Raw genomic sequence first — 72,089 nt, 5'->3', positions numbered from 1 at the left:
CTCTAATAAATGGGTTCAGTCATCATGTGCCACGTGTACATCATCACAAAAGTGGAGCCAGGGACTAAAACCAAAATGAGACATATTTGCAGGGACCAAAAACAACAATTTTTTTTTTACAGGGACTAAAACCAAAACGAAGGATATTTGCAGGGACCAAAATCATATTTTAACCTAATTTTAATGTGGATCCAACAATGGATTGATGTCAACTTCCATCAAGTCCTTTTATTATGAGATTCATAGGTAGATTAGAGTTTTAACTACGTGGGAGAGTTTGAAATTTGCAAAAGATATATCTTTCATGGATCTTATGACCATGGTTGTTTTAAACAACTCGGAGGTCCGTTCTAATCTTAGGAATCAGACACTAATATTATAAAAAAAAAAATGAACTTTTGGTCTTCCCTATTTAAATGTTTTTGAATATTCAGTTGGTAGGGACAAATGCATTTTATATGCAGGGGTCGGGGTTCGAATCCCGGACACTCCACTTCTCCGCATTTAAAATGTGTGAGTTCCAACCACTAGGCTACCTGACCAAAAAAAAAGTCATCAATTTTTTTTTGTCCTCCACCAATTTTAATGACATGGCACACTCATTCAAGATGTGGCACTTACGTAGCATTGAATTTTTTTTTTCTCCGTATCAATATTATTGTAATTAATATTATTAATTATTTTAATTATAAATTAAAATATTAAAAATCAATTATTAATAATTGAAAAAACAATAATCCACATTCATCCTCACTACACCAGCGTTACAACTATTTGAACAAAAAAAAACACCATATTTCATTGGTTTCTCTTCACCATAAGTTATAAATAAAATCAGATTGAAAACAAGAAAAAAATAAATCCACAACTTGTTAAAGTAAATCCATTCATAAATCTAATGCAAATCTTCAAAACCCATTTTCGACAAAACAAGAACCCACATTAAAAAAACTTGTCTGTGTACAATGGTGGAGCTAGAAAAAAGAATTGGATGACGTGCGGAAGTGAATATAAAAAATTATTTTATAAAAAAAATAATATAAGACATTCATTAATATATAAAAAAAAAAAAATTAACATGACTACATGTACAACCAGTCAAAATAAAGATTAACATCACTACGTAACATACAAATAAATATAAGAAAAATTACAATAAACAACGTTAAATAATATATCAACTATTTTTGTCAAAACTGATCAATATAAAGGACTAAAACAAAAATTGTTGATAATGAACGGCCTGATAATTGCACAACTTTAATCCTTATAAGAAAACAATCATTACATCATTTAATGTTTGTTTGGTTTGGCGATTATGTCATCCAAACGCCAATCTAGTTTGCAAAACGTGAGTTTAACCTTTTCAACGATGTTTGGACAAAACAAAAAGTAATTCTAGTATTGTACATTTCTGAGCTAAACGTGAGTTTCACAGAAGCAGCAATTTCAAGCTTCTGCGTCTCCTATAATCAATTTTGCAACAAACAAACTTGATTTACTAGTTTTGCCCCTTTCATGGCCATTTGTAGCTATGTACTTTTGATTTGATTGCCCCCTGTTTCATGTTTCAAGATACAATCGTATTTCCTTCTTTAGGTTAGAGATGAAGCTTTATTTTTTTTTTGGCCATTTGTAGCTATGTACTTTTGATTTGTTTGCCCCCTGTTTCATGTTTCAAGCTACAATCGTATTTCCTTTTTTAGGTTAAAGATGAAGCATTTTTTTTTTTGGTAGATAGACGAAATGACAAAACCATTATAAACTCACACACACAAGTGGAGGGACCAGGGTTCGAATCCAGGTTATGACATTCGGCCTAACAATTTCGATATTTGCTAGTTGAGCCAGAACTTCTGGATAGATGAAGCATTACTTGAGATTATTATATTTTGTTACACAAACCGGCCCATTAGCTTAAGTGACCAACTAAATAGTCTTTTTTTTATTAAAAGAATAACATTTTTCTTTTAAAAATAAGTCAAATGATTTTTTTTTATTTAAAAACTTTATAAATTTTCTTGAAAAAAAGATTCTCATAAACTCATATTATTTTAAAATAAATTTGTGAACCAATAAAAATTCATTTATGATTTTAGATAAATTCAAATGATTATCTAATTAAGAATAAGATATTTAGTTTTAAATACAATTAAAAGGATAATTTGGTCATTACACACTCGAAATCTATTTTACTCAAACTATCCAAACAACATCAACTCATAAGAATCACTTTTAAGTAAGTGTATTCAAACATAAATCAATCCACATCCAACTAACTTACAAGACATCGTTTGACCTGACTTTTATACGGTCTAAAATCTATTTTAAAACAAATTTAAAATTAAGGGCTTTAAGAAAAAAGTTAAAGTTGTTTGGTTACTTTAATTTTTTTTAAATTTTTAAGTTAAAAGTTGTTTGACAAAATATTGTACAAAAATTTAAATTTGTTATGAATTAACATAATAAATAAAAAAGCGTTTAAAATATTTTGTTTCTTATTCAATAAGTACTTAATTGATATTGTGTTTGACATACCTTCTCCTTAAAATTGTAGATAAGTGGGAAAAAAGCGATGTAAAATGGTGCCTTAATCAAAATCTAACTCTCTCAAACTCAATTGTCGCTGCCGCCAAACCAAACACACACTTAATATTGTTGTGTAATTTTTTAATTAATGTTGTGAGTTGGTACACAACTTGTTTGAATAACTTTTTAAACAGAATCATTTTAGAAACCTGCCAAAATTTATTGAATGCGCATGCTTTGTTAATTAAATAAAAAAAATAAAATTATTATAAAATTAACTTTAAATTTTAAAATAAATTGAATATTAGATAAATCACACACAATTGATCTATTCTTATGCTCATGAACTAAACATGACTTTGAAGCAATGTATTTTAATCACTAAGTGCATGAACCACCAATATATTTTATAAAAATACATATTTGTCACATTCTTCATGTATTAAATATGGCTTATGGGGTCATGTATTTCAATTACAAACAACAACACCGATACATCCATGAACAACGAATATATTCATGTATTAAATAAGATGCTTTGAGTCATGCATTTCGTGTGAGAATAAACATTATATACGTTAGAAATACAAGATATTTTCAATTTTAACTCTTTATTACATTTATATGTATTATGTTTCTATTTTTTGTCCAATAGCTGAAGTAACATTTTTTTTTTATCTATACTATATATAAAAAAAAAATCTCTTTCAACTCTTTTGGATTGACTTTTTCTCTTTTTAAAAATGTCATCAATTTTCAATATAAATAACATATGTAACAAATAGATAAGAATAAATTTAAATATTAAAATAAATGTAACAAATACGATATGAATATGTGTGTGTGTATGTTCTCTTTTTCCTTTATCATTTAAAAAGTGTAACAATTTTCATTATCTCAATTATACCCTTAAACAACTTACTTTTTCAATAATACTCAGGTGTCATTAAAAAAAGAATTTAGATTTTTTTTGTTATATTGTTGGGGTCGTTGAAATAGATAATCAATGGTTAGTTTGGTTTGTTATAACTTGAAAGCAACAAACATTTACATTTTTAGTTTTAATCAAAATCAAAATCTTATAAAAAAATCACCTTTCATAATTTTCAAACGTCAGCGCAGTAAAAAGAGCGGAAAGACAGTATAGGCAAAAATACCATCTTTTAGCTAGTATATATAAAGAAAACACCATCTTTAAGCTCTTTTGGGCTGGATTTTTCATTTCAAAAATGCCCTCAATTTTGAATACAAATAACACATGTAACAAATAGATAAGTATAAATTTAAATAAGTATTATTAAGGTGCAAGTTAGCAACATTCACTAATACACCAACTTTCATCATTCCAAATAATGTTTCCTTAAAAATTTGTCTTTATTACATGTATTGTACCTTAAGCATGTCATTGTCTTTTTTGCTTCTTTTTTTAAGGATCTTTTTTAAGCTGGTTACGAAATTGCCCTTCTATTTAAAATTAATTAGAATATAAACAAAAATGTGTTTTAGTAAATTATAAGTGAGTGCATCTTGCTAACTTGCACCTTAGTGTTTTTTTTAAAGACACCACACAAAGTTTTTTAATGACACGCATATTTATAGTTTGTTACCTTAGTTTTTCATTATCTCAATTATACCCTTAAACAACTTTTTCTATAATAAAGATCGTTGCTGGTGTCATTAAAAAAATTAGATTATATTTTTTTGTTTTACTGTTAGTGTTATTGAAAGAAATAATCATGATTAATTTGGTTTGTTATAACTTGAAAGCAAAAAAACATTTATATTTTTAGTTTTAATCCAAATCAAATTTTTTTTTAAAAAAACACGCTTAATAATTTTCAAAGGTTAGCGCAATAAAAAGAGCGGAAAGACGGGCACCACATGTCTGTCTATTCGGTAGCATATATAAATGGGATCTGTCATCGGTTGGGGGAAGCAAATGATAACTATGATATAGTTGTTGTGTCATTTCACTTTGGCAATGAGGTGTGCTTTGTTACACCTTTACCCTTTTTTAGATGACATGGATTATGATTTTGACAATGTAAACCTGCGAGTGTGTCAGTTGCTGTCATAGTAAATCATATAGAGACAAAGTCTTTTTACATATCAATCTTGGGTGAAATTGGTGTTGAGGAATCATGGGTTAGACTCTTCAATATTGGACGCTTGTTTTGCATTATGTGTCCTATCATAGTATGGAACAAGGGCAATATAATTGTTGGAAAAATGATCGACCTAGTTTGTTTTGAAGCAGAACAATTTTGCCATATTTTCATTTATAAGAAAAACCTTCTTCCATTTCGAGTTATAGACAATTAATTGTATTTGTAGCCTTTGTGTGGAGTTTTTACCCTCAAGGTTAGGAGTCTAGTTCTTAGGATTTGATATTTCATTGCCTAAGTTTAACTTTAAACTTGATGTTAGTTGCTCATATAAATATTATATGTATTATCATGAGGTAGAAGCATTTAGCATTTAGCATCGAGAAGGTTTAAATAGTATAATGTGTAATAGCATGTTGTTATCTTTAAGGTTGTCTTTCTTGTAACATTAATCGCAAAGATTATGTATTGTGATTGGATTTTTATGCAATGTTTGTATTATTGACCAATGATATTTTAACATTTGTTAACATTACAACTCTTATGTTCTCACTAAAAAAACTCTTATATTCTCACTCAACACTTTCCTCGCTTTAGAGTAGTCAAATTCTTACTTACAACATCCGCATTCAAATATTATGCATGACAGTTAGCCAGTGGCGGATCTTCTAAGGGGCAGGCAGGTGCCATGGCATCCCCCAGATTTCCCTTATATATTAGGTGTACAATTTCAATAACAATTTAGTTGTTGCAGTGGTAAGGGGTGCCATGAACAGGGAAAGGTTGTGGGTTCAACACTGCCTAATCTTCTTTTTACATGTTTTATCTTTTACTTTTAAAAATTGTATTAAAAAAAACAGTTTTGATGGAATTCGGACCCACAATCTCTTGATGCTTTCAAAGTATATATGCCACTAGATTTGTTATCATTTATTGATAGTTTTTAAAACTGTTTAATATATATTCCATAGAAGTTTGGCACCCCAAAAAATTTACTCAAGATCCGCCACTGCAGTTAGCACTCAGAAAATTGATTACCTTTTCACGTATCTCCCACCATTTCACTATCATTGATATACAAATTAGAGCTATACTATTTCTTTCTTTCATTATTCTTTATTATGGAGATTGGACTATTTTGTTATCTCATTTGAAATGAAGCGAAGACATAGACAAAACAATTAAGTCTCGGTCTAAATATAATACAGTACACTGCTTACAAACCCTCGACTTTTGGGCAGGGAGGGGGGAAGGAAAGGGTGCCAACAAGAGTCTTAATTGTCAAGTTAAGTTACCATACCAAGGTGTGTGAAGGGCCAAAACATTAATATCTGCTCCAAGATGCACCTTATCACCATTTTAATAATTTTAGGGGGTAATGGACGAAATTTACAATTTCAAAGAGGTAATTGAAACACTTTGATAGTGAGACTGAGCGAATTAGAAGCTTCTAGAACCTTCTCGGGTTCAACGGTCCACCGCCGCAGCTTCTTTAGTACTCTCATCAACAATCCTGCAAAAATGAATAATGACGAATTCATTCATAGATTGACCCAGAAAATGAAAAATTGAACCAAAGAGCAGAATCGAAATAAAAAAAGTTGCAATTTACAAATATGAATAATTGTCTTCCAAGCAAGGAACGTGATAGATTTTCATTTTCTCTTTGTTTTTCTTCTCGATTCAACACAGCACAACAATCTCTTCGGTTGTAAGTACACTTTGGAAACATCGATAAATAACTATATTCTATAGTGCGAGAACATTTTACTAATATTTTTAAAGTGAATGGTCATTTTGATCCCTACTCTACACCTCGCTGTCATAAAGATCCTGACTCAGTATTAAATACAAAGTAGTCTATGTGAATTTCCGTTAAATCATTTCGTTAACCGATGGCGTGACAAAAGTTTTATGCTGAAAAAGGGGTATGAGGTGTCACATGGCAAATTGAAAGTTGAAAATTGTCACTTTCCCTTAACCGAAAATCAATATCCCCGAAAATTAATATTTTGATCCGAAAATTAATATCCTCAAACTCGTCTCAACGAAGTGTTGCTCTTTTTAAAGAACTGACTCATCTTCCTCGATGAAGTTGTTTTGTGGTTGCGGGAGACTTGCTGTTAGGTCTCTGTCTATGCATACTTACCATCAGTTACGTCCCTGACAGTAAACACTTATTGTCACTAAGGTCCCTGACAATAAACAGTTACAAGCACAAAGTAGACCTACTATGATCCTTTTTTATATCAATTTATCAATTCTAGCAATATATGAAGAATTGTTTTAGGCTTTCAGGTCTGATTATGAATCGCATTTTCCCAAATTATGTATTTGTATATCTTGAATTCGTTCTTGGTTTCTTCTTTTTAATTTCAATGTTAACTTCAAATCATACTATTTCATTTTTTAAAAGAGATTATTAGCTTCAAGAATACTTCCTCCGTTTTAAAATATAAGCAAAACGGAGGGAGTACATATTCAACTGAACTTCAATTGATTATTTACAAATATTGTCCTATTATATTTATATGAGCATGTTCATTTGTATATGATTGTTGAATATAAACTTAAGCCACTTGATTCAGTATTTGTTTTTATGTTAGCTATTATAATAATAACTGGTATAACGCCAAACCTATTATGTGAATTGTTAGCTAATATTTATAATTTGTTGTCACATTTTTAGGCATGTTGTGCGTTCAGGGAATAGCAGCCATTGCATGAAAGCATGATATATACGTTTGCTGAGTCACCATCAATGTATTTATCAGGATCAGTTTGCTTCTGAAGCTTATTGGACATATCATGCTGAGTAATGCGAGAGGCCTCAACAAATGCCATATTTTCATTTCCATCAAGTGAGAGAAGTTAACAAATATATTAATGGCTTAAATGCAATTTTATCCCTCCTATTTTAATTGAATCTGAATTTTACCCTTCCATTTTAGAACTCGGAATTTTACCCCCTCTATTTTGATTGAATCGGGATTTTGCCCCCCTTATTTTAAAACTCGGAATTTTACCCCCTCTATTTTACGTTTTTCAGAATTTTACCCCCTATTTTAAAATAATGAACCAAAAAATAAGAAAAATAAAGAAACGATTAGAAAATATTAATTTGGTAAAAAAATATAAGGAAAACAAGAAAACACAAAAAAAAAAAAAAACTAAAAATAGAAAAACAATGAAATTACAAGAAAAAGTTCAATTAAGAAGAATACATGAAAAAACTAGTTTGCACCTCTAAATATTTGCTATTTTCATACTAGTTTTTTATTTTATTTTTAGAGATCATACTAGTTTTATGCATTTTTTCTAGTATTTTTTATTCATTTTTGGCTAAAATATGGTTTTAGTCCCTGCAAATATGCCTCGTTTTGGTTTTAGTCCCTGTAAAAAAAAATATATATTGTTTTTGGTCCCTGCAAAATTTTTTGTTTTTTAAAATAGTCCCTGACCCCATTTTTGTGATGATTTGCATACGTGTCACATGATGACTGAACCGATTTTGTAGTTTTTGATCCTTTCAAAATATTTTGTTTTTTAAAAAGGTCAGGGACTATTTTCAAAAACAACAAATTTTGCAGGGAGCAAAAACAACTTTTTTTTACAGGGACTAAAACCAAAACGAGGCATATTTGCAGGGACTAAAACCATATTTTAGCCTTTTAGTATTTTTTTGATTTTATTTTTATTTTTTCATTAAAAGTATTTAATAAAAATAATTAATTATGTGGATAAAATAGGGGGAGGGGGCAAAATCCTGAAAACATAAAATAGGGGGGGGGGGTAAAATTCCGAGTTTTAAAATAGAGGGGGTAAAATTCCGAATTTTAAAATAGGGGGGAAAAATTCAAATTCAATCAAAATAGGGGGGTAAAATTGCATTTAAGTCTACATTAATTAATCGGTATACAAATTGGTATGGAAAATAACCTACATCTAAGTGTGGAAAATGAATATATTTTGGCCATATACATTGATGAAAGAGTTAAGTAATGGATGACTATGGGACACATAGCAATTTGTTAGTCACGTGACCAACTAAGAATTGCTCCACATCATTGTTCATAATTCCATGAGAAATATCCCAACTTTTTTGTTTCGATACTCTTGTCTCAATAAACTCTCTCACCGTAATAACCAATAAGAAGGTGCCATTGGTTATGCCGTTTAAAATACACCAGACTTACCTCCAATTTCTTGACTTTGCATGCAACTTGTCTTATGTCATTTTTTTTGGTTCGCACCGGTTTCCGACCTACTAATGGTGAGCAACTAATTCAGGTCGTGCGTAGAGGCATGTGCATTGGCCAAGCGTTGTTCCGCCTGAGAATCGAACCTGATATTCCCCGAATACGTCTTTGGAAGGAGCTCCTTGCCACTGGAGCTCAATGTCATTTTATGCATTGACGCAATGACTTTCATTTATCATCTCAATTATTTTTATTTATTTTCTTTAAATGATTGTGAACATTTATTAAAATCGTGCTTATTAATGCTGAATCAAGGGACCATAAATGAGACAACTATTTTAGACCTCAAATAATTTTAAGCTTTAGATTTAGTATATTTTTAATTTCATTAATATACTCTTAATTTTGTTAACCTTCTTTGTATAACTTTCATTTTGATCAGATATTTAGTTTGATGAAGAATTTTTAAAGTTAAATGATATTTTGATCATAGATATAAGATTTTAGACAAAAATGCGATGTCAATTTTTGTCTCGCTCAAATAGATGAGTTCCTGGCTTCCTATGAAGCACGGACACTTCTCGATTTAGGCGTGTCCCGATATGACATGTGTTTGACACCAACACATGTAATTATACTAAATTATATGATTTTCTTCAATTATTAATGGTATCGACGTGTCGTGTCCGATGTCCGTGTCCATATCCGTGCTTCATATCCAACTCCTCTCACGACCCAATCAAACCCATTTAAACATTGTTTCAAATAAAGTCTGTTATAAAGGTTCAACAAACATCACCCAGTTTAGTTTTCAAATTCCAAGAGCATAATATCATACATAATATGAGATTTAAAATTTGCTGTAGTTTTCTCCTTCTCATCATAACCACATTCCTATGTTATGAAACCATTGCCCAACCAGATTTTACTCCACGATGTGCTGATGATAATGGCAACTACACAAAAAACAGCACATATCAACAAAACCTCAACACACTTTTATCAACTCTAACTTCCAACACAGAAATCACCTACGGTTTCTACAACTTCTCATTCGGCGAAGACAACAACAAAGTATACGCCATAGGATTATGCAGAGGAGATGTTAATCCAAATGATTGCCGCAGTTGTCTTAACAATTCAAGAGTTCTTCTAACACAAAAATGTCCTAACCAAAAAGAAGCAATTGGTTGGATTGACAAATGCATGCTGCGTTACGCAAGTACGTCTATTTTTGGACAGATGGAAACGGAACCTGGATTATCTCTGTGGAATCCGTTTAATGCAACGGATGTGGATAATTACAACAAAGTGTTGAACAAACTGTTGAATGATTTGAAAAATCAAGCTGCAACTGGTGATTCTTTGAAAAAATATGCTACAGCAAATGTAACAGGTAATAGAAATACAAAAGTTAATTAGAAAATTTTAGTAGTAGTTTTTGTTTTTAAAAACTAACTATTACTAGCAAGTCTAGATAACTATTCTAACTAACATTTAAATTTCTATTAACAGGTCCAAATTTTCAAGATATATATAGTCTTATGCAGTGTACACCTGATGTAAGTTACTTGGATTGCAATCAATGTTTGGTTCAAGCTATAGCTAGTCTTCCATCTTGTTGTGAAAATAAGATAGGTGGGAGAGTTATTGGACCAAGTTGTATTCTTAGATATGAAAGATATCTGTTCTATGAACTTCCTGTGCACCCGCTGCCGCCACCACCTACTTCACCATCTACCAATCACAAAGGTAATTATGCATGCAATCCTTCAATTTTCATCATTATTATATAAACAAAAGCAAGTAAAGAAAAAGAAACAGTTAGAATAGCAAATTGAGTTCTAAAGTTAAAAGATATAGACACAAGAAAATATTGATTGATCATAGAGTTTTTATAAATCTTAACAAGGATTTTCTGATTCGTGTAGGAAAGAATCATACATCAAGAACTTCCATCATAATAGCAATCCCAATTGTTATTGTTGTTTTGGTTCTCTGTTTCATCTGCATCTATCTACGACTACAAGTGAAGAAACCAAGGGAAAGTATTAAAAGTAAGTCTAAGGCCTACAAACATGAATTTTTTATCACTTTGTTATGAACATGGTATCTGTTTCACCTATATATGCAACATAACTGTTTTTTCTTTTTTACAAACTATGGCTATATCTCAGTTCCTTCAGCAGATGATGAAGAAATTACAACCTTTGAGTCATTACAATTACCCTTTGACACTTTAAAAGTTGCTACAAATGACTTCTCAGATTCTAATAAACTTGGGGAAGGCGGATTTGGAGCTGTATATCAGGTAGTTGCTTTCAGATAGATATAATAACTAGCAAAAATAAATTATTATATTTTTAAAATATTGTATTACTTTGTCAAAACTTGGCTAAAATAAAATATATTTACTGTACTTACAACTAGTCGCGTCTTTTCAGGGTAGGCTCTCTAATGGACAAGCGATCGCTGTTAAAAGGTTGTCCATTAATTCTGGCCAAGGAGATAGAGAGTTTAAGAATGAAGTGCTTTTAATGGCCAAACTTCAACACCGGAATTTAGTTAGACTACTTGGTTTTACTATTGAAGGGAGAGAAAGACTACTTGTCTATGAATTTATTCCCAATAAAAGTCTTGACTACTTCATATTTGGTATAATTAGAATATCGTCATAATTTGATTGTTGCTCTATCATTCAACTTTGTTTCATGATAAAGACTAACTTTCGTGATAGCTAAAACGCGGGTGACTTTGTTATGTATGTAGATTCACTGAAGAAAGCACAATTAATTTGGGAAAAGCGCTACAAAATCATTCAAGGTATTGCTCGAGGCGTTCTTTACCTTCATGAGGATTCTCGACTGCGTATTATACACCGCGATCTCAAAGCAAGCAACATTCTCCTAGACGAAGACATGAATGCTAAGATTTCAGATTTTGGCATGGCAAGACTAATTCTATTGGATCAAACCCAAGCAAATACAAGTAGAGTTGTTGGAACCTAGTAAGTGTTAGATTATGTTTGATCTTACATATTATATTAAGAGCTTGATTTAAATCATGTAAATATTTTGTGTTTACTGTTTTCATTTACGCGCAACAATATTTGGCATGTAGCGGATATATGGCACCTGAGTATGTAATGCATGGAGAATTTTCAGTGAAATCAGATGTCTTTAGTTTTGGTGTTCTGGTTCTTGAGATTATAAGTGGCCAAAAGAATAGTTGCATTCGTCACGGGGAAAATACGGAGGATCTATTGAGCTTTGTAAGTCTTCCTTTATTCATTATTGTTTGTTAAAAGTTGTATTATTTTTGACAGATAAACTTACCATAAAGAATCGAAAAAATTGTAGATGGTTAGCAGAGTTTAAAAATATGGTTGGGAATGGCATATAGAAGTTACATCGAGTAAATATCACAATAAATTTACATTGCTAGTAAACATTGATGTAGGAGTGGAAACGGCAACTTAATAAGTTATTAGTATCTAGTTAATCATTTAAAATAGAGTAAATATATACCTGCAGGCATGGAGAAGTTGGAGGGAAGGAACAGCTGCAAATATTATTGATTCATCACTATACAACAGTTCAAGAAATGAAATCATGAGATGCATTCATATTGGTTTACTTTGCGTCCAAGACAACGTAACTAGAAGACCAACCATGGCTAACATTGTACTCATGCTAAGTAGCTATTCTCTCGCCCTCTCTATACCTTCAGAACCTGCATTTTTTATGGATAGTAGAACTAGAAGCCTTCAAGAGATGAGGCTGTGGGAAGAGAAGTCAGGGACAACAAGATCAAGTCAATCCACAAGTAAATCAGCTCCAGAATCAGTAAATGAGGCTTCATTTACTGATCCATATCCTCGTTAGATTCTGAGTTTATATTAATTAGTACCATCAATGTATTGAACAAAATACAATGTCTTCAAACTCGTAATTTTTCCTGCAAAGTCTTGCTTAAACAGACTACATATCCTGTGTGTAATATAACTAGTATGGATAACCTGTGTACTTGCAGAGATGATCGTCGAAAGAATATATCATACATATGTCAGTTACAATTATAATCTGTTATGTTCATTAATTTAGCAGCAACCGCGTTTAAGAATAAATCACAGTATCACATTACATATATCAATGCCGTGTATCAACTGTTAAGTACTTCATTTATAAATCTTAACACGTCTATAATATTTAAGAAGGCACATAGAGAGCATTAGTTATGGAACAAAATGCTCAAATTTGGAATGAGCATTAATGTGTAAGGCTTGGATTTGGCGCCTTGGCTCTTCTGCAGCCTGTGCTCTTTTTATTTTTCTAAACCTTCCGTTTCCTAGGAGAAAGGGCTGTGATAATCTGAATTTTGACTGAGAGGTAAGTAAAGTTTGATCAAGGATTGTTCCAGTCAAAGTTGAATTCAAGTACTTACGGTTGAATCAACCTTATCTGAAGTTCATTAACCATCTGATGTCTTGATTTACATTAATGTTGTTTAGTGTGTCCAAAATGTGGTTTCTTGTTGTGTCAAATCTACTTTGCATAAAATGGTTCCAATTTCTGTTTTTTTCGAGCAAAGTGACTAAGTTAGTTGTTAGGGATCAAACCATAGACCTCCTGCAAAAACTCTTTTTGAGTCCCTTAGATCACCAATCGAACTACTTATTTGGGACTGTTTCTTAGTATTTACCCTTGACTTAACCTTATCTTTTGCGTAGGTTCCTAAATTGTATGAATAGAATGATCTCATAATAAACAAGTAAAGCATAAGACTAGAAAGTAAGATATACTGTTGAAAGAAAAAAAGAAAATGTTAATGGCTGCCTTTGGTTTGATCAGCATCATGAATCCCTGAATTAGTCAAAAGTTGTGAAACATGAAAACTTGAATGCCTAAAATAACATGGAGCATCTGAAAATTTAGATTAAGTCTGATTAAACCATATTGAGGGTGTTATTTCTCGAATGATTACTTATGTTGCAGTGCGTAATCGAAAAGTTAAACTAGGTTGTTTTATCCTGTAGGCGGCGTGGTTGTTGGTCTACCTTGCACAAACTCAGGTAGTGCCGCGAAACGTCTTAAAAGAAAGCGACTTGGTCGTGACTCAACCCGGTAATATCTTCGGAGGTGATTTCTTTTTCAAAATGGTACGTTTCTAGTAAAAACTCACACATATGCGGATGAGTTGATATTCGAATCTCAATCACGATATCCGACCAATTTTTTTTTTTTTTACATTTTTATCGGTTGAGTTAAGATTTTTGACGGACTTATCACACAAATGAAGAAGCCAAGAAGGTGCTTGGTCCAATACCGTGACAAACACTATTTTGTTTCTCTATTCATTCATCCACTCAAGTCTCAATCAACTCTCAGCAACCATATGTCACAGGTCATGCCGTTTAAAATACTTTGCTATTTTCTTGACTTTTCTTTATGTGATTTTATTCTGTCAATGCATTGACGAAATGAATCTCATTTATTTTCTCAATTCATTTATTTAATTTAAATGGTTGTAAACATTTCTAAAAGAACTTGTAATGCAAAATGATGATTAGTATTAAATTATCAAAGACCTACCTGATGGGTGGTTAAAATATACAGCAACGTTGAAATTATTAGAAGGAGTTTTTCCTATGATTCTAATAATATCTAGAGATAATTATTTCTTTTAGGAAAAAAAAAAGTTAGAGATTTGTCTTTTTTTTTTTTGCTTTCGCACCGGTTTCCGACCCACCAAAGGTGAGCGACTAATCCGGCTCATGCGTAGAGGCCGGCTCATGCGTAGAGGCATGCGCACTGGCCAAGTGTTGTTCCCCCTGGGAATCGAACCCGGTATTCCCCGGGTGCGTCCTTGGAAGGAGCTCCTTGCCACTGGAGCCCAAGCAACTTGGTTTTTTTTTTTTTTTGCTTTCGCACCGGTTTCCGACCCACCAAAGGTGAGCGACTAATCCGGCTCATGCGTACCCCCTGGGAATCGAACCCGGTATTCCCCGGGTGCGTCCTTGGAAGGAGCTCCTTGCCACTGGAGCCCAAGCAACTTGGTTAGTTAGAGATTTGTCTTTACATCATACATTTATCATACCAAGAAGAGCATAATCATAATATGAGATTTATAATTTCTTGTAGTTTCCTCTTTGCCATAATAATAATATTAATCCTATGTTATGAAACCATAGCTCAGACAGATTTTACTCCATCATGTGCTGATGATAATAGCAACTACACAAAAAACAGCACATATCAACAAAACCTCAACACACTTTTATCAACTCTAACTTCCAACACAGAAATCACCTACGGTTTCTACAACTTCTCATTCGGCGAAGACAACAACAAAGTATACGCCATAGGATTATGCAGAGGAGATGTTAATCCAAATGATTGCCGCAGTTGTCTTAACAATTCAAGAGTTCTTCTAACACAAAATTGTCCAAACAAAAAAGAAGCAATTGGTAGGATTAACAAATGCATGCTGCGTTACTCAAACCGGTTGATATTTGGACTAATGGAAACATTCCCTGATTTTTCTATTCCGAATCCATTCAATGCAACAGATGTGGGTAAGTACAATCAAGTGGTAGGGAAATTGTTGTATGATTTGAAAACTGAAGCTGCAACTGGTGATTCTATGAAAAAATATGCTACAAGAAACGTAACTGGTCCAAATTTTCAAGATATATATAGTCTTATGCAGTGTACACCTGATTTAAGTTATTTGGATTGCAATCAATGTTTGGATCAAGCTATAGCTAGTCTTCCATCTTGTTGTGTAAATAAGGTGGGTGGGAGAGCTATTAGACCAAGTTGTAATCTTAGATATGAAAATTATAGGTTCTATGAACGTAATGCTCAACCTCCGCCACCTACTTCACCATCGACCAATCACACTTCCTCTCAAGGTATGTAAGTTGAAAATCCTTCCATGTTCACAGTTTTAATGGTGCTGTTTAGAACTTCTAGTCTCCTTAGAAGTCAAGAACACATTACTGTGAGCATATCATGTTCAAGTATGGTCGTAGGGTTTGGTTGTTTGGGAGAAAACGACTCTTTTATCCAATCTTTACATTGATATTTTATTAATCTTGACAAGGATTTTCAAATTTGTGTAGGAAAGGATCACACATCCAGAACTGCCATTATCATAGCAATCCCAATTGTTATTATTGTTTTGGTGGTCTGTTTCATCTGCATTTATCTACGACTACGTGTGAAGAAACCAAGGAAAACTAATCAAAGTGAGTCTAGGGTCTCCAAACATAAATTTATTATCACTTTGTTATGAACACGATAATTGTTTCACCTATATATGCAACATAACTGTTTTATTTTTTTGTTCTTTCTTATTTTGGTACAGAATATGGCAATATCTCAGTTCCTTCAGAAAATGATGAAATTAGAAACTTTGAGTCATTACAATTCAACTTTGACACTGTAAAAGTTGCTACAAATGACTTCTCTGATTCTAATAAACTTGGCGAAGGCGGATTTGGAGCTGTTTATCAGGTAGTATACATTAGCAGTCAAATTTAAAATATAAAAGATCTAAATATGATTTTAGTCCCTATAATTATAGTATTTTTAAGTTTTAATCACCGTAAATTTTTTTGTTTGGGTTCGGTCGTTGCAAATTCAAAAATTGTTGCTTTTAGTCTCTAACGTTGTCTAATTTAACTATGTGACATGATTATATTGAGGCAGGCTATAATACTAGATTACTTTGTCCAAACATGACAAAATTTGGCTATAATAAAATATTTTACTGTACTGACAATTAGTCGTGTCTTTTTAGGGTACGCTCTCTAATGGACAAGTGATTGCCGTCAAAAGGTTGTCCATGAATTCTGGCCAAGGAGATCTGGAATTTAAGAATGAATTAATCTTGATGGCTAAACTTCAACATCAAAATTTAGTTAGGTTACTTGGTTTTACTATCGAAGGGAGAGAAAGACTACTAGTCTATGAATTTGTTCCCAATAAAAGTCTTGACTACTTCATATTTGGTATACTTAAAATTTCATCGTCATTAGATTGTTGCTCTATTATTCAACTTTTTTTCATGATAAAGATTGACTTTCAAGATAGCTTAAATGTGCATGACTTGTTGTATTTGTAGATCCTACAAAGAAAGCACAATTAGATTGGGAAAAACGCTACAAAATCATTAAAGGTATTGCTCGAGGTGTTCTCTATCTTCATGAGGATTCTCGACTACGCATTATACACCGTGATCTCAAAGCAGGCAATATTCTCTTAGATGAAAACATGAATGCTAAGATATCAGATTTCGGCATGGCAAGACTAATTCTTGTGGATCAAACACAAGAAAATACAAGTAGTGTTGTTGGAACTTAGTAAGTATTATATTATGTTTGAACTTGGCGATGATTTTTTTTTTTTTTTTTTTTTTTGTCATGAAACTTACCGATGAATTTAAATCATGTAAATTTGTTTTCTTTCTGTTTTCATTTATCGGCTATAATACTTGGCATGTAGCGGGTATATGGCACCTGAGTATGTAATGCATGGAGAATTTTCAGTAAAATCAGATGTCTTCAGTTTTGGTGTACTAGTTCTTGAGATTATAAGTGGCCTAAAGAATAGTGGCACTCATCATGGGGAAATTACGGAGGATCTATTGAGCTTTGTAAGTTTCATTTGCTCGTTATTATTTCTTATTCTTATTAAAAAAGTAGAGAAGATTATACATTACTAGTAAACATTGATGCAGAAGTGGAAATGGTGACTTAATAAGTTAACAGTGTCTATTTAGTTATGTAAAATAGAGTAAATATATACTTGCAGTGTGCTCGTGATTTTCGGATATCAAACCATTAATTGATATGAATCGTTAATCTTTGAACTCTCGATTTTTATTCGTGGGAAGGGAAAAAATGAGTAAAAACCCTCATCGAGACTTTGGATTCGGGGGTTGGTTATGCAAAGGGAAGGTGCTAGCACCCTAAGCATCTACGGTATTCCGTAGGAACCTCTTACCTAATTTACCTTGTGCTAAATTGATTTGCTTACTTGAAAATTATTACCTAAAAATCTAAGTGAAAGAATGGAGGGAGAAGAAGTATGTTTTTGGTTATTTTTATTTGATTTGGAAGGATAAAAAATCCTATGCCTACATACCCTTAAAGAAAAGGGATCAAAACCAATGTAGTTCACCTCAAAAATTTCTTTGGTGGGTTAGGTTGATTTTAAGATTTTTGAAAATGGGTTTTAAGAAAAGAAAGAGGCCTCAAGGCATGAGAGAAAAAATAAGGTGAGGTTGTTCACGTTTTAATTACAAGAAAATCAAGTCTAATATGAATATTAATTCAATTAAGCATTTGATTAAGAAAATAAAAAGGAAAGACACTTGGGTTACAAACCAAGGTTTATTAAGAAAATATTTTTGGAGTTTTGCAGATTATTTGCATGTTTTTGTTGTTTTTTGGAATATTAAATGAAAATTAAACTAACGGAGCAATAAAAAATATAAGCACGTGGATTTTTGTAGTGACGTTGGATCACCACAAAATCCCTAATCTAATTTTTTGCATTTTTGGATATATCTAAGGCGGTAAAGAAATAAAAGGACACACACACCCACACACTTTTCTCATTTATATTGGACCTAAATACATTCTAATTGCTGGAAAATAAATAACAATAATTAAAATGCTAAATAAAATAAAATAAAAATGCAAAAATGCTAAAAAGAAATAAAATGCAAGAAAATAAAAGAAATGGACAACCGAAGGGACAAAAATTACCGAAGGGACAAAATTCCGAAGGGACTTATTCCGAAGGGACAGAAAAAGGAGGGAGAAGAAAAGAATAGCTCGTCAACACAAGCTAAAGAGGGAGAAGAGAGAAAAGTTCTTTGACAACTCAAGAGAACTTTTGGTGTGTGAAATTGTGTGGAATGAGGGCTCTATTTATAGGTGAGGAGGTTGATGAAAAAAGGAAAAATGGTTTAATGGAAATGATGGACAATTATGGTGAATTTTGAAAAAGGAATGTTAAAGTTGACACTTGACTTGAAAATTTTTTTAGATCTTGTACATTTTATTTTGGACCTATTGACACTTTGTTTTTTTTTTACACTAATTAATTAAAAAGAAATAAAATAAATCTAATACGAAATAAAATAAAACAAATTAAACTAAATCATGTAAAGAAAAATAAAATTAAAAGATGGAAAATAAAAAATTATTAAATATAAAAAAAAGTAACTAATCTTAAAATTAAAATTAATAAAAGAAAATAAAAAGAGAAAAGAGGGTCCGACTCGGAATAAAAAATGAGGTACTTCAAAGTAACCTCTTTGCCAAAATTTCGTCTGAAACGGCGAAAATTCTCAACTTTAAAAATACGAATAAAATGGGTAAGAATAGAGGAAAGTGGTCAAAATTTGGGGTATGACAGATGCCCCTATTTAAGTTTCTCCGTCACGGAGATTTAAAAAAATGAAAATTTTAAATCAACGGGTCGAAGAGACTTAAATACTAAGTACACCAATTTTTGACCAGTTGAAATGCTGAGAATGCAATGCTTATGAATATACTGGTATGAATGTCTGCGATGCAAGTATGAATGCAAGGACGACAAAAATACATTGACTGGGGAAAAAACTGATAGATATCACTAGGGAGGAAATATTATTTTATTACCGTTACTGCGGTAAAGACGAACATACGAAATGAAATACTGTCTATTACCTTTACTGGGGTAACGAGCAACATAGGAAAGGAAAAACCGTCAGTTACCTTTACAGGGGTAACGACCCACATACGAAACGAAATACCGTCAATTACCTTTACTGGGGTAAAAACCAACGTACGAAAGGAAATACCGTCAATTACCTTTACTGGGTAACGACCAACATACGAAAAGAAAATACTGTCAATTACCTTTACTGGGGTAAAGACCAACATACAGAAGGAAATACCGTCAATTACCTCATCACGGGTAACGACCAACATAGAAAAAGGAAATACCGTTAGTTACCTCAACACGGGTAACGACCAACATTTAAAAAGGAAATACTGTCAATTACCTTTATTGGAGTAAAGACCAACATATGGAAGGAAATACCGTCAGTTACCTCAACACGGGTAACGACCAAAATACGAAAGAGAAGATACTGTCAATTACCTCAACACGGATAACGACCAACATAAGAAAAGGAAATACCGTCAGTTACCTCAACACGGGTAACGACCAAAATACGAAAGAGAAGATACCGTCAATTACCTCAACACGGATAACGACCAACATACGAAAAGGAAATACCGTCAGTTACCTCAACACGGGTAACGACCAAAATACGAAAGAGAAGATACCGTCAATTACCTCAACACGGATAACGACCAACATACGAAAAGGAAATACTGTCAGTTACCTCAACACGGATAACGACCAACTTACGAAAAGAAAATACCGTCAGTTACCTCAACACGGGTAACGACCAACTTACGAAAAGAAAATACTGTCAGTTACCTTTACTGAGATAACGGCCAACATATGAAAAGAAAATACTGTCAATTACCTCAACACGGGTAACGACCAACAAAAAGGGAGATACGAAATACCGTCAGTTACCTCATCACGGATAACGACCAACATAGAAAAAGGAAATACCGTCAGGTACCTCAACTCGGATAACGACCAAGATACAAAAAGGAAATACGGTCAATTACCTCAACTCGGGTAACGACCAACATACAAAAAGGAAATACCGTTAGTTACCTCAACTCGGGTAACGACCAACATACAAAAAGGAATACTGTCAGTTACCTCAACTCGAATAACGACCAACATACAAAAAGGAATACTGTCAGTTACCTCAACTCGAATAACGACCAACTTACGAAAAGAAAATACTGTCAGTTACCTCAACTCGGGTAACGACCAACATAGATAAAAGGCACATGCTTTCGGTACAAGGATAGCTCACATAAGGTACCAGGGAGCCGAAATATATTGATACAAAGACTATTGGATGGGACCTGCCCCTTGAAATAAACTCAATTGGTAACATTCCTGAATCAGACACATTGGGTATGACACTTTTACGAGGTACACTGGAATAAGACACTAGGTAATAATGCAACCATGCATGAATGATATTTGTATGCATGCTATGTATGCATGAATGAATGAACATGTACGAGACACATATAACAGTACAACGGAAGACTGTTGAGACAAGATTTGGACAGGTCCTAAAAGGAAGTAGCCCGGCATCGCAGCACAAACACTTGAGAATCTTCAACGGGGATACCAATACAGGAGGTGAGTCAAACACTGACGGGGTAAATCCGTCCAAACAAAACATTAGTGGGGTAAAGCTCAAAATCAAACCCCTGATAGGAGAACAAACCAATAATCAAACTAATGATAGGGATACAACCCAATAATCAAACCAATGATAGGGATACAACCCAATAATCAAACTGCTGATGGGGATACGAACCAACAGTCACCCAACTGATGGGGTAAAATCCATATTCAAACTACTGATGGGATACGACCCATATCCAAACCAACTTACAGGGTAAAACCCCATATCCAAACCAACCGGTGGGGTAAGGCCCTAAGAAACAAACACTGGAGGGGTAACAACTCCACAATCAAAACCAACGGCAGGGTCACGCCTTATAACCATACCACTGAAGAGGTAACAAAACGTTAATCCAACCACTGACCGGGTAACTGCCCACTAATCATACCGCTAAAGGGGTATCGGCCCATCCATCATATCACCGAAGAGGTAACAAAGGTAACAAACCATTTACTCAACCACTGAAGGGGTACCTGCCCACTAATCAAAACCAACGGCGGGGTCACGCCTTAACTGAAGAGGTAACAACACGTTGATTCAACCACCGAAGGGACAACTGCCCACTAATCATACCGCTAAAGGGGTAACGACCCATCAATCATACCACTGAAGAGGTAACAAATCAGTAATTCAACCACTGAAGGGGTAACAAACCGTTAATTCAACCACTGAAGGGGTAACTGCCCATTAATCATACCGCAAAAAGGGTAAACGGCCCAATGAACACAGCACTGATGGGAGATACGACCCAATAATCAAAGCACTGATGGGGATACGACCCAATATAATGTCTCAGTTGATGGTTAAGTAATCATTCCTTGGGGATAAAGCTCACCGATTCGAAACCCGGCAGAAGTTGCCAACCCATCAATCAAAGCACAGTCAAAGGTCGCCATTTAAACAAAGCACAAGCAAAAATCGCCATTTAAACAAGGCACAAGCAAAAATCGCCATTGAAACAAACCATTGGCAGGTGTTGCCCTTGAAACAAACCATTGGCAGGTCGTCATTTCTCGGGGTGAAACTCATCAATCAATCATTATGGCAGAAGTCGCCATTTATTCAAACCACCGGTAGAAATCACCATCTATCAAAGCACAGGCAAAAGTCGCCATTTCTCGGGATGAAACCCATCAATCAATCATTATGGCAGAAGTCGCCATTTATAAATCAGTACAAAGTGATTCTTCCAGTCGACCCACTTGAGCTGTGATGCCTCTGTCTTTTTCATTCATTTTTTGTATTTTTTGTATTTTTTTATTTTATTTTTAAAATCCCTAACTTTTGCCTGGACCGCCCTTTCGGGTTTTCAATCCACCGGGAATAAATCTTTTTTTGTATGCCCCTAATTTTTGCCTGGACCGCCCTTTCGGGTTTTCAGTCCACCAGGACGCTCATTTTTGGCTTAAGCCGCCCTTTCGGGTTTTCGACTTAGCGAGCTTTTTTTTTTTTTTTTTTTTTGTATATATTTGTTTTTTGACAGAGGTCATCTCACAACTTTTGGTCATGCTTACCTTGTAGAGTTTAACTGTACTTGAGACGGATGTTGATGTATGCTTCACCTACTCATAAGTTCGAAGAAGATGTACCTGTTGTTTATGCTTTTCAGAAGACATGAAAAAAGTTTTTAAAAGTTTCTTTTTTGCTTTACGTATTAACATCAAAAATAGAAGAGAAATTTACAAAACAGAATAAATGAGAATTTCAAATAAATGGACATAGGCTCAAATTAATGTAAATGGAGTGGTGGCCTGCCAAAGGCGTGGCTCCACGGATTTTAAAAAAAGAGTTTGGAAAATGGTAATTATATGGAAAAGGTACATTGAACACAATAACTACTGTTTCCTCTACCGACTTTGAATTCCACTGTTCTGAGTCTTTGATTTGCAGACGCTTCAGATCGGAAGCCCTTTAACAGCTAAGATACCCCAGATGAATCATATATGATTTGGTGCAATTACCTTGCAATGAGCCGGAGGTCTTTTGTCAGCTGAAATGCCCCAAGTGAGTCATGTCCGACCAGATGCAATTACTTTGTCATGATCCTTAACTTTTGCATAGATTGCCCTTGCGGGTTTCAACCTATCAGGATAATCATTTTTTTATAAATGTCTCTAACTTTTGCATGGACCGCCCTTTCGGGTTTTCAGTCCATCGAGACGCTCTTTTTTGCCTAAGCCGCTTTTTCAGGTTTGCGACTTATCGAGCTTTTTCATTTTAACAAAGTATTTCTTGACTGCATCGGTATTTACAGGACATACAAGTTTACCACCATTCTTTGTAATTTGGCATCCATTTGCCCCTAGAATTGGGTAACATATTTTTAAGCACAAAGCCACTTTCTTGACATTCACGGGGACGAGCCTTCTTTGTCGAATACTTGCTTTATCCTCTTGATATGACTGTCCATGGCACCCGACAATAACACTTTTAAGTTCAATCAATCTTGGCTTTCTTTGGAACTTCCGTTGACAGGACTTTGACCTTCATGTGGCACAGTGCCTTTACATTGAATACTGAGGGATGGCGGGGGGGCTGCCCCTGTTGAAATGTGCATGAAGTACAATATCCCTGCAAGGCAGATGGTAGCATCTCGTGCCAATCTTTGTACATGAAAGTCCTCTTCTGGACATTCTTTCTTCATATTTGCAGCTACGACGGCCAAGATGCCCCAATATGCGAGAAACCTCAGTGGAAACTTCTTCATCATCCTCTTCTTTAGCCCCAGATACAAGGAACTCAAAGTCGAGAAAGAGTACAAGGTTTAAGTGTTCAACGGGTTTATTAATGCATGAGTTGATTATTGATATAAACATTATGATTATGCAGATATGTGAAAATGGTTAAAGGAAAAGATTTTTTTTGGTTTTTTGTATTACCATTTTTCCAGAAAAAGCACAAAATAAAAACGAGGTCGGGATCAAGACGACCTTTCATTAATGATGAAAATACATAAAGCAAAAAGCCCTAAACAAATTCACTCTCGCCTCGGGTGGGACGGAAGGATTTTTTTTTTTTTTTTTGAAAAACATAAAGCAACAAACAAACATACTAATTGAACAAATGAGTAGTAGAAATAAACATCAGCAAAGACCCAATTGTAGCTAAACATTCCATGTATCAACATTAGGCTTCAAGATCCGATAGCGGATTAACTTGCATGTCTGCGTTCAATCTTAGAAGCGTAAGACCTTATCTTGGATCAACTTCTGAACTTCATTCCTAAAAGCAAAACAGCGCTCAATATCATGACCAGGTGCCCCTTGATGGAAGACACAAGAGAGGTCGGGCCTATACCCAGTTGGCAATTTCTCAGGCATACGAGGAGGCGGTCTGGTCTGGACAAGCTTCCTCCTAAGCAAATCGGGAAACAACACTGCATATTTCATGGGGATCGAATCAAATTGTGGTTGTCCCGAAGCTCGTTGTCGAGGTTGTTGTTGATATTGCTGAAATTGGGATTGATAGCCCGGATCTTGAACAACATTGGTGATGGACCTAAGAGTGGCAATAGAGTGAGAAGACATATGTTGTTGTTGAAGTAGCACTTTTATATCAGGGTCATCGAAGGACCAGACATTATTTTCAATCAACTTCTGAACTTCTTCCTTCAAAGGATAGCACTGCTCAGTGTCATGACCTGGCGCCCCTTGATGGAATACACAGTTGAGGTCAGGGCGATACCAAGGTGGCAGCGGATTCGGCATCTGAGGAGGTGGCAGGGTTTGAACAAGGTTCTTCTTAAGCAAAATGGGAAGCAAATCCGCATATTTCACCGGAATTGGGTCACACTGAGATGCTTTTCGGACCTGATTTTGAGGAATAAGCGACTGAGAACCCTGTTGTCGAGGCCGTTTCATGCATGTTGGCTGACATAGTAGCTGAGGCCTTTGCTGAACAAGCGGTGGATCCTTTGTAGCCATCAATGAAGATACTAGGCTAGTTAACTTCTCTACCTCAGCCCGAAGTGTTGTTACCTCTCCACGAAGCTCGTGGACCTCTTGCTCAAGTCGATCCATTTTTCCTGTTTGCACGAGTGTCTGCATATGCGAGCCGAACTTGGATGAAGACATTGAACGACTTTACTGATGGATTGACCTTTTGCTGGTAGAAACAAAATATGAGATACAGACTAGAAATATGAATGCAAAGATGATGATTTTTTTTTTTGAAGGACTTATCAAAGTTAATTTTTAAACATGGTAGAGAAACATGGTTTCATTTGAAAATTGTGAAGATATTGCAAAAGGTCCTTTTTCAAAAGGTAAGAACGAAACCAAGGAAAAAGTACAAAAGCTAAAGCTCAGTTAAGATTTTTGAAGTTGTATCTCTTGGTGTTCACTCGTACAAGGTCCATATCCATAATGTTTGCAAAAAACTTGTCTAAGTCCTTCAATTTTTGATGGAAAAATATATTTATTAATGAATGCATGTATGCATGTTTATACTAAAGTTCATTGAATACATGAGGAGGTTAAGTTCTACAATGTTGGAGTCGAGGGTAACAACGCCACTTGGTAAGGACTATGGTTTCAAATGTACCTGTATCACGGGTTCTACCAAGTTCCCAAATTACAACTTCCCTTATGAACATATCGGTGTATAGGACCGCTCCTAGTCCAATAACAATCATAAGTAAGTCTAGTTTGAGTGTAGTATCGCGTGTCGACCAAAGTCAAGACTGCTCTTGGTTTAGCCACCGCACTACGTCCTAAAAAGAGGCCAAGATGGGTTAAGGGTGATCTAAAGGTCCTTAACGTTTAACGGACTTCAAAAATAATAACGCCAATCACGACTGCTCATGACGACATATTATTACTTTTGAAAGACCTATGTTGAGTGGAGTTACATCACGTGTACACATATCGCAGGACCGCTCCTGGTATGGCACTATGATCGTACTCCGTCCTATCTTATGTTTCACTCAAGCCCGGGTGTAGGACTTATCTCACCACTCACGTAACACGGTATGTAAGCAAATATGTACAAAGCATAAACAAATAGTACAACACAAAATAAATAAAATAAGGTGGGTTTAACCCGCGTAGAATTTAAGTCCCCAGTGAAGTCGCCATTTCTGTGCTCGTGATTTTCGGATATCAAACCATTAATTGATATGAATCGTTAATCTTTGAACTCTCGATTTTTATTCGTGGGAAGGGAAAAAATGAGTAAAAACCCTCATCGAGACTTTGGATTCGGGGGTTGGTTATGCAAAGGGAAGGTGCTAGCACCCTAAGCATCTACGGTATTCCGTAGGAACCTCTTACCTAATTTACCTTGTGCTAAATTGATTTGCTTACTTGAAAATTATTACCTAAAAATCTAAGTGAAAGAATGGAGGGAGAAGAAGTATGTTTTTGGTTATTTTTATTTGATTTGGAAGGATAAAAAATCCTATGCCTACATACCCTTAAAGAAAAGGGATCAAAACCAATGTAGTTCACCTCAAAAATTTCTTTGGTGGGTTAGGTTGATTTTAAGATTTTTGAAAATGGGTTTTAAGAAAAGAAAGAGGCCTCAAGGCATGAGAGAAAAAATAAGGTGAGGTTGTTCACGTTTTAATTACAAGAAAATCAAGTCTAATATGAATATTAATTCAATTAAGCATTTGATTAAGAAAATAAAAAGGAAAGACACTTGGGTTACAAACCAAGGTTTATTAAGAAAATATTTTTGGAGTTTTGCAGATTATTTGCATGTTTTTGTTGTTTTTTGGAATATTAAATGAAAATTAAACTAACGGAGCAATAAAAAATATAAGCACGTGGATTTTTGTAGTGACGTTGGATCACCACAAAATCCCTAATCTAATTTTTTGCATTTTTGGATATATCTAAGGCGGTAAAGAAATAAAAGGACACACACACCCACACACTTTTCTCATTTATATTGGACCTAAATACATTCTAATTGCTGGAAAATAAATAACAATAATTAAAATGCTAAATAAAATAAAATAAAAATGCAAAAATGCTAAAAAGAAATAAAATGCAAGAAAATAAAAGAAATGGACAACCGAAGGGACAAAAATTACCGAAGGGACAAAATTCCGAAGGGACTTATTCCGAAGGGACAGAAAAAGGAGGGAGAAGAAAAGAATAGCTCGTCAACACAAGCTAAAGAGGGAGAAGAGAGAAAAGTTCTTTGACAACTCAAGAGAACTTTTGGTGTGTGAAATTGTGTGGAATGAGGGCTCTATTTATAGGTGAGGAGGTTGATGAAAAAAGGAAAAATGGTTTAATGGAAATGATGGACAATTATGGTGAATTTTGAAAAAGGAATGTTAAAGTTGACACTTGACTTGAAAATTTTTTTAGATCTTGTACATTTTATTTTGGACCTATTGACACTTTGTTTTTTTTTTACACTAATTAATTAAAAAGAAATAAAATAAATCTAATACGAAATAAAATAAAACAAATTAAACTAAATCATGTAAAGAAAAATAAAATTAAAAGATGGAAAATAAAAAATTATTAAATATAAAAAAAAGTAACTAATCTTAAAATTAAAATTAATAAAAGAAAATAAAAAGAGAAAAGAGGGTCCGACTCGGAATAAAAAATGAGGTACTTCAAAGTAACCTCTTTGCCAAAATTTCGTCTGAAACGGCGAAAATTCTCAACTTTAAAAATACGAATAAAATGGGTAAGAATAGAGGAAAGTGGTCAAAATTTGGGGTATGACATGCAGGTATGGAAAAGTTGGAGGGAAGGAACAACTACAAATATTATAGATTCATCACTATTCGACGACAGTTCAAGAAATGAAATCATGAGATGCATTCATATTGGGTTACTTTGTGTGCAAGACAATGTAGCTAGAAGACGAACCATGGCTACCATTGTACTTCTGATAAGTAGCAATTCTCTCACTCTCCCTATACCTTCAGAACCTGCATTTTTTATGGACAGTAGAACGGTAAGTCTTCCAGAAATGCGGTTGTGCGAAGAGAATTCAGGGACAACGAGATCAAGTCAATCTACAACTAAATCAGCTCCAGTATCAGTAAACGAGGCTTCATTTACTGATCCATATCCTCGTTAGATTCTAGCTTAGTTTATATTAATTACACCATCAATGTTTTGAACAAAATACAATGTCATGGAACACATAATTTGTTCCTGCAAAGTCTTGCATAAACAGACTGCATATCCAATTTGTAATATAACTGGTATTGAGAACCTTTGTAGCACATGAAGAGATAATCATGGAAAGAATATATCATATATATGTCAGTTATAATTATAATCTGTTATATTCAGTAATCGGGCAGCAACCGCGTTTAGGAATAGATCACAGTATCACTTCACACATATCAATGCTGTGTATCAACTGTTAAGTACCTCTTTTATAAATCTAAACATAATATTAAAACACATCTATAATATTTGGAATGAGCATTAATGTGTAAGGCTTGGGATTGGCACCTGGCTATTCTGCAACCTTTGCTTTTTCTACATAAATGTTTGTTTTTTTTCTAAACCCTCCGTTTCCTAGGAAAAAGGGATAAGATAATTCGAATTTCGACCGAGATATGTAAAGTTTGATTAAGGATTGTTCAAGTCAGAATAAAAAAATGTGGTTTACATTAATGTTCTTTGGTGTGTCGATAATGTGGTTTCTTGTTGTATCGGATTTACTTTACATAAAATGGTTCAAGTTTCCTTTTTTTCTTTACGGGAAAATGTGACTAGGTTAGTTGTTAGGGATTGAACCCTATACCTCCTCAATAAAAGTCTTTAGATTCCCTTAGGTCACCAATCAAACTACTTATTTGTGTAGGTCCCTCAATTGTATGGATAAAATGATCTCATAATAAACAAGTATGGCATAAAAGAAGAAAGCAAGATAGACTGTTGAAAGGAAAAAGAAAATGTTAATGGCTTCCTTTGGTTTAGTCAGCATCATGATCCTTGAATCAGACAAAAATTGTGCAACATGAAAACTCGAATGCCCAACATAACATGGCGCATCTGAAACATTAGTATTCTCGCTAAGAAATATGGAATTTAAAACATTATACATAGTGATCTTGTCTCTTTCTCTCAGTTGTAGCAGGACTTGGGAATCAAAGCTTCATGTCATAGTGTTTATACATTAGATTCAGATTCAGAAGATGTACTTTTCTTCAACTCAGGGTGCCTAATTTCCGCCATGTTTCTAACAACTTCATCCATTGTTGGCCTATTATCTACCACCTTTGCCACACAAGCCAATGCAATCTGAAGCATCTGCACCATCTCCTCTTCAACATACTCTCCACCTCTAATCATCTCCTCATCGAAAACTTCAGCCGTCCATTCCTCGTGAACCACTGACCTAACCCACCTTGGAAGATCAACCATGTCATGCTCATAACCAGAATATCCTAATGGAATCTTCCCTGTAAGCATTTCAAGAAGGATTACACCAAAGCTGTAAACATCACTCTTCTGAGTGGCGATCTTCCTTGATTCGATCACTTCTGGAGCACGGTATCCATTGGATCTTGACATGGTTGATAAGGTGTTCATAAGGGGAGTAAGTCCAACATCAGCGATGCAACCATCAAGTTCTTGTGTTACGAGTACATTGGTTGACTTGACGTTGCCATGAATAAATTTTGGACCTCCCTCTTTGTGGATGGAAGCAATTCCTTTGGCAGCTCCCAGGGCAATCTTCATTCTTGAATTCCAGTTTAATGGAGTTCTTCCTTCACCCCTGTTTCCTATGTTGTTTATAAATTAAGGACATATTAGAATAATAGAACAATAAGAACTATAAGTTCTGTTATGTTTCATTTCATATTATTGACTGTGTCTAATATACACCAATGTTTTAAATTTTGATGCCACTATCCTTGATATTGTAGAAAAATCATTGTCAAATATGCTTGATACAGTTTCTCTTGCTGTCGCGATGTTTTCATGCAGACATAAAAAAGCCTTGATATCACGGCCACAATTACTGTCGCAGACTGTTTTTTACTATCATGATAGACGCTATCATATATAAGTTACTTTATGCTGATGTAAAGATCCAATGCAGTCAAAAAATGATGACAAAGAAACACATTATGGACTAATGATACAAAAAGAGAGTATGTATGAATGGAAAACATACCATGAAGTAATGAAAACAAGCTTCCACCAAGCATGTAGTCGCAAACAAGAAGTTTCTCATCTTTGGAATAGTAATAAGCTCTAAGTGGTAGGACATTAGGATGTCTTCCAATTCTTCCAACAACCTCCATCTGCTGCTCAAACTCCTTCTTTCCGACCAAAACTTCTCTTAACCTTTTAACCACAACTGTCATTCCTTCCTCCAATTTAGCCTTGTATGTTGTTCCATAGCTTCCTTTTCCAAGTACTTCAGCTGAAGCCTTCAACAAGTCTTCAAGGTCAAAACTATAAGAACAACCCTCAAAGAATAACAATTTGTTCCTTTCACCCTCCAAAACTTCACTCTCAAAACTTTTTGAAATTGAATCCTCATTCTTCGTCTTTCCTATCGGTATATCTTCACTGCTGTTACTCTTTCTCTTCAAAAAACACACAAAGATCACCAAAACTATGAGAGAAAGAAAGGCTATTCCTCCAATTGATAAAGCAAGTATAGAAGCCACTCCAAAGAATTTCTTTGAAGTTGTAGACTTTTGATTTCGAGTAGTTGACGGAGAAGGAGATGGAGAAGGAGAGATTGTAGAACAGTTTTTGAGAGGGGAACCACATAAGAGAGAGTTTCCAACAAAAGAATTTAAAGGGAAGTGATTAATGGAAAATGGAATTGAACCATTCAAATTATTAAAGCTCAAATTCAAGTATTTTAGCCTAGTAAGGTTGAATACAGGAATAGCTCCAAAGAAAGAGTTAAAGGAAAGATCCAATGCAATGAGTTTTGAGGAGATAGAAGAAGGGATTAGGCCTGTGAAGTTATTGTGTTGAAGATTAACATATTGAAGTGAAGGAATAGATAGAATGTTAGATGGAAGATTTCCACTAAGTTCATTTGAATGAAGGCTTAGGATTCTAAGGGAATCAAGTTTTCCTAGGCTGCTGTTATTCGGAATGGCACCCTTTAATCCAATTCCCGGAAGATGGATGCTTATGACATTAGTTTCATTTTGGTTGCAAGTTATGCCAATCCATGAAGTGCAAATAGGAGTAGAGTTATTCCAGTTCAATCTTAAGGCATGTGGAAGAGTAGAAGAGAATTCAAGGAGAGAATATTTATCTGAGATTAAGTCAGCTAGAGTCAAGTTAAAGAGTGATGATATGATGCTTAGAAGAAGAAATGGAACAATGAAGAATTGGAACTTCATTGATGATGCTTCTTTGGTGATAAAAGTTTTGTGTGGGTAAAGTTGTATTGTATCTCCAAATTCTGACTTCAATTGATCTTCATTTCCTGGTTTGAATTTGAAAAATCATGGCAAATTGTTAAAGCTAAAATTAGTAATGTGGCATTTGGAAAGTGCACTATAAATAAGCATGAAACAGTGGTTTTGATTGGTTTACATTCACAATGGGGAGAGCTAAAAGTGATTCCAAACACATTGTGTTAAATGAGGAAATTTGATGAAATATTGGAGCCCTTTAATCACTTTGTTAAATGAGTGATTACAAACTCATTTAACTCATTTGAAGAACCTAGTATTTTCTAGGTACTTGAATTTTAGTATGTGAATATTATTTTGTTGAAGCAGAAAACATCACTATTGTAGCTTTACATGAAAACAAGAAAGAATAAAAAAACATTCTTACACATGCTTACCATGTAGCAGGTTTTGAAGTTAGGAAATTCTTTGAGATGGACCATTGAGGCAAGCTAGTTCTTTCAATACTTGAGGTGTTAATTCAAATTCTTTTAACTAAAAGAAAAAGAAAAAGGTAAAGTATTCCATCTGATGGGAGACTAAAGTGCATTTTTTATTTTATTGAGTATAAAGAAAAGAAATTCACACATAAGATCAGTTCTCATGTGTTTCAAAAACAAGTGAGATGGGAGATTGGGAAAAGGCATGGTAATAATTGAGAATCACATATTCCAAGAAAAACAGAACTCAAAAAAGAAAAAAGCAAAAGTTTGAATGTCTTTGTACTTTATAAAAATAAATAACATTCTTTTCATAAAGTCGGCTTCATTCTCCCAATTTCTTGTCTTAATCCTCCGGTTTTTAAGGGAAAGTAACTCTGATAATCTTGATTTTGACTCAGAGGTAAGTAAAATATGACCAGATGAGTTAGGCTACGTAATCAAGTACTCCTTATCAATTCGACCTTAGTAAAAGTTCATTGATTATGAGTGTTGATTTCTGGTCATTTCCATCTTAATAGGTCAATGTATATACTCTGAAAAGGTGATATGAAATATTGAAAACTATTTGCCTTATTAACCCTATTTTGATTGTTTGGTCAAAACTCATGAATCACATTGAGACATTTAGGGAACAAAGAATAGTTAAAAAGGGATGCAGATGGGCCAAGTATTTCACTAAAATAGTCCAAAACAGCATTCCATCAATATTTTAACCAAAATAACTTCATGATTCCTCTAATAAAGTAAAGTTAACAAAACATCATTCAAGATTATAAACATTGAGTTGGTGATGCAAGTATTAAAATTTTGAAATTATAATATGAGATATTACCTTTTATATATGAAATGTGGACACCAAGAACACATCATAGAATGAAGCATCACATCAAATGAGTTAGAGAAGTATTACAAATGAAGTGATACAGAACTGAAGTTTATGTAACTTGAATTTATGGAATGGAATATATAAAGGGGTTAAAGTGTACAATTTTACCAGGGGATATTCATATTCACAAGTATATAATTTTGATGATTAAAAACACTTTCATACTGAACTAAAAATGACAGCAATAATGAGTGCTTTAACTAACGAAGGCTTTGTGTCTAACTAATGAGTACTGTACTACATTACATTAATTTCCACTGGTTGGTTGCAGTTGAAAAATTAGATCAACATTATATCGATTAAATATGTTTTTGGTCCTTATAAGTATACCAACTTTTTGTTTTAATCATTCTAAAATTTTCCTTCAACTTTTAGTCCTTAAAAAAATTTCCATCTTCACTTTTGGTCCCTCTTTTAAAGTAAACTCATATGAAGAATTTATATTTTTGAATAAAATTTTGTGGAAAAATTCATAATATTATAAGAGCCTCTCCTAAAAAATATTAGAATATTTTTTAACAAAACATCAATTTAATATGAATTTTTACATTTTTTACGATTAAAAGTTCATAATTAATTTATGTTTTGTTAAAATAATTCTAATTTTTTTTGGTAATTTTTGTTACAATATTCTACACATATCTGTGCAATTTCATTAAAAAAAAAAATACAAAAATTAACTTAAAAATAGGGACCAAAAGTAGTGATTGAAAATTTTATAGAGACTAAAAGTTGAAGGAAAATTTTAGAGAGACTAAAACGAAAAGTTGGTATATTTATAGGGACAAAAACATATTTAACCCACGTTATATTAAAGGACAAAAGCAGAGTTTGCATAAGTCTAAAGTCATTGCTAAAAAAAAAAAAAGTCTAAAGTCAAAAACGTTTGAAATTTAGAAGCGTGACATAAAGTAAATTAGGATTAGCTGGCATATACTGATGAAACAAAATTACACGTTAGAATATGTATAATGGAGACTCTCAATTTGAAGGTCTTAAGTTAGACCCTGGGTCTTAAAAGACTCCCAATCTTTTTCCCCACAATGTCAGTACCTATTAGATACTAGGTCTTAAATTGTGAAGACATTACTATTGTGGATGCTATTAAACGAGTTTGTATACAATTAATAAATTTTTATGTAGCTTTCACATGTATTTAGGGTCTCTCTCCAGTAGAGAAGCCATTTTATTCATTTGATCATGATGTGAATGTGATGTTCTGTTGAGAATGGTAAGATTGTCGGTGCTTAGTATAGCACCACTATTACACATTATGGGAAGATATTAATGAGAAGCAGTATTGAATCATAAAAATATAATAATGAGACCAAAAATTCAAAGGTAAGACTGTCAGATCGGTGCATGGGGTATATTGAAAGTTGAAACTACAAAATTGCAAATGCAACTTGTATACCTTACTAGTACTAGTATTTTAGTATTCTATACCCCATTTATAAGATTCAATGATATTTTTTACTTTAAAAAAAAGTTTGTTGTGTAATTAATGTATGAGATTAGTGTATGATTATTACTATCATTTGTGTATATAAACAGTCATTGTTGAATTTTCATATTCAAAAACAAATTTGAAGGGGAAAAACAATGAATGCCTCTAAATATTTGTAAAGGGTCTTACATTTAAAGCTTCTGATCCTTTTTATTTGTCACAGATGTGTTCATTGGGGAAAACAAATCCTAAAATTATGCGTAAGAATCATTGCGAGTAGACAATATGTTACATGATAAAGGACAATGATACAAGGTAATATCCACATCAAGTATTGGAAAGATCAGATGAATATTTTGAGACTTTGGCTTTAAAAGAAGGAGGAGTTGTTCGACTTGGAAATAACAAAGCATGCAAAGTCCAAGGCATGGGCACCGTTTGTCTAAAGATGTTTGATGGCCGTGAATTCCTTTTAAAGGATGTGAGATTTGTTCCCGAACTTAAGCGAAATTTAATTTCCCTAAGCATGTTTGATAGTCTAGGTTATTGCACTAGAATTGAGCATGAGGTTTGTAAAATTTCGCATGGTGCATTGATTACGGTTAAAGGGTCTAAAATGAATGGTTTATACATTTTAGATGGTTCCATAGTAATTGGTAATGCACCGGTAGCTAGTGTTGTACCTCATAATAATTCTGAATTGTGGCATTTGAGATTGGAGCATGTTAGTGAAAGAGGTTTAGTTGAACTAGTTAAACAAGGTTTGCTGGGAAAAGATGAATTGGACAAGATAGAATTTTGTGAGCATTGCATACTAGGAAAGCAACATAGAGTAAAGTTTGGTAGTGGTATGCATCATTCTAGTAGACGTTTTAAGTATGTACATTCGGACCTTTGGGGTTCTTCCACTCATGGAGGGGGTTCCTATTTTCTTTTCATCATTGATGATTATTCTACAAGAGTGTGGGTCTTTGTTTTGAAAAACAAAATTGACACCTTTGAGAAGTTTAAGGAATGGCACACTCTCATAGAAAATCAAATGGGATCTAAACTAAAAGGATTGAGAACTGATAATGGCCTGGAGTTTGTTTCAGAGCAATTTAATGAGTTTTGCAGGTTGAATGGATTCAAGAGGCATAGGACTGTACCGAGAACACCGCAACAAAATGGTCTTGCTGAACACATGAATATGACCCTTTTGGAGTGTGTGAGGTGTATGCTTCTAGGAGCTGGGTTACCTAAGAGTTTCTAGGGTGAAGCAGTGACAACTGTTGCTTATTTGATCAATAGATGTCCATCAACATGAATAGACTTCAAGACACCTATGGAAGTATGGAGTGGGAAACCGGTAGATTACTCATCTTTGATGGTTTTCGGAGCTTTGCATATGCGTATATCAAGCAAGACAAGCTTGAGCCTAGAGCTTTGAAATGTGTCTTCATTGGTTATCCGGAAGGTGAGAAGGGTTACAAGTTGTGGAAATTGGAATCTAGTGGAGGATCAAAAGTCTTGATTAGTAGGGATGTTACCTTTGATGAGACCCGTATGGGGATGAAGTGTAAAGACCTAGAGACTTTAGTACCGAAAACAATGGTGGAGGAAACTCAGTTTGAGGTGGAGCTTCCAAATGAAGAAAAAAATGATGTAGAAGATGAAGCTTCGACATCGGATACAAGTGAAACTCAACCGGTAGTGGATCCTGATTATCTTTTGGCTAGAGATAGAGAAAGGAGGACCATTACGGCTCCTAGTAGATATGGTTATGCGGACTTGGTGTGTTTTGCTCTAAATGCGGCTGAAGATGTGCAAGACTCGGAGCCTAGAAACTTCAAAGAGGCATTTGAGAGCAAAGAGAGCAAGTATTGTTTAAACGTGGTGAATGAAGAGATGGATTCATTGGAAAAGAACTAAACTTGGAAACTTGTGAAGCTACCTAAACACCAAAGGGTAGTTTGATGCAAGTGGATCTTCAAGAAAAAGGAAGGTATTTCGGGTGTTGAAGGTCCTAGGTACAAAGCAAGACTTGTGGCCAAGGGTTTCACTCAAGTGAAGGGAATCGACTACAATGAGATCTTCTCACTGATGAGTCATTTATTATCTATTTTAATATGTTATTTAGTTTAGTTTTATTTAGATTTAGGTTTATTTTATATTAATATTATTTCATTTCTTGAACTATTTTACTACAATTGCATATTGTTATATTTTAGGAACGAATATTTGATTGATTGAGTCTTTGAGCAAAAGAAAGGGATTTGGAGTTGATTCGGTATGAAAATACGAAGATTTGGAGACAAAATATATCTCCCCCAAAGTCAGAAGCTTGGCACGGCCCGTGCTAGGATTGGCACGGCCGTGCCACCCTCCAGAACACCTTTTGCTGCTTTTGCTTGGATTCTGAGCTATTCTATTTTGGTGCACAATCTATCGTGGAATATTCTTGGAATATACTTGCTTAGATTTTAAGTCGAATGTGTACTATAAATAGAGTAGCTAGCCATCACAAATATTCATCTTTCTTGGAATACAATATGTGACAATTGTCTTTCTAATAAAAGTTCATTTTACTTTCTTTGTTATTTACTTTTATGTTTTCTCTCTTCTTCTCCTTGTCTACAATGAACGTCAGTGAGTAGACTTCTCTTGTCTTGGGATTGTTGGATAAGTCTAATGACATAATCTTAATCAAACCAAGCTTTAAACCTTAATCTTATGTAACCCTAATTCCTTATCTAAATTCATCGCTTTAACATGGATCAACCATTATCAAACTGTAGAAACGAAAGTGGAGGGTTTGATAATTGTTTATCCATCATCTCAAATATCAATTCATAAAACGAAAGTGGAGTTTTGATATTCGAACAAGTGAATTTAGACAAGGATTGCAAAGTCAGCGAAATAGGCTTTGCAATCTTTGAGACATATAGTTTCGATCTTCAAGGGAACTAATAACAATCAAGTCAGCGAAATAGGCTTGGTTGTTAGAGGAACCAAAATCTAATAGTAATCAAGTCAGCGAAATAGGCTTGGTTGCTAGAGGAACAAAAGAGAAATTGTCTTGAGAAATTAGGTCTAACATAAAGTTATAAGTTTAATAGTTTGGTTTGAGAAGGACTTGTCGTTAGGATGAACCAATGATTCCAAGGCTTTTATCTTTTATTTTATTATTTACTTTCAATTAAAAACCCAAAACTTTCTACCTTATAAAACTTTATTCTAATCATTATCTAAAGTTAATTGAATTCATAACTCCCTGTCGGAACGATACTCTATTTTACTACTTCGGTAAGACCGTGCACTTGCGGTTTTATCTCATCACTCACCGGTGGTGAAACATTGTTCCATAAGGATACTTATGGCTATTGTGAATCAATTCAATCTTAATTTGGAACAAATAGATGTGAAGACCGCTTTCTTACATGGTGACCTTGAAGAGACAATCTACATGGAGCAACCGGAAGGTTTTGTGGATGACAAGTCTAAGGTATATCTTTTGAAGAAATCTTTGTATGGGTTGAAGCAAAGCCCTAGGCAATGATATCGTCGGTTTGATGAATTTCTTTTGAAGACCGATTTTGTGAGAAGCGGATATGATTCTTGTGTGTACATGTTGAAGAGGGGTGAGAAAGTCATTCTCTACCTTCTTCTATATGTGGATGATATCTTGATGGCAAACTCTAACAAGGATGAGATTGTGAAGCTTAAAGAAAAGTTAAATGGTGAATTTGAGATGAAAGATCTTGGTCCAGCAAAGAGAGTTCTTGGAATTGATATCTTGAGGAATCGTGACAAAGACGAACTTTTCTTATCTCAACTTAGTTATTTGAAGAAGGTCGTGGAGCGTTTTAGAATGTCAAACTTTAAAACCGTGAGCACTCCCTTGGGGCACCACACAAAGTTGTCCATAAAACAATGTCCTCGATCTGAGGATGAGAAGCAATTGATGGAAGGTACTCTCTATGCAAGTGGGGTTGGAAGCATCATGTATGGAATGGTTTGTAGTAGACCGGACTTAGCTTATGCGGTTAGCATTGTGAGTCGGTTTATGGCAAATCCGGGTATTGTGCATTGGCAAGCTTTGAAGTGGGTGTTGAGGTATTTGAATGGATCTTTGAAGGGCGGTTTGAAGTACACAAGAGCAGCTCAAGATGAAGACACTTTGGAGGGGTATGTAGATGCGGACTATGCGGGCAATGTGGACACAAGAAAATCCTTATTGAGTTTTGTGTTTACTCTTTATGGAACGGCTATTAGTTGGAAGGCAAATCAACAATCCGTGGTGACATTATCTACCACTCAAGCGGAGTACATTGCACTTGTTGAAGGAGTGAAAGAGGCCATGTGGTTGAAAGGAATGATTGGTGAGTTAGGAATTACTCAAGAATGTGTGAAGATACATTGTGATAGTCAAAGTGCCATTCACTTGGCGAATCATCAAGTGTATCATGAGAGGACAAAGCACATTGACATTCGCTTGCACTTTGTTCGAGACATGATTGAATCAAAAGAGATTGTGGTGGAAAAAGTGGCATCGGAAGAGAATCTGGCGGATGTGTTTACCAATTCATTGCCTAGATCAAGGTTCAAGCATTGCTTGGACTTGATCAAGTTTGTTGAAGAGTAATTCCCTTTTGGAGAGAGCGGCATGGTGGCTAATGGTTAAACTAACATTATCACCAATTAGAAGTCAAGGTGGAGAAATGTTGAAATTGACTTCAAATTTCTAGTATTGGTGGAATGGATGTTTTTGCTGAAGGAAAATCGCGGCGCGATTTAGTATTGGTGTGGCGCGATTTGTGGATAAGGTCGTTGTACCTTGGGTCGTACGTTTAAAATCGTGGCACGATTCTGGCAGGCGCGACGCGATTTGTCTATCACTGTGTACTATTTAAGTGTTTCTTTACAGATTTTAGAGAGAGAAACTTGGATTACAAAGGAGGTAACTTTAGAGTTGAGTGTCTTTGTAGTGAGGTTCTCTTGGGTTGGGAAACATTGTAAACACCTTGGGTAGTGAGATTTCACCATTGGAAGGATCAAAAAGCTTCCTTTTGTGTTTTCTCTTAGGATTCATTGAGAGTGTGGGTGATATGAAAAATGGGTAGAAATTAGAACTTGTTCTTTTGTACTTATAAGCTAATTTCTTGTAACTCATTGTAACACTTTCATCTTAGTGGATTGGAGGGCTGCTCTCTCCCCCAGATTAGGTCATATTGGACCGAACCGGGTCAACAATCTTGGTGTGTTTGTTTGTTTCTTTCATTGCTTATCTTTATTGATTTGATTATGCTTGTGGTGTTGCTCTACACTTAGATTAGGTCTGTTTTTGTTGTTGTTGCTTGAAGACACTTTATCCATTGATTACCACTTCCTTTGCTCCACACATCTTTGTTATTCATTGGTATGATTTTGTCCGATTTCACAACAAAAAGTTTTGACAGATTAACCAACCCCCCACATGTTGCCTATTTTAAATTCACGATAGCAAGACCCAATTCACTTCTGAGTTGAACGAGAATACAAACTATCTAAGCCTTTCCCAACTGACAGATACGTTCACATATAATTATAGAGAACTATGACCAATTCAAAAACATGTCTAACTCAGAGACATGAATGTAATGTTTTTCTGAACAAGACATGAATGTAATGTTAAATTAGGAACAGGAAAACCGGTAAGTAGCAATATGAGTTGGTCAAAAGAGAAGACTGATTAGTTTAATGTAATAATTAACTTCAAAATAAATAATAAAAGTAGAAGAAAAATATAACAATAAATTGATAACAAACACCACCAGGCCGGTTTAGTTTTCATTCCAAGAGCATAATATCATACATAATATGAGATTTAAAATTTGTTGTAGTTTTCTCCTTCTCATCATAACCACATTCCTATGTTATGAAACCATTGCCCAGCCAGAATTATATCCATCATGTTCTAATGATAACTACACAAAAAACAGCACATATCAACAAAACCTCAACACACTTTTATCAACTCTAACTTCCAACACAGAAATCACCTACGGTTTCTACAACTTCTCATACGGCAAAGGCAACAACAAAGTATACGCCATAGGATTATGTAGAGGAGATGTTAATCCAAATGATTGCCGCCGTTATCTTAACAATTCAAGAGTTCTTCTAACACAAAATTGTCCAAACCAAAAAGAAGCAATTATTTGGACTGACAATTGCATGTTGCGTTACTCCAATCGGTCCATATTTGGTTTAATGGAATCAAAACCTGAATTATTTGCATGGAATGCACTTAATGTAACAAAGGTCGGTAAATATAATAAAGTACTTTTAGGAAATTTGTTGTATGATTTGAAAACTGAAGCTGCATCTGGTGATTATATGAAAAAATATGCTGTGGGAAATGTAACAGGAAATATAACAGGTTCAAATTTTCGGGATATATATAGTCTAATGCAGTGTACACCTGATATGAGTTCTTTGGAATGTAATGAATGTTTGGAGCAGGCTATAGATAGTCTTCCATCTGAATTTGAAAGTTCGATTGGTGCTAGAGTTATGAAACCAAGTTGTAATATTAGATATGAAAGTTATCTGTTCTATGCACTTCCTGTGCACCCGCCGCCACCACACACTCCAGCATCCACCAATCACAGCTCATCTCAAGGTATTTATGTACTAACTAATTCAATTTTCATCATCATCATTATTATCTTCTCTGAAAGCACAATGATTGATCATGGAGTTCGGCTGCTTTACTTTTAGATTATGCAACAAACTTTGGTTGCAAGGTACAAATCTTCATTGAAAAATTACAGTCGAGTTTACAAGTTTACTGCTTAACAATAATACCGGGGGCTCCAGCTCCCACTTCGCTTATTATTCTTTCAGCTTCACTTGCTACGCTCAAGCAATTAGAGAATATATGACTCATATTCAACAGAGAAATTAGTTTGTAAAACTACTGTTGAGAGATAGACTTAAAATGAATCTGCGCGTCACTTCAAATATTTCAAAGTATTTTGAAGAAGATTTATTATACTTTCGATTTGCATCTAATAATCATAAATATGTGGGGTAAATCAAACTTCAAGTTTATTATATTACATATGCTTTAGAATTTATTTGTGCAACAATCATTATCTTTTTCATCTTCTTCTACTTTGTTTTCATGATGTCATCCTACAACAGAAGTTTAAACAATAAACACTTTGTGAAAATTTATTCAAAATTCTCTCTAATAAGGAAAATAGTCATATGGTATAGTCAAAACCATTTAAACTCACGTAAAAGATATAGAATTTAATTATATTAAAAATACATATTATATAATTATTTTTTCTTTCTGCTTTTCTTATCCGAATTTTCTGATTTGTGTAGAAAAGGAACACACATCAAGAACTGGCATCATCATAGCAATCCCAGTTGTTATTGTTGTTTTGGTTCTCTGTTTCATCTGCATATATTTACGACTAAGAGTGAAGAAACCAAGGGACGATACTAAAAGTAAGTTTAAGGCATCCAAACATGAGTTTATTATCACTTTGTTATGAACATGTATGTTTCACCTATATATGCAACATAACTGTTTTTTCTTTTTTACAAACTATGGCCATATCTCAGTTCCTTCAGAAGATGATGATGAAGCTACAACCTTTGAGTCATTACAATTTAACTTTGACACTATAAGAGTTGCTACAAATGATTTCTGTGATTCTAATAAACTTGGGCAAGGTGGATTTGGAGCTGTTTATCAGGTGAGATAATATATAGCTGCATTTATATATAAAAATTCAAAAAAATAAAAAATAACGATGAAATTTTAGATATGTAAAATATGAAATTTCGTCTCTAATTTTATAATTAAATTTAGTGGTGAGAGAATTGGAGACTAATTTTATTCTTCTGTTAAAAATTTGGTTTATGTTTCTATTTTTTAAAATATTCTATTACTTCATCAAAATACGACAAAAGTTGGCTAACATTCTTTTACTAACTCAATCAAATAGTGTCTTTTCAGGGTAGACTCTCTAATGGACAAGTGATTGCGGTGAAAAGGTTATCCATAAATTCTGGTCAAGGAGATCTAGAATTTAAGAACGAAGTACGTTTGGTGGCCAAACTTCAACACCGAAATTTAGTTAGACTCCTTGGTTTTACTGTTGAAGGGAGAGAAAGATTACTTGTCTATGAATTTGTTCCTAATAAAAGTCTTGACTACTTCATATTTGGTATAATAAGAATCTCATTATAATTAGATTGTTGCTCTATTACTTAAAGTATGTTTTCAAGATAGTTAAAATGCGCGCAACTTTGCTGTACATGTAGATCCAACAAAGAAAGCACAATTAGATTGGGAAAAGCGCTACAAAATCATTCAAGGTATTACTCGAGGTGTTCTTTATCTTCATGAAGATTCTCGACTACGCATTATACACCGTGATCTTAAAGCAAGCAACATTCTCTTAGATGGAGACATGAATGCTAAGATAGCAGATTTTGGCATGGCAAGACTAATTCTTGTGGATCAAACACAAGCAAATACAAGTAGAATTGTTGGAACCTAGTAAGTAATAAATTTTGTTTGACCTTAATTAATGAGTATTGTAAGAGCTTAATTTAAATTTTAAATAATGTTAACAAATTATTTTTACTGTTTTCAGTTATCCACTACCCAAGTGAAAATTGTATTACCATCAGAATACTTTTTTTTTTCTCTAACTATATTTGTTTGTATTTGGCATGTAGTGGATACATGGCACCTGAGTATGTAATGCATGGAGAATTTTCGGTGAAATCAGATGTCTTTGGTTTTGGTGTACTAGTTCTTGAGATTATAAGTGGCCAAAAGAATAGTAGCACACGTCACGGGGAAAATTCAGAGGATCTATTGAGCTTCGTACATATTTCTTTTGACATTATTGTTTCTTAGTTGTCATTAAAAGTAGAGAAAAATGCACTCACCTCCTCAGACTACCTTAATTTTTCGAGCAAATTACACTCACATCTCTTATAGTGTGTTTGGATGGGGAAATATTTTGAGGTAATGTAATGTTTTGAGGGAATTCAATTATTTTGAGGTGGATTCAAACAATAGAATTCCCTCAAAACATTACATTCCCTCAAAACATTCCCCCATCCAAACACACTTAAGGTATACATGTTTGAATGAGACACACCTTAAGTTCTTAATGGGTTGTGTTATTTTCAATGTAGTCAGGAACGAGTTTCTACGTAGGTTCGATCGGCCGGTGAAGGGACGTAAAGTCGGGGAACGTAACACGGTTCGTAAGAACCCACTCAAGGGCAAAATTGTAATTTCCTATACACGCGCGCACAATCATATACATATATAATATAAAAAGAAAAAAATAACATAGAAATCATAAGTATATCAAACTTAATTAATAAGTCATAATCATCAAAGTACTCAAAATAAGTCATAAGTCATAAGTACTCAAAATACAAGTTCATAAGTAACAACAAAAAGAAACTACCAAGTTCAAAATAAGTTTCTAAATGGACAAACCATAGAAACTAGACTACCCATCTAAGTTTAAGACATCATTCATTCCCATGCCAGGAGGAAATTCTTGATAAGGGTATGGAAAGAAAACACGAAAACAGAGTAATAGGTGAGGGTAGAGAGAGAGAATGACGGAAAACACGTTTAGGTGAGGGTAGAGAGAGAACGACGGCGAGAAATTCGCCGGAAAAGAGAAGTGGCCGCCATTCGCGTTTAGGGTTTGGCTGAGGAAGAAACAGAAGAATGAAAATTTTCTGGGTTTTATCTTTTATATAAAACCGGGTTATATTTTGACCCGACCCGGTCCGTTAAGCCCAAATCACTTAAGCTAAGCCCAGCACGTTTTAAACTTACGTTCCTGTATCAGGAACTCGTTCCTGACTGTGAAGATGCAAAAAACGAACCCAGGTAAGAACGAGGCACGTTTTTGTGTGGGAAGCACGTAGGAGCGGACGATCCTACGTGCTGGGACTCGTTCCTGTCTACCTTGGTTATTTTGACACAGAAACTTGGCATCAGTATTCGACAATAATTCAAATGGTCGACACAATTCAATCATATGGTTAATTATATTAAGTAGAAGGATAATGAATACAACAAAGTGTCACAACAAATTAACTATCTACCCACATAATTCTCTATGATTGTGTTTAAATATCCATGATTAATGAGGTTCAAAATCATGGTTAATTTTGTTTAATGAATGGTTAATAACTTGTGACATCTTGTTATATTCATTAACTATCACTAAACGTAATTAACCACATATTTGAACTGTTACTCATCTGAATTGTTGTCAAAATTTTCATGTCAATCTTGTGTATCAAAATATCATCTCTCATTATTAATATACTAGAGTAGAGGTGTGTGTAAAAGTTAGGAATTAGAAGATTACATTCCTCTTACACATTCATGTAGAAGTAATAATGGTGTGACCTTTTTTATTCGTACTCTGATAGACTAAATATAATAGCTAAATAATTATATAAAATACAGTAAATATATACTTGCAGGCATGGAGAAGTTGGAGGGAAGAAACAGCTGCAAATATTATAGATCCATTATTATACAACAGTTCAAGAAATGAAATCATGAGATGCATTCATATTGGCTTACTATGTGTCCAAGACAATGTAGCTAAACGACCAACCATGGCTACCATTGCACTCATGCTAAGTAGCAGCTATTCTCTCACTCTCCCAATACCTGCAGAACCTGCATTTTTTATGGACAGTAGGGTTAGAAGCTTTCCAGAAATGCGGCTGTGGGAAGAGAACTCAAGTAAATCCACAATTAAATCAGTAAATGAGGCTTCATTTACTGAGCCATATCCTCGTTAGATTCTAGCCATGAGTTTATATTAATTAGTACCATCAATGTTTAAATAGACTACATATCCTATTTGTTATATTATATAAATAGACTACAATTTCTTGTGTTCATTTATTGAGCAATAACGACGTATAAAGATAAATCACAATATCACATTCACATTAGACATATATATCAATGTTGTGTATCAATTGTTAAGTACCTCTTTTATAAAGCTAAGCATAACATCAAAAATATATGAGAAAGCATATGAGCACTCATACAAAAAAATAGTTATGGAACAATATACACATATCAATAGTGACAGGTTTGGCTTCGGCACATTGCCTATTCTGCAAATACTGCTTTATTTTGTTTTACCCCTCGTTTCCTAGGACAAAGGGTTTGATAATACGAGATTCGATTGAGAGATAAATAAAGTCTGACGAAGGATTTTTCTAGCCAATGATCAAATTCTGGTATTTTTCGATCAATTCAACCTTCTCTGAAATTCATTAATCACTTTATCTGAAGTCTCAGCCACTTTATGAAGATTACCATGTAGTTAATTCAATACTTTTTTTAGATGCATCAGTGAGGCAAGAAAAATCCTAACTTTTACAAAATAAAGCCAATACTTTTTCTTGCCTCACTTATGAATTCCTCTTAAGGACAAAATAAAGATTAGATGTATCATGTGATTAACGAATTTTTTTACAGTTAACTTATGGATGATGTTCATACCTTTATTTCCATCCTCATCTAGTTCATACAGTTCACTGCAAATGTCAATCCAAGTTGGATCACAGATCCTTTGGTCTTCAGGAAACAGCCCTAGGTCCATGAAACATTCCTTCTCCTTGATTGAGGACACATCTTCCATATATCTAAAGCTATTCCGGAGGCAACTAAGTAAGTCTTTACGAGACTTCAAAATGGACTCACTTTTCAATCACTTCACAATTTGTCATACCACAAAAGGTTGCTTACTGAGAGATCCACCAATGATTCCAAGGGCCAATGATGAGCAAGCACGGAACAACTTCCTATAACATCACTTAATATTGTTTGTTTTTAACAAACATGATTAGGCTCACATTTCTCATCACATCTAAAACATTTTCCTTTTCTGATTTTTAGTGCATTTCAACCTCGGCAAGCCTTTTGTATCTCCCACAATGCTCTTGCACACTTCCATAGACCATATCAAATCATAACCTTCAGCATACCTTTTAAACTTCTAAATTAAAGCTGCCAAAATCTGTCTCTTTCAAACTTTTGATCTGTGCATCATGCAATTCCTGCGGCAACTATTTCTCCTCCTTCTTTTGGTTTTCCTGAAATTTCTTGGCCTCTCTTTCTCTGGCCCAACTTTCATGAGTGCGCTCCACAGACACCAACATTGACTCTATTCTTGTGGTTGCCATCAAACAGTCGCATCAAATACTAACAGCTCCTTGGAGGGGCTCCGGAACCGTTTGATAAAACTTGTTCGGATTACGAAGGTAGAGAATGGATTTTCTTTGAAGAACCTTAATATCAATCCTACTTGCATGTGGTACAGCAACAAGCGTAGGAAAAATGAATATGAATTCCCTGGATTTTCATGTGCAAATTGCCAAACAATGAACTGTACCGTCTTTCATTTTCACCAAGTATTCTTCAAGATTGAATGCATCTGATGTTCGATTCTTCTACAAATATGCATGGAGTGTTCTCTTTTAGAACGATGTTTATCATGTCTCCACCTTGACACTTCATAAGAACAACTTTGTTTCAAATTAACTACATAACACTGAGAGTGTCCAACGAATCTGTTAAATTAGTTATTAGTTCCAAAATATTTGGTCCATCCGATGCTGTTTCTTAAGATATTTCTTTATCAAAACCCTATAACTCCACTCATGCTGTTGTGTCTTGCATTCCATAAATGCCTCGGAACTCAAGTGAAAGTCACCTTTACCTAAAACCTCAAACACAAACGGATCCGTCAACAACCACGGACAATCATCCACATCCATTTTATTCAAAACAAACTCCAAATTCCTTCCATGCCTTCTATCCAAGTAAGCATCGACAACACAACCATAAGTAACCAAATCAGAAACAACCTTCTCACTTCTCATATGTCAATACTAAGATGAAGATCCCAAAACAACGCCATCCTCGAAAACGCCAAAGCGCGGATATTAAACGTCGTAACATCAGGACGAAACCCTAATTCAACCATTCTAACAAACTCTCTCTGCAAACTCTTCATCTTAAAATTAGCAGAATAAGAAAGCAACAAAAGATTCCACAAAAGATTCCCTACATTTCTCCTACCTAAACCAACATCTCTAACAAACTGACCCAATTCATAGAATTTTCTCTTCTTTAGATAACCATAAGACATAGCCCTAATCACATTCTCCTCAATCAAAAACCTAGATCTCTTAAACCTTCCATAAGCATTTTCCATTTCATTCAAACTACCAAAAACACTATAACACAAAAGAATTTCATTACCTGTTTTGGAATCTATTTGAAAACCCTTTGAAACCATTTCATCGATTGTTTCTTCCATCAATTTCACCTTTCCTGCAGCTCCAAAACAAGAGATTGCTAATGAGTAAAATTGAGGCAAAAGGGTCAATTTTTTTGAGCTTAGTGAATGAAGAATGTTGATGATTTCGTTGAATTTGTTTTGTTTTGTGTAAGATTTGAAGAGTTTTGAAATGAAATGAAGAGATGGGTTATATGAACTGTTTAGGAGTTGTTCCCATGTGGATTGTGATTGATGAAAGAGGGCATTTTCAGTGTAGTGTAGCATCAATGAAGGTAAAGAAGAGTGTTTTTTGTGTTTATCACTGTGAAAATGTAATGAAGATGATTGGGTTATAATGATGATGATGGGGTTGTTGTTGTGGTTGAAATGATGATGATGAAGAAGAAGAAGAAGAAGAAGAAGAAGAAGAGGGAGAGTGTTTGAAAAGAAGAATATCACAAGAAGTGATAGAAATCGTTTCCATTGAGAATGAATGAATGATTGGAGAAGGAAAAGATTACGATTTATGATTAGATAATGTCGTTTCTTACGACAAAATATCATAATATATGCAAGAGTGTGAATGTGACTATGATTTAGCTTAATTCAATTAATAACAATGAATAATATATGCAATATTAAAGTTTAAATTTTGACTACCATCAAATAAATATCATAATTCAACGATAAAATTTTATGTTAATAATTTGAAAAAAAATATCACAATATCAACCTTTATCTTATCTAAAATCTTCAATTCAAAAACATAAATAAAAAAGTAAAAAGAAATATTTATCTTATTTTGACATTTGCGATATTTTGATTTACATTTTATATAAGTAAAATTATTCTTTTTTTTTTTCTTTCTAATTAGTTAGACTTGATATATTAGTTGGAAATGGATGTTGGAAACAATATAAGAAAAATATAAATAGACACCATTTTTCTATACTACTCTTATACTTATACATACCCTATGTGAGAGGGTATTTTGGTAATGTGTAGCAAAAGATATATAATTATTTTGAATCCATATTACCACATGTTGCCGTTTAAGAGATGCATATTGCGTCTATATATAAACACTCAAAAAACATATAGGGGTGACATATTATATCGCTAGAGTTCATGCCCTTTAGAATGATTAATAATGTTGTAAAAGTTAAACATTGTGTATTGAGTTGAGTACTCTTGTACTCTCTATCAACAATGTGTTGCCTATCTAAAAAAAAAGTTTAAAGGGAAAATTTGCATGCCCTTACATATTATGATAGTCTAAGTTTTTGTTCTTCACATTTATATACTAATTAAATTCAAGATAAATTGTCCCTGTGAACTTATCTCAGTTGGTAGGGACATTGTATAATTTATGCAGAGATCGGGATTCGAACCCCGAACACCCCACTTCTCCATATTTAATAATGTGAGCTCCAACCACTAGACTACTAAAAAAAAAAAAAATCAAGACAAATTTGCATGCACATGCTAATCAGCTAATGATTTATAGTTAAATTAGCACATATTCAAGGAGCATGCCCGGTTCTGAGGGGGTGCAAACAGCTCAACAGAGTTGGGCCTCAATTTTTTTTTTAATACACACTAGTATTACTGCCCTCCAATTGTTTTTAATACCCCCCAACCATTTTATGTCCCCTTGTTTTAGTCTTTTAGGCCTATTAGAATTAGGTCCTCTTGCTTTTGGTGTTAGGTGGGGGTTCATCATGTATACGGTAGTCATTTTCACCTTTGGGTGTACCGCATATATACGGCACCTTATATTTATCTTTTAAAAAATATAAATAGAACATTGCTCTTTTAAAAAAAAAAAAAATACGTTTTGATTTTATCACTAACCTCTTTTCATTCCCAAAGCCGAACCTCCGAATTCTTAGGGACGGCCCTTTCAAGGAGTAATCTAATTGTAAATGATATCCACCTATATGTTTCATTTGACACTGCAAAATTTTAATATAATGATTAATACCTCAAATTCGTCCTTGAATTTTTAAAAATAGGTCAAATTCGTCCCTGAATTTTGCGAAATTGCTATTTTGTCCTTGAATTTACAAAATGTCAATCAAATCAGTCCCTCCGTTAAGTTGGTCTGTTAACGGAAGTGACGTGTAACGTTAACCTCTTACAAGGCTTACCATGTCAGATGCCAAGCAAGCAGGGACCAAATTGATTGATTTACAGAAAATTGCCAAGGTCAAATTGATGGATTTTCAGAAAATTGTCAACGACTATTTCTCCTCTTTCTCATTAACGGTTTTTTCACCTATTCCTCATTAACGGCTCTTTCTTCCCCAAATATATAAATTTGAAACCCTAATGTTATAATTTGTCACCTAGAGTTCAAAATCCCCCAAATTTCTTCCATTAATTGATGTCAATCTTCTTCCCCAATCCAACAATGTCAACAATGGTTATGTGATGTGTGAATGATTTGTTTAAATAGTACTGATTTTGTCTATTGATTGCATAGGATGATGGTGAAAATTGTAAATTTTTTGTGTGGGTTGATGAAGCTGAAGAACTAGGCTATTTTAAAAACAATGGTGTTGGTCAAGGAAGAAATGCAAGGTTGATGGAGAAACCAAAGGATAGAGGGATATAAGAGGTTTGGAGGGAAAGGTTGATGGATAAAGTTGATTGTGTAGGAAGTGAGCTTAGGTTGATTAAGATATTGATAGGAGTATTTTGTTTGATTGAGTTGTTTAAAATGCTATTGTATTGTGCCAAGTCCATCTAATGTTGTAATGAAAAGAGGTTGTCAATGAATGAATCAAACATTTATATATATATAAAAAATAAAAAAAAAATCAATCAAATTGGTCCTTGAATTATATACATATCCATCATATCGATCCTCAAATTAGTGAAAATAACATCAAATAGGTCCTTGAATTTTCACAACAGATATCACTGTGATCTTTGATGCATACATTTGCTGAACAAAGTAAAAAGTAAAAGACAAACATTTTGATTATAAAAAGACAGATATTTGCATATCATCATAAGTCATATATTTGATGTTCATAAGTCATTACATAGCCAAAAAAATAACATTACATAGGCATCAAGTCATAAAATCATTTGAGGTTCTTAAGTGATTACATATCCAAAAAAACATAAACTAAACAAGTCCAAAAAACATTAATTAAACTAGTCCAAAAGCATAATTTAAACATGCATCAATACTTTGGAAATCTTGGAGTTGGGATAAACTTCATGTATTGGGGTTGACCCGTAATTTGAATTTGGAACTTTAATAACTCCAGGAGAAGTTGGATTTTGTGGAGCAGGACCCTTCAGTCGTGTTTGTTTATGCATGTCATTTAAAATCACTGGTCCTCTCATGATATATCTCCTTGTACTCACTCCCTGCAAATAAAATCAATCATATCAGCCCTTAAATTATAACAAAATCCATCAAATTAGTCCTCAAATTATGACAGTAAGTCTCAAATCGAACCAGGACAACACATGTAATATAGGGATATAATTGGAAACACAGGATAAATTATACTGAAAAGTTAAGGGTTAATAGGCTCTTACCCCCCCTGTAATATAGGTCACTTTTGATTTTGCCCCCTGTAAAAAAAAAAAATTGGATTCGGTCCTTGTAAAAATTTTTTGTTTTGGAAAACCCCCTAGACCAGCTGACGGTGCATTTTTGCTGATGTGGCATGTTGTGTCACCCTTTTTGGATGACGTGGCGCGCTGACTGTATAATTATTTTTATTTTTTATTTTTTTATGGGGTGTACACGTGGCATTTATGAATTTTTTTCAAAATAAAAATAAAAAATTCTTAAAAATATTATAAAAAATAAAATAAATTCTGGAAAAATAAAAATATTAATAAAAATGATCAAAAAAACGAAAATGATTATGGAAAAATATATAAAAATGAAAAAAATCTGGAAAAATTTAAAAATTCTAGTAAAATCTAGAAAATTTAATAAAAAAATTTCCATAATTATTAAGTTGCTGAATTTTTATTTTTTTATAAAATAAAACTTCTTAATTTCGAAACAAAATGATTTTTTTTTTATTTTTCCAGAATTTTAAAATTTTTCCTCTATTGAAAATAATAATTTTTTGAAATATATTAATTTTTCCAGATTTTATTTTATTAAATTTTCTATATTTTTTCATTTTACCAGATTTTTTAAATTATTCCAGAATTTTTTTTACTAAATTTTCTAGATTTTTTCATTTACCAGATTTTTATTAATTTTTCCATAATTATTTTCGTTTTTTTAATCATTTTTATTAATATTTTTATTTTTCTAGAATTTATTTCATTTTTTTATAATATTTTTTCGTTTTTTTAAAATTTTTTAAGATTTTTTTTTATTTTTTATTTTTAAAATAATCATTAATGCCACGTGTACCCCATAAAAAATAAAAATAAATAAAATTATACAGTCAGCGTGCCACGTCATCCAAAAAGGGTGACGTAGCATGCCCCAACAGCAAAAATGCACAGTCAGCTGGTCTAGGGGGGTTTTCCAAAACAAAATTTTTTTACAAGGACCGAATCCAAATTTTTTTTTTTACAGGGGGCAAAACCAAAAGTGACCTATATTACAGGGGGTAAAGGCCTATTAACCGAAAAGTTAATCTCGAATTTTTACCATTTTCATCAATTTAGTCCTTGTGCACGTGGTTGCCTTGTTGACACGTGTACATGACATCACATCATGTAAGAGGACACATCATCATCACTAACGGAGCTTTTGGACGGAGGGACCATTTTAACCGATTTTTAAAAATTCAAGGAGGAATTTGATGTATTAGTCTAAATATAATTGTAGTTAATTTTCTGCTTTGTTCTTGATGTTTGAAATCAGTTTGTACCATTTACATTTTTCTTGTCATACCATATTAAAAACAATAAAAAATGAATAGGACTCGATAATAACTAGAGGTCAATGATTCCTGAATGACAATATGATGATAGCAAAGGAACGGCATTATGAGACTTCCTGGTCAAGGCTATTTGAGTAGTGCTAACAAAATTCTGTCCTTTTATTTCTCCTAATTAACTTTTCTCTCACACTAACTTTGTGTTAGACAAGAATACCACCTATTTGGGTGACATAGAGTTGAGTGATATTGGTGACATTGGTCAATCATAATGTCACAATGCTTGTGAAAGAGAGAGAAATACAAGTATTGTGACATTGTGATTGACCAATGTCACCCAACTCTATGTCACCCAAGTGCTACCCCTAATTTGACATTGTAGGGCCCACCGAAACAATTTTTATTTTTGGTTTGTATATGTAGACGCAATAGAAAGCATCATTGAAAATACACACATATAAATGAGAGATCTTGCGTTTGAATCCAAACAACTATAAAAAGGTTCAGTCTAACAATCTCGCCATTGTCAGTTGAGTTTTATCTTACACATAAAAGTTTTTTTTAATAAAAACTAAAAGTAATTTAGGAATCCAAAATGTGTTATATCATTAAACATGCTCTTATATTTCCCTCATTTTATTTCCTCCCTATACCATAAAAGTAGCATTTGATTATTTAACATTTTATATATGTACCATGTAAAGTAACAATATGAAGGATAAAAAAGTAAAAATAATAAAAGGCTTTGCCTTGTAGTTTCCGAATATTATTGTGAATTCAACAAAATATATTTGGAACTTCATGGATTTTATCTAAGAAAAGCAAGGAATTATGATTACTGGTAAAAGACAGAACTATAGATGCAGCCAGCAATGTGAAAGACAACATAAAAACAAACATGGCTACATTATTTTATATCAAATTGGAAGCTTGCTTAGGGTGGAAGAAACTGATTGCAGCTTAGCCAAGAGAAAGTTTTCAACCATTAATGCCAAACAAACAATGTGTTAATATCAATGTAGTTTTTCCTTGAAGAAGCTGATATTTAAATAACTCGTCACTCACTATGAAATTTTTACAGCTTTTAGAAAGCAATATCATTTGTCAAAATCCCAAAAGACAAAAAATTATGTTCATATATAAACTAGCATATTTCCTTCTTTTCTTCTTGTTCTCATTTTTACATCAGATACACAAAACAAACCATATCCATTGTTCAATGCCATGGCCACCAGCCATGGTGTCCTTAGATCTCTTGACAATGCCAAGACACAAAGTTACCATTACTTGGCAATAGTGATAGCAGGAATGGGATTTTTCACTGATGCATATGATCTCTTCTGCATCACAGCCGTTACAAAGCTTATCGGTCGATTGTACTACTCTGATCCGACTAACCATAGTCCAGGAATACTTCCAACAAACGTAAACAATGCAATAACCGGTGTTGCGTTGTGTGGCACCCTTGCAGGGCAACTCTTCTTTGGCTGGCTTGGTGACAAACTTGGTAGAAAAAAAGTTTATGGCATAACTCTTACTACCATGGTTGGTTTTGCTTTATTATCAGGTCTTTCCTTTGGTTCCACGCCGAAAACCGTGGTAACTAGTCTTTGTTTCTTCAGATTCTGGCTAGGATTCGGCATTGGTGGAGACTATCCTCTATCAGCTGTGATCATGTCTGAATATGCTAATCAGAAAACACGAGGAAGTTTTATTGCTGCTGTTTTCGCTATGCAAGGAGTTGGAATATTGGTTGCTGGAGGCGTAGCCATGTTTGTCTCGAAACTATTCTTATTGTACTTTCCAGCTCCTGATTTTGAAACTGATGCTGTTCTATCCACTCAACCAGAAGGTGATTTCGTTTGGAGAATTGTGTTAATGTTTGGTGCTGTTCCTGCAGCATTAACTTACTATTGGAGAATGAAAATGCCGGAAACTGCGAGATACACTGCTTTGGTTGAAGGAGATCACAAGAAAGCCGTTGAAGATATGGCAAAAGTTCTTGATAGGAACATACTTTCAGAAGAATCTAATACCAGGATTGCTATCAGGCCACTCGAGTCACACTCTTATGGACTCTTCTCTTCAGAGTTTCTTAATAGGCATGGCCTTCATCTTCTAGGAACAACTAGTACATGGTTTTTATTGGACATTGCTTTCTATAGTCTTCAACTGACACAAAAAGATATTTATCCAACTAGTGGACTTGTATACAAGGCTTCCAAAATGAATGCCATAGAGGAAGTGTTTCAGCTCTCACGAGCGATGTTTGCGGTTGCCTTGATCGCCACGGTACCGGGATACTGGTGCACAGTTTTCCTAATTGAAAAGATCGGACGATTCAGAATCCAGCTCATTGGATTCCTTGTTATGTCTGTTTGTATGTGGTTTCTAGGACACAATTATAGATCATTCAGGGGAGAAGAATCTGCATGCAAGAATGGTTCAAAATATAGTTTTTGTAATGGAAACCCAGTCATGTTTGCTATACTTTTCGGACTTACACTTTTCTTTGCTAACTTTGGACCTAATAGTACTACATTTATAGTGCCGGCAGAGCTGTTTCCTGCAAGGCTCCGTTCGACATGTCATGGGATATCCGCTGCAGCTGGAAAATCAGGAGCTATAGTCGGTGCTTTTGGGGTGCAGAGCTATATAGGTAATTCTCATGATAAATCAAAAGGAACCAAGCAAGCAATTATGGCCCTTGCGGTTGTGAACTTGCTTGGATTCTTTTTCACTTTCTTGGTGCCTGAAACACAAGGTCGATCGCTTGAAGAAATCTCGGGAGAGGAAAAAGATTTCCAAGGAAACAATGCAGATGAAGAAATAAGCGGTGAAAGAAATGGAACAAGAAACGCTAGTGTCGATAAATCTCCAGAAACTTCAATGGTTTAGTTCCTAGGCCATCCAATTCTAATACACCAGAAGCATCAATATGAGAATAAAATTGAAGGATCAATATGAATAGTGTTTGTTTTAGTGACTTGCATCATAAGTTATTTAATGTTGTGCATGTTTGTTTAGTTTTCCCTTTTCCAAACTGAGATAAAAAGAATAAAGTCAGTTTATGTAACTGTCAGAATAAGTGATTCTTGGTTAGGTGTGTTTTATACTTCTGTTATGATTTATATTTATCAACATTGCATGTATTAAATTTGTTACTTTTGATTGTATCTCAATATTCTCTAACAAGAAAATTTGTCATGAGAAAAAACATTTTGAACCTCTTCAATTTTTTTGGTTTATTTTAAAACATAACCCCAAAAAATGGAGAGCTAGGTGAAGGAAGAATGCACAGGTAGGTGACCTATGAAGCACTAACGGTGAGGCAGACATGAAAACTAGACACAACATCAACACTGATAATAATTTTTAGAAAATAGAATAATTGTATTTAACCATGTGTGTCGGTTTCATGTTAGTGTCAGACACCGATACGTTGCTTTCCAACAACTTCTGGAACAAAGCTTGGTCTGATTTCACTCGCTCCTAGCTTCTTGCTATTGACTAACTTATACTATTTATGGCTTTTAAACTTCTCAGTAGCCCTTTGTGTGTTTGGAGATTTTTTTTATTAGAATTGATTCTAACATGTAGCTTAGTTTATGGTATTTGTTTCCGAATATGATTTTTACACTAAAGTTTAGTATTTAAATTACTTTAAACAAACATATCCAAACTTAAATAATTTCAGAATCAATTTTTGTTATCTCATAATCAAAATTAGACAAAAACTAAAAAAAAATTAAAATAATACAAATAAAAGACTTAAATGTACTATTTGCCCTCATGCTTCTCAATTAATCGATTTTGACTCTCTATTTTACAATTGTGCGAATTTAGCTCCTTTGTATTTGATGGTCCCCTCATGTCAATTTTTGACATAAGATTTGCTGACATGACCTTTTTTACACATGTCGGATTTATATTGGATAGGCCGAAAAGTATCAAGTTGATTTAAAAAATAAAAAATAAAACATAGTGCTAAGAAGGCAGGTGAGTTAGGTTTTTTTTATATAAAAAAGGTTATAATAAATCATTTTCCCTGATATCGTTAATTCATCTGGTTATTTAGAAACTCGCAACTTTCCTCACAAAAAACCTTTTGTTTTAGCCTCAAAGAAAAGAAGAATCTTTTCTAATTATTCACCGTTGGGGGAGAATAATTTATTAATAACATTTTTTTCTTCGTGATACATCAACCTCACATGACCACTTCTTCATGTTTTTATTTTTTTAATAAATTCCATTATGCCAATAAGGCAATAACATTCACACACATGTACAAGATGACTATATCAGCAAAATATTTGGTCAAAATGGGTCAACATTGACATAAGAGACCACCAAATGCTAAATAGGGGGAAAAGGAGGGGTTAAATAATTGAAAGTTTTTTGTCCATCCCTGGGGTTTTCAAGAGAAGCCTTTGAAATCGAAATTCGATTGAGAGGTAAATAAAATATAATAAAAAAAGACGGGAGCTTGATTGTCTTTGAGTAGGAGCTTATTATTATGATCTACGTCAGCTTAACTCAGTTAGTAGGGATATTGTATTTTATATGGGGTTGGAATTCGAACCTTGGACATTCCACTTCTCCACAAATAAATTGTGTAAACTCTAACCAATAGGTTACTTGACAAAGAAAAAAGAAGCTTATTATTATGACATACCCCCAAATCATAACATATATATGCATGCAATCATGATTGTTTATTTGTTTTGCTTTGTCTATTTGGAAAGGAACAAAAATAGTGTGATCACTATTTCATCATATTTAAAGATAAAAAATAATCAAATTACGTACTAACCTTCCCTGTAAGCATTTCATAAAGTTAAATTCCCACACCACACTCCACCAATAAGATGTCTTAAGAAAAATAAAATAAAAATCACCATGGTTCTGGTGTAAGACAATTCACCGATATTTTAAGCTCCAAATCTCTAACCTAAATAATTGACAAGAGTATTTTAACATGCTTTCTATATTCAATGGATCCACCACCTATTTAGGTTAGAGATTTGTAGCATATTAAGTTATTATTATTATTTATTTTTATGCATTGTCTCTACCTACTGTGTTAAGTTCACGAAAACTATAATTTATTATTATTAATTGAGTGTATTATATTTTCCAAATGGAAGTTTTACTGAATTTATTGTTGTAAATTTCTTAAACAAGTCTTATGTATCCATCTTACTTGAGGCCCCGTTTAGCTTGCGTGACCTTAATAGGTCTCGTATGGTAAGAGAGCAATTTTTTCTTCTTCTTTGGTCCACTAAAATGACCTTTGATTTTAGTTGTCGTACAATCCTTACCTAGTGTAGCAGGTTAAAGTAATTAAAAATTCTCACAATAATTTCACTCAAGCATTATTGCTATTAATATTACAGGGCTAATGTATGAATATATTAATTAATTGACTAATACCTCAAATTCGTCCTTGAATTTAAAAAAAAATTGGCCAAATTCGTCCTTGAATTTTGCGAAATATCTATTTAGTCCCTGAATTTACAAAATGTAAATCAAATCAGTCCCTCCGTTAAATTGGTGTGTTAACGGAGGTGACGTGTAACGTTAACCTCTTACAAGGCTTACCACGTTAGATGTCACGCAAGCAGCGACCAAATTGATTGATTTACAGAAAATTGCCAAGGACCAAATTGATGAATTTTCAGAAAATTGTCAACGGCTCTTTCTCATCTTTCTCATTAACGGCTCTTTCTTCCCCCAAATATATAAATTTGGAACCCTAAAATTTGAAGAATGATTCTAGAGAAACTAAAATAAAAAGTTGATATATTTATAAGGATTAAAAACATATTTATCCCTATTTAAAAATACCATAATATTCTTTAAAAAAAACATAATATGTAATTACTAATGTTATTTTTATTTATAATTATATAGTTATTATCATTAAAACTAAATCAGAATTAATCAAGGCCTATGAGCATGCTGGGATTTTTTCAATTTTTCCAAAATTGCCAAAAACACCATTTGTTAAATGTAATTACAAAATCAATTGGTATTTTTAAAATCAATATATATAAATATAAGGTTTTGCTAAAAGACACATTTGTATGAAGATGTTTTTTAGCAAGATATTCTATGATCATTTGCTAAAAGACACCAACTAATTTTTATAAAGGCGTCTTTTAGCAAAGTTATAACTAAAAAGTGGAAATCACACCTTGAGGTGTGGGTTGCTAAAAGACACCTTCATGAGTGGCTTCTAGCAAAACTCATATATATATATATATATATATATATATATATATATATATAAATCTTAGTAGGTCAAGTAATTTATAAATCTTAACCATTCAAAATCTTTCTAGTACATGTATGTGTAATTTTTCTTTATAAATTGTATTTATAATATATTTTCAATTAATATATTTTTCTTCCTTAAAAAAAACTATATTCTTAACTATTTCATCAAATTGTCAACAACATTGGTTGCTGGAATTTTGACTAGAAGAGAATTAGAGATGGAATGTATTATGTTGTTGGGAAAATTTTTCAATTTTTCAACAATGACAAAAACACCCTTTCTGAATATTGAATCCAAAATCAAATGTATTTATTAAATCAATATATATGTTAAAAAGAATACAAGTATCAACAGATATTCAAACTTACATCCAATCCTCAGACCAATCAATAACCTCAGACCAATCAATCGAATATGCATTCATATGTAATCGATCGCAAAAGTATCAACAGATATAGTAAGGCTTACGACATGTTATAGCTTATAAGGTGGTGTAACAAAAAAAGATCCGTTTCGTAACGGTCTTTTCATAACGAGATTATAACTTATTTTTCAGACGCTATTTAAAATAACGTTTGAGCTTATAACTTATCATTATTTTTCTTCCATTTTAACCCATATCATTTTAATTAAAACTTATGTTTACCTTTTATAATTAATTATTACACCACTTTTTAATAAACTCTTACCTCTTTTGACTGGTTAATCAATGCCCCGGAAGCACAGATTAACATTCTCCTTTAAATAAAAAAGAAGGCAATGTATATACTTGGTTTTTTCTTCAACTATATACACACACACGTTTATATGTCTATTAATACTATTTTTTATTTTTCATAAGATATATATGATTTTTTTTTGTTTATAAAATATACTTTAATACTTTAATTTTTTATAACTATTTTTCATTTTCCAAAATTTTAAGATTCATAGCTAATTAAATGATTAGACTCAAGTGATTAATGAATTCCACCAAAAGACGAATTGTTCGGGACAATCTGAGTTTGATTTCTGGTGTAATAATCTGGTCAGGCTATACTTACATGACAACAAAATTTCGGACCCCTTCCACTGGGTAATGGATTCTCTCAAGTCTTAAGTGAAATTCTCTCAAGTTTTCTTAGTTGTTAAATCTAAACCATTAAACATGAGAGAGAAAAGAGATATAATTTATAAGGAAAAAAGGATATTAAGTTTACGGTTGAGATGTTATAATTGAGAGAAATCAAAAAAATTTAAATAGAGAGAGAATTCATTTTCCTTCTCTAGAACTAGATGATTAACATAAAAAATAAAAATAAAAACAAGATTCAAGAAATATAATTTGTTTTAACTATTAATTTTCTTTGATATCTGTGTAGACGTTGATTTGTAAGGGTTTGAGTTTGAATTAGTGATATTTGAATATCTATTTGAAACAACTTTTGTGACAACCTCTTTTTTCTCTCTTTTCATTGGTCAAAAACAATGGAGAGAGAAAAAAGAAGAGAGAGAATAAGAGTATAATGTGAGTATGTAAGAGAAAATTATCAAAAGTTGTCACAAAGTGGTTGTACAAATATCATTTCTCTTTGAATTAGATAATTTCACACTTCCACATTTAATATATGTGAGTCTTAATTACTATATTAAAATTTTCTAACACACACACACACACACACACACACACACATATATATATATATATATATATATATCAATAAAATTTAGATATTATGATAATTATTAATAAAGTTAAAAATCCATTAAATCTTTTTAATAAAATTCAAAAGAGATACTTGTGGATGTATTTTCGATTTCAATACAACAAGATATCAATATGACAACGAAATACACGATTAGAGATTAAATGATGGTTTGCTCGTCTCAAATTATAATAATTGTTACTTAATTGATAGTACTTCATCTTCTAATTTTTAAGTGATAAGTATTTAAATTTTCATTTTGACAAGAAATAATGTATATACAAGTGCGCGCGCGTCCATGTTTGAACTCATGGGCTCGTAGTATGTAAAGTGAAAAGAGAAGAGGAATATGTAATTGACTAATTGTCATTTTTTTTTATTACCAATATTACTTATATTTATATATTTTGCATTCATATATTTGATTTAAAATTTAATTTTTTATTAAAGTATCTCGACCGTATCGTATCTTAAATTTTGAAAATTTTCCGTATCTTCGTATCGATGCCGTATCATATTAAGTATCTCGACTTCCTAGGGAATAACGGATTTAGAGAACAATGGATTTAAGGTGAGTGCTATTTACTAGTATTGATTTTTTTTTTTTTTTTTCATTTATCCTTTCATACGTTTCTCAACCTTTGTTTTTGTGATGAATGCATGTGAAGCATCAATAATAAAGAAGTGTTTAAAGATTTAGCCGAAATCTTTTGCAAAATATTCAGCACTTTAGCCACAATGATAGGTGTGAAGTTGACACATGATGGAGATAAATTATTCCAAAAACAATGTGTTATATGTTCTGCATGTGTCTGCGTAGTTATTGCATTCTTCTTAGTTTGGATGCTCCAAACTCTTTTACAACAACCTATACCCAAATCTGGTCTTTTCCCAATTGCACTTTTACTCTTGTTGGAGTACATTACTTCCTTTTTAGTATTGACTCTAATTTCATGCATGAGAGTACAATGCTTCCTTTAAAGTTTCATTAATCATTAATTCATTACCTGCAAATTGAATTTGAACAAATGCATAAAATAAGTCACTAGATGAATGCTCCGAGCCACCTTTACCAAGATATATGTGAGAGTATAAGTGATCCCATAACATGAAGAACAACTTCAAAAGTGATTAAAGTCACACACGCGAACCGACAACATGTTCGCTTGGCAACTAAGATAAATTGAAATTCAAGAAATCAAATCTCAAATCCCAGCTACCAAATATTATTACTACTAAAACAGATTTAAGATCCACGTTGGGGAAGCAGGCGGTGTGGAAAATACTCACGCAACCTGAATCTTTAATCGCTAGATTATTCAAAGCTAGATATATACTTTCCCACTAGCGATTACTTTGCAGCAGATTTGGCGAAGTATGTGGAGTGTTAAATCACACACCATTCCCCAACCTACTCCTATGACCCCTATTATGGCCAATCTCAAAGTAGCTGATTTTTTACAGCCTCATACCAAGCAGTGGCATTATGAAAATACTGGCATTCTGTTTGGCAGCATGTCAGCTCATCAAATATGCCGAACTCCCCTACTTCACTTGGTTCAAACTGGTGTGGAAATATGAGAAGCATGGGATCTATTCAGTTCGCGGTGCATATAGAAACATTATGGAAAGAAACTTAAATGCACAACAGAATCGAATTAATGGTAACTGGAATCAGATTTGGCGTATAAAAATGCCTCCAAGAATCTTTTTTTTTTTATGGAGAGTTACTTGAGGCTGCCTTCCAACACGGGTACGTTTTCAAACTCGAGGAGTCACTTGTCCGGTGCATTATCCTTTCTGTAACGAGCCTGAAGATAGCATACGTACACTGTTTTTTTGTTACAACATCAGCTCTTGTTGGCAGCTTAGCGACATGAGGAGTATAATTTCATTTGTATTATACAACCAGTATGATATATCTGCCACTATCCTTGAAATTCTACAACGCTTAGACCACAACCAGCGCCTAATTTTCAGCACCCTTTATATGGAGTATTTGGAAAAAACCGAAATTACAAAGTATGGAATGACAAGTCAAAAGCATGACAAGCTATCTGGGACAAAGCTATAGCACTGCTTGCGAGTTGGACTAATGCTCAAGAGGTTAAACAACGAATGTCCAGAACACAAGTTACAAGACAAATTGAAAAATGGACTAAAACATCTCCAGGAAGGTACAAATGCAATATTGACGCATCCTTCTCCGAACCTCTTGACAAGGTATGTATTGGAATTTGTATCAGAGATGAAGAAGGGGATTTTGTGCTAGCCCAGACTGAATGGTTCTCTCTTATCATGGATGTTGACGCTGGGAAGCTCTAGGCTTATTGAAGGCTTTGGAATGGGGTTAGGGATCTTCAGTTGTGGAACATGGTTTTTGAGGTAGATTCCAAAATAGTAGCACACAATATTTAGAGATCTCATGAAGGTGTCTCGGAATTTAGCGAAATAAAAAATAATTGTGCACACATGCTCTATACCGATCTTATGAACTCTGATGTAAAGTTCATTAGAAGACAAGCAAATGAGGTTTCACATAGCTTATGCTAAAGCGACTCTATTGAAAGTTAGTTTTCGTATTCATTACAACATTCCATCATGTATTGAAAACATTCTTATAAATGAAATACATTAATTAAACTTGTTATTGTAAAAAAAAAAAAAAAGGTGTGTTGAAAAATGTAGCTTGTTGCTATTTCTGCTAGAATAAATCAAGAATGCTAACGTAAAAAGGAAGTGAAATAAATTAAAAAGACTTGAGAGTAATTTTGATTTTTGATTACATATTTTTTTTGAAGGAAGACGTAAGAGTTGTTTTATGAAACATTATTTTTTCATATATCAAACTAGCGTTTTACATCATGAAGTCTATACGTGTTCCGAATTAAAGAAGATACTCATATTTAGCTACGGTAAATGGATGAAATTAACGTTAACAAAACATCAAATTAGTGTACAAGATGAGTCGAAATCCTCTCAAAAAACAAAGATTGCTCAGACACTTAATTGTTAAGAAAACAAAAATGGATCACAAATGATAATTTTTTATGTAGAAAAAGTACTTTTTTATGTTTCAATTTGTGTTGGATTTTTTTGTTTGTTGAATACATGTAAATTGCAAGATAAAATTTTCACTTTAAATTTCTTATCAAATGTTCTACTCTATGTTAAGTTAGCATTTTCCAATAAATAATTGGTGTATGAGATGCATTTTTGTGGAGATAATTGATCAAAATAACTGAACCAATTAAATTTAAATTCAAATCTCATTTGTCAATTAAAAAACACATCTCAATACAAATTTATAGTATCATGAATCTAGGTAGAGGATTGAAGCATTGATGACATGAAGTAGTTTCCAAAACAACTTGGGAAGCCAAATGGTTTGACACCACTAAGTTAATTCAAAACCATTATTATCGGAATTTTTACTTGAAATCTGTTGTGAATCCGGTTCAACTAATGAAACCTTCACACCAATGAAATAAACCAATGATGTGTGGAGCAAGTGATAGTGATAATCAATGAGAACAAATGGCTTCCAAGCAAACAACAACAAACAGCCCTAAGCTAGTGTATAGCAAAAAACCACTCAAAGAGCTAACAAGCATAAACAAGATAAACGGTAAAAGGAAAGAACAAAACACCGAGCAAGATTGTTGACCCAGTTCAGCCAATGTGGCCTAATCTGGGGGAGAGAGCAGCTCTCCAATCCAATATGTGAAGTGTTACAAAAGGTTACAAGAATCTAGCTTTCAAGCTTTACACATGAACAAACCCTAGATCTACCCTTTGGTATTTTCCCACTCTCACACTATGAACCCAAAATCCCAAGGTGATTACAATGTTTTTCCCAACCTAAGAAACACTCTCATCAAAGGAACACACCCCAAAGGATCCCCTCTTTGATCTCCAAGTTTTCTCTCTTAAGCTCTCTTAAGGTTCTCTTCAAAAAAGCACAAGAACATAATATATACTAGTCCTGCCCTGAAGAAATCGTGCCACGAGTTCCCTAGATCGTGTCACGATCTGCAACGGTCCCCAGGTTGACCAGTCCTTATCAGAGATACTTAACCAACAAGTTTCTGGATCGTGTCACGATTTCCCAAGATCGTGCCACGATTTTGCACCCTGCAAACTTGGCTCACGGCATCTCAGATCGTGTCACGATTGCAAAATCGTGACACGATTCCTCTGTTCTTCCAGACCATAAATTTGAAGCCAATTCCAACATTTCTCCACCTTGACTTCTAATTTGGTGGTGATGTCAGTTTAACCATCAACCACCATGCTGCTCTCTCCAAAATGGAATTACTCTTCGACAAACTTGATCAAGTCCAAGCAATGCTTGAATCTTGATCGAGGCAATGACTTGGTGAACACATCCGCCGGATTCTCCTCCGATGCCACTTTTTCAACCACGATCTCTTTGGTTTCAATCATGTCACTGACAAAGTGCAGGCGAATGTCAATGTGCTTTGTCCTTTCATGATACACTTGATGATTTGCCAAGTGAATGGCACTTTGACTATCACAATGTATCTTCACACATTCTTGAGTAATTCCTAACTCACCAATCATCCCTTTCAACCATATGGCCTCCTTCACACCTTCAACAAGTGCGATATACTCCGCTTGAGTTGTAGATAATGCCACCACGGATTGTTGATTTGCCTTCCAACTAATCGCCGTGCCATAGAGAGTAAACACAAAACCCGACAAGGATTTTCTAGTGTCCACATTGCCCGCATAATCCGCATCAACATACCCCTCCAAAGCATCTTCATCTTGAGCTGCCCTTGTGTACTTCAAACCGCCCTTCAACGACCCATTCAAATACCTCAAAACCCACTTCAAAGCTTGCCAATGCACAATTCCCGGATTTGCCATAAACCGACTCACAATGCTAACCGCATAAGCCAAGTCCGGCCTACTACAAACCATTCCATACATGATGCTTCCAACCCCACTTGCATAGGGAGTACCTTCCATCAATTGCTTCTCATCCTCGGATTGAGGACATTGTTGTATGGACAACTTTGTGTGGTGACCCAAGGGAGTGCTCACGGTTTTAGAGTTTGACATTCTAAACCGCTCCACCACCTTCTTCAAATAACCAAGTTGAGATAAGAAAAGTTCGCCTTTGTCACGATTCCTCTTGATATCAATCCCAAGAACTCTCTTTGCCGGACCAAGATCTTTCATCTCAAATTCACCATTTAACCTCTCCTTGAGCTTCATAATCTCATCCTTGCTAGAGCTTGCCATCAAGATATCATCCACATATAAAAGAAGATAGAGAATGACTTTCTCACTCTTCTTCAACATGTACACACAAGAGTCATATCCGCTTCTCACAAAACCGGTCTTCAAAAGAAACTCGTCAAACCGACGATACCATTGCCTAGGGCTTTGCTTCAACCCATACAAAGATTTCTTCAAAAGACGCACCTTAGACTTGTCCTCCACAAAACCTTCCGGTTGCTCCATGTAGATTGTCTCTTCAAGGTCACCATGTAAGAAAGCGGTATTCACATCCATTTGTTCCAACTCAAGATTGAATTGATTCACAATAGCCATAAGTATCCTTATGGAACAATGTTTCACCACCGGTGAAAAGATCTCGTTGTAGTCGATCCCCTCCACTTGAGTGAAACCCTTTGCCACAAGTCTTGCTTTGTACCTTGGACCTTCAACACCCGGAATGCCATCCTTTTTCTTGAAGATCCACTTGCATCCAACTACCCTTTGGTGATTAGGTAGCTTCACAAGTTTCCAAGTTTGGTTCCTTTCCAATGAATCCATTTCTTCATTCACCGCCTTCAACCAATACTTGCTCTCTTTGCTCTCAAATGCCTCCTTGAAGTTTCTAGGCTCCGAGTCTTGCACATCTTCCGCCGCATTTAGAGCAAAACACACCAAGTCCGCATAACCGAATCTCTTAGGAGCCGTAATGGTCCTTCTTTCTCTATCTCTTGCCAATAGATACTCAGGATCCACTACCGGTTGAGTTCCACTTGTATCCGATGTCGAAGCTTCATCTTCTACATCTTCTTCTTCTTCATTTGGAAGCTCCACCTCAAACTGAGTTTTCTCCACCATAGTTTCCGGTACTTGAGTCTCTAGGTCTTTACACTTCATCCTCATCCGGGTCTCATCAAAGGTAACATCCCTACTTATCAAGACTCTTGATCCTCCACTAGATTTCAATTTCCACAACTTGTACCCCTTCACACCTTATGCGGTTAGCATTGTGAGTCTCTAGGTCTTTACACTTCAAATACAAGTAAACACACACTTGTAAATCAAATTTTTATTACACTCACAAGATTTAGTTACGTCTATATGTAGTATAGTAATTTTTTCCGGCTTAAATAAGTAAATCGTCAATATAAGTTTTTGTGTTTTTGGTTTTCATTGATGTATCTTCTTTTGTTTTAAAACAAACCGTTTAAATTATAAACGTTTTGGTTTCGGTTCCTGCCGTCATGTTTGGTTGCAAAAACGTGTACGTGACAAACAGTGGATGACGTGACAAATGAGAATAATTTGCCAAAGTCAAGGATGAGTCATACAATGAGAGAGACGACCAAAACTAAAAAACAAAATTTGTAGAGGGACGAAATTCAAAAACCGAGAACACAAAAGTTCAAATTTAAAAATCTTAGTTCTTCCATCTTCTTTTTGTCTTTCTTCCTCCATTTTTAATAGAAATGTGTAAAGAAAGGTGCACATGCTTACATTGGTTCCTGAGACGATGATTAAGGATAAATTGCAGAATGCAGGGTATGTGTTTTAAAATATGGCATCTTACGTTTTTATTAACATAAAAGGTAGTTTATGGCTTAAACATTTTGTATTTAACTATGATAATTATCATATTATAATCAATGAATGATGTAAGAGTGGAGAAACACAAATAGTCATCCCGTTGTTAACACATGCACTTCAGATTGACAAGAACTCAAGAGATGGTTTTACTCTCAGGTGCTTCTATAACTCAATCATATCCAAGCAATGCAGAGTATGCTAAAAGTGCAATTAACTGTTATGATAAAAAGTGGTGTCAAACCTAATGTTGCGTTATCACTCTATTATTGGTATACTATACAAAGTGCGGTCAAGAAGTGTTGTCATGATTAAGACTACAAAAAATGTGGATGAGTTGCCAGGATATAATGGGAACTTTAAAGTTCAATGATCTCTTTGTGAATTTTTGACAGAAATGGGGATATGGGTAGAAGAAATGGTGAAGGTGTGCGACTAAGATGAAAATTGACGAAGAAAGATAGGAAAAAGATGGAAGAATCAAGGTTTTAAATTTGAATATTCTGTCTTTGCTTTTATGGTTTTGGTCCCTCTACAAGTTTTGTTTTTGGGCTTTAGTCTCTCTAAATTTATGACTGAGCATCTAGAACGATACATCATCGTTGTCTTACACATCACTCGCCTTCACGTCATATTCAGTTTGCCACATACACGTTTTTGTAACGGATGATGGCATGTGCCAAAACCAAAACGTTTATAACTTTTTTATTTTTGAAATAAAACCAAAACGTTTATAACTTACGGTGTTTGTTTTAGAACAAAAAAGATACATGGACGAAAATAAAAAACATCCGAACTTACAAGAACGATTTACCTATTTAAGCCTGTTTTTTCAAACATTGGCACATGTAAATTTTAACAAGAATAGTGTGTTGAAAAACTTATGTTAAAGATTTTGTTGCTATTTCTTATAAAATAAATCGATCAACGAAATTAACGAAAAAGGCAGTAAAAAAAAGTTAAAAAGACGGGAGAGTAATTTTTTTTTTTTTTTTGACGTAAGAGTAATTTTTTTTTTAAGGACGTAAGAGTAATTTTGTTGGAGATCTTTTGTGGACATTTTTTTGAAGGAACCTTTTGTGACATATGAAAGTAACTTTTTAATATTCTATGTTTACTTCAAAGATAATTATATTAACCGTAGATAAATTAAAAACGAGGAATACAATGTGAGATCTCTTCAATCCTTATGTAATCTGATTTATAACAAAAAAAAAAATTTGACAAAGGTTTATAACAAAATATTGTTAGCTGAACGGATGCAAGTTACGTTAACAAAATAATACTCCTTCCGTTTTAAATTATAAGGAAAATTGACTTTTTAAATTCATTAAATTAATGATGTATGTGGTTCATAATTAATCAAATGAATCTAAAAAGTCAATTTTGTATAATAAAGATTAGAAACGGATGGAGCAATTGGTGTATAAAATCATTTTTATGGACATGATCTATCAAAATAAATGAAGCAATTAAATTAAAATTAAAATCTTAAACATGTCAATTAAAATGCACATCTCAATGCTAATCTATACTCCATGAATCTAGGCTAGAGGATTGAAGCATTCATGACTTGAAGTAATTTCCAAAGCTACTTTGGGTAGCCAAATGGTTTTACAGTAGAGCACAAAGTCAATGAAGTTAATTCAAAGTGAAATCCGTTCAGCATCACTCTTTATATTTGTGAATGTGTGTATTATCACATCTCAATTCCTCAATTAGCTAGGTGAATAATTAGTTTATCTGATATTTATATCAACTCTTATGTTAAGTTTTTTAGGAGAGAGTTAATATGGTTGCTTATAATCTAGCAAAGGCGATCATGGATAACAACAATTCTCATCTCTATTTTGACATACCCGATTGTATTGATCCTTTGATTTTTAATGAAATAAATTAGTACATTTTCGTCAAAAAGAAAAAGGTGAAATTAACTAATCCAAACACAAGGAGTAACAAGATTAAATACTATACGACCACTATAAAAAAAAGGATTAGATACGAGTTACATAACCTCTACATAAATTTAAATTAGAGATCATCGTAACAAGTCGTTTCTCCTTTAAACCCTAATTATTGTAATGCTAGTTTTAAACCAAAATTACAACAAGTTCTATCAATCACTGGACGCTACATCCCTCCAAAAATCAACAATAGACATACCAACCTGTTGTGGCTGTCAATGAATTCTATGCAGTAAAATTGGCTAGATATTTAATTGTTGTAACACTTCATTCATCATCCTTATATATCTTTCCATATAGGGTTAATTAACGGTTTCCAGTCTCAACTCAGTTCTAAAAAACTTTATGAATAACATTATTTAGGAGACACAATAAACATTTACCAAATTTTTTTTTTTAACAGCCAATTTTATTACTAGCAACCAAAGTTCTCAAGATGAGAAAAACATAATACAACACCCCTGCGAAGTGGTGGAGCCAAGAAATTTATGGAGTCCGGGCAAAAAATTAATCGCAAATTCACATGCGACATAATATATAAACAGTCATAAATTGAAATAAAAGAGGTTCCTCATTTTGTCAACAAAAGTACAATTTAAAATAGGGTTTTTAATTGAAATTGATCACGTAATATACGTGAAGTCTGAAAAATTGACCTTGTAATTAAATAACATGTATTTTGAACATGTAATTCAAGATTTTTATTATTTATAACCCTGATTACGTAAGCGTATACTCACAAGTCAAATTTAGTTCCCTAATTTTGTAAGCATGACTAGAACATGATAAGAACCTTCACAATGAGGGAATAAATGAGATACAAAATTAATTATAAAACTATATTTTAACGTGCTAAACATGTATGAAAAAATTCAACCTGTAGGTCACATTTTTAGACTACGCGTATATTATAGGGTGGTCAAAAATAAAAAGAAATTCAAGTTACAATACTAGAATATATGTTTTGTATTTTACAAGGTCATTTTTCAGATATAATGTATATTACAGGGTCAATTTGAACAATTAACCCGTTAAAATAAGAGAGATGAACCTGTCAATAGTGAGCTAAATAAAATTAGGAGTTAAATGTCTTTTCTGAGCCTATTTGCGTGTGAGAATTTTCATATTTTTCCCAAATTTTTCTTTTTGTAAGTGTGTTAATGGGCTTTTGGTTTGGATCTAATGTGCAAAAATTATCGATCGAGCCAGGGCGACCACGTTTGCCCCATCGTATCAGCAATACAGGGCGGCCGAAAACAGTACAAAATCATACCACCAAAACATGACAGCACCATATAAAACACCAACTACCCAGCCCACAAAACAGTCACCAACGACAGCTGTTGTAGACAACAAAAACCTTCTAAAAAACATTCAGCAAGGGCGAAAATATGCAGGAAAGCAGCAGTAGCCCTTGCATGACCGAAACAGCCCAAAAAAAACCCCAATTCTATCTAAGTAAACAATTCTAAGGGTTCCAACACCAATCATAATACGAACATGATGCTATTTTAAGTTTGCTCATACTCCAATACCAAGCTAGAACCTTGATATTCTCCACCAAATCCTCTACCTCAACCACACCATTATAAAAGATAACCTCATTCCGTCTCTTCCAAATAACCCAAATAGAATCAAACAAAATCCCCGTCTAACTTTTCTTGATGTAACCTCATAATACCAACATTCAAAGTGAGCAAAAAGATTATGTGGTATTAAGAAATTAAATTGGAACCAAGACATCACTCTTCGCCACACCTTCATCACCACCTCACAATGCAAGAAAAGATGTGATGTCGTTTCCTCCACCCTTCCGCACAACACACAATTCTTCGACGCCTTCCCATTCAACCCTCCTCTAGTCGCAAGGTTCACCCTTGTCGGAATTCTATCAAGTAGCATGGTCCAAGCGAAAACCAAGACCTTTGACGGAGCTTGACATTTTCCAAATGTAACCAAACACCCACTCCTCGCCTTCGGGAATATTATCATCAATAAAAAAAACAACCTCTCAAGTAGCTTATAACAAGAATTCACCGAAAAACCTCCGCCATCTTCCGGCGTCCAACACCACTCATCTTGCCCTTGCTTCACCCAACACCACTCCCTCCAACCTACCAACTAAATCTAGAAGAAGTTCCGATTCCCAAACAAAAAGATCTCTACACCACAAAAAACTCTATCTTCTCTCCCCCTTGGAATGACTACAAACCTCCCCAACACTACTATCCTTTTGTATTGAAATTGAAAAAAGGCGCGGAAAAATATCACAAAAGGGGATATTGGATCTCCACCTATCCTTCCAAAAGCTAGTACTCATTCCGTCTCTCATCCTTCTAACCACCTCTGATTTAAACCAAGTCAACCCGCTCCTATCTTCCAACGTTGTCAAATCTTTCCACCACAACGAGGCAAGACGATGCCTTACCACCCCATTGGGCTCCCTAAAATCACCCAACCCTTTACCGTATTTATCTTCAAGCACCCTCTTCCACAAGGAACCATCTTCCTTAAAAAGCTTCCATTTCCACTTTGTTAAAAGGCTAAGATTCACCAACTTCACATTTGTCACCCCCATACCACCCTTTTTCTTCGGTTGATAACCCCTCCTCCAATTCACCCAACACAATCTCCTATGATCTCCTCTACCCCCCAAAGAAAATTTCTTTGGAGAGCCACCACCTTCTTCACAACCTTAGCCGTGATGGTTCAATAGTGTTATTCAGTTCTTGTACATATTAATGTCGGTCTTAAACCCATTTCTCTCCTTAACTAAGTTTCTTGCTTGAATCCTAATG

The 72,089-nt window shown here is 33.8% G+C and overlaps 5 protein-coding genes and 1 long non-coding RNA gene across 7 annotated transcripts; 4 read left to right on the top strand and 2 right to left on the bottom strand.

The window, feature by feature from the left end:
* Positions 1-9,608: 9,608 nt before the first annotated feature.
* LOC11411918 (cysteine-rich receptor-like protein kinase 10) lies at positions 9,609-12,918 on the top strand. The gene is made up of 8 exons (XM_003615407.3): positions 9,609-10,229; positions 10,349-10,585; positions 10,765-10,890; positions 11,011-11,144; positions 11,278-11,488; positions 11,603-11,840; positions 11,954-12,104; positions 12,367-12,918. The coding sequence occupies exons 1-8, from the start codon at positions 9,677-9,679 to the stop codon at positions 12,715-12,717; spliced, it is 2,001 nt and encodes a 666-aa protein (XP_003615455.1). The 5' UTR covers positions 9,609-9,676; the 3' UTR covers positions 12,718-12,918.
* A 1,980-nt stretch (positions 12,919-14,898) lies between these two features.
* On the top strand, positions 14,899-28,362 carry LOC11415487 (putative receptor-like protein kinase At4g00960). Its single transcript, XM_039834192.1, has 7 exons — positions 14,899-15,746; positions 15,957-16,082; positions 16,202-16,350; positions 16,637-16,847; positions 16,961-17,198; positions 17,341-17,491; positions 27,878-28,362. The coding sequence occupies exons 1-7, from the start codon at positions 14,951-14,953 to the stop codon at positions 28,229-28,231; spliced, it is 2,025 nt and encodes a 674-aa protein (XP_039690126.1). The 5' UTR covers positions 14,899-14,950; the 3' UTR covers positions 28,232-28,362.
* A 681-nt stretch (positions 28,363-29,043) lies between these two features.
* On the bottom strand, positions 29,044-32,996 carry LOC11410584 (probable inactive receptor kinase At5g58300). Of its 2 annotated transcripts, XM_003615403.4 has the most exons (4): positions 32,817-32,996; positions 31,940-32,036; positions 30,290-31,573; positions 29,044-29,894 (listed from the first exon to the last, which is right to left on the bottom strand). In XM_003615403.4, exons 3-4 carry the CDS (start codon positions 31,485-31,487, stop codon positions 29,278-29,280), a joined length of 1,815 nt encoding a protein of 604 aa, XP_003615451.2. In that variant the 5' UTR covers positions 31,488-31,573; positions 31,940-32,036; positions 32,817-32,996; the 3' UTR covers positions 29,044-29,277. The 2 variants fall into 2 exon arrangements, with proteins under 2 accessions (XP_003615451.2, XP_024640028.1); XM_024784260.2 differs by lacking the exon at positions 31,940-32,036.
* Positions 32,997-40,030: 7,034 nt separating this feature from the next.
* LOC11408548 (putative receptor-like protein kinase At4g00960) lies at positions 40,031-45,528 on the top strand. Its single transcript, XM_003615402.4, has 7 exons — positions 40,031-40,960; positions 41,674-41,799; positions 41,917-42,050; positions 42,314-42,524; positions 42,622-42,859; positions 43,042-43,192; positions 44,833-45,528. Exons 1-7 carry the CDS (start codon positions 40,156-40,158, stop codon positions 45,157-45,159), a joined length of 1,992 nt encoding a protein of 663 aa, XP_003615450.2. The 5' UTR covers positions 40,031-40,155; the 3' UTR covers positions 45,160-45,528.
* Positions 43,688-48,175, bottom strand: LOC11409851 (uncharacterized). The gene is made up of 2 exons (XR_005646249.1): positions 45,875-48,175; positions 43,688-45,034 (listed from the first exon to the last, which is right to left on the bottom strand). It is a non-coding gene; the product is annotated as an uncharacterized lncRNA (long non-coding RNA).
* Positions 48,176-53,755: 5,580 nt separating this feature from the next.
* On the top strand, positions 53,756-55,429 carry LOC11405771 (low affinity inorganic phosphate transporter 8-like). The gene has a single exon (XM_003615397.3). It carries the CDS (start codon positions 53,756-53,758, stop codon positions 55,427-55,429), a length of 1,674 nt encoding a protein of 557 aa, XP_003615445.1.
* Positions 55,430-72,089: the final 16,660 nt, after the last annotated feature.

The sequence above is a fragment of the Medicago truncatula genome, chromosome 5 (assembly GCF_003473485.1).
Source record: "Medicago truncatula cultivar Jemalong A17 chromosome 5, MtrunA17r5.0-ANR, whole genome shotgun sequence".
In the NCBI taxonomy this organism is placed as follows: Eukaryota; Viridiplantae; Streptophyta; class Magnoliopsida; order Fabales; family Fabaceae; genus Medicago; species Medicago truncatula.
The sequence above is the reverse complement of the archived record's forward strand: the minus strand, read 5'-3'. Positions and strand labels throughout refer to the sequence as shown.

What these genes read in the sequence shown, in the direction of transcription:
- LOC11410584 (XM_003615403.4), bottom strand. Translation starts at nt 31,487, where the DNA reads ATGAAGTTCCAATTCTTCATTGTTCCATTTCTTCTTCTAAGCATCATA. An exon ending in CTTGTTTTCATTACTTCATG is followed by an intron (nt 29,895 to 30,289) that starts GTATGTTTTCCA and finishes TAAACAACATAG; the next exon opens with GAAACAGGGGTGAAGGAAGA.
- LOC11415487 (XM_039834192.1), top strand. Translation starts at nt 14,951, where the DNA reads ATGAGATTTATAATTTCTTGTAGTTTCCTCTTTGCCATAATAATAATA. An exon ending in ACCAAGGAAAACTAATCAAA is followed by an intron (nt 16,083 to 16,201) that starts GTGAGTCTAGGG and finishes ATTTTGGTACAG; the next exon opens with AATATGGCAATATCTCAGTT. An exon ending in CGGAGGATCTATTGAGCTTT is followed by an intron (nt 17,492 to 27,877) that starts GTAAGTTTCATT and finishes TATGACATGCAG; the next exon opens with GTATGGAAAAGTTGGAGGGA.
- LOC11408548 (XM_003615402.4), top strand. Translation starts at nt 40,156, where the DNA reads ATGAGATTTAAAATTTGTTGTAGTTTTCTCCTTCTCATCATAACCACA. An exon ending in CAATCACAGCTCATCTCAAG is followed by an intron (nt 40,961 to 41,673) that starts GTATTTATGTAC and finishes TGATTTGTGTAG; the next exon opens with AAAAGGAACACACATCAAGA. An exon ending in GATTTGGAGCTGTTTATCAG is followed by an intron (nt 42,051 to 42,313) that starts GTGAGATAATAT and finishes GTGTCTTTTCAG; the next exon opens with GGTAGACTCTCTAATGGACA.
- LOC11411918 (XM_003615407.3), top strand. Translation starts at nt 9,677, where the DNA reads ATGAGATTTAAAATTTGCTGTAGTTTTCTCCTTCTCATCATAACCACA. An exon ending in TGCTACAGCAAATGTAACAG is followed by an intron (nt 10,230 to 10,348) that starts GTAATAGAAATA and finishes TTCTATTAACAG; the next exon opens with GTCCAAATTTTCAAGATATA. An exon ending in ACCATCTACCAATCACAAAG is followed by an intron (nt 10,586 to 10,764) that starts GTAATTATGCAT and finishes TGATTCGTGTAG; the next exon opens with GAAAGAATCATACATCAAGA.
- LOC11405771 (XM_003615397.3), top strand. Translation starts at nt 53,756, where the DNA reads ATGGCCACCAGCCATGGTGTCCTTAGATCTCTTGACAATGCCAAGACA.